General features: G+C 40.0%; 5 protein-coding genes across 7 annotated transcripts; 2 read left to right on the top strand and 3 right to left on the bottom strand.

Moving 5' to 3' along the window:
- Window positions 1–1,789: 1,789 nt before the first annotated feature.
- On the bottom strand, window positions 1,790–12,471 carry LOC105389154 (ATP-dependent 6-phosphofructokinase). Its single transcript, XM_048633298.1, has 15 exons — window positions 12,316–12,471; window positions 11,919–12,229; window positions 11,262–11,466; window positions 10,539–10,693; window positions 10,291–10,399; window positions 8,979–9,167; window positions 8,065–8,208; window positions 7,586–7,720; window positions 7,051–7,214; window positions 4,433–4,574; window positions 3,497–3,679; window positions 3,249–3,318; window positions 2,836–3,060; window positions 2,299–2,500; window positions 1,790–1,981 (listed from the first exon to the last, which is right to left on the bottom strand). The coding sequence occupies exons 2-15, from the start codon at window positions 12,200–12,202 to the stop codon at window positions 1,840–1,842; spliced, it is 2,349 nt and encodes a 782-aa protein (XP_048489255.1). The 5' UTR covers window positions 12,203–12,229; window positions 12,316–12,471; the 3' UTR covers window positions 1,790–1,839.
- A 610-nt stretch (window positions 12,472–13,081) lies between these two features.
- LOC105389152 (potential E3 ubiquitin-protein ligase ariadne-2) lies at window positions 13,082–17,978 on the top strand. Its single transcript, XM_011560227.3, has 8 exons — window positions 13,082–13,542; window positions 13,814–14,060; window positions 14,355–14,530; window positions 14,987–15,172; window positions 15,535–15,720; window positions 16,374–16,490; window positions 17,207–17,359; window positions 17,652–17,978. Exons 1-8 carry the CDS (start codon window positions 13,321–13,323, stop codon window positions 17,820–17,822), a joined length of 1,458 nt encoding a protein of 485 aa, XP_011558529.3. The 5' UTR covers window positions 13,082–13,320; the 3' UTR covers window positions 17,823–17,978.
- Window positions 17,979–18,453: 475 nt separating this feature from the next.
- Window positions 18,454–30,027, top strand: LOC105389151 (DNA-directed RNA polymerase II subunit RPB1). The gene is made up of 7 exons (XM_011560226.3): window positions 18,454–18,578; window positions 18,973–19,242; window positions 19,826–20,132; window positions 20,249–20,540; window positions 20,634–24,061; window positions 24,152–24,343; window positions 28,622–30,027. The coding sequence occupies exons 1-7, from the start codon at window positions 18,498–18,500 to the stop codon at window positions 29,764–29,766; spliced, it is 5,715 nt and encodes a 1,904-aa protein (XP_011558528.3). The 5' UTR covers window positions 18,454–18,497; the 3' UTR covers window positions 29,767–30,027.
- Window positions 30,028–30,955: 928 nt separating this feature from the next.
- LOC105389148 (acetylcholine receptor subunit beta-like 1) lies at window positions 30,956–34,448 on the bottom strand. 2 transcript variants are annotated; one of them, XM_048633295.1, is made up of 9 exons: window positions 34,329–34,448; window positions 33,065–33,201; window positions 32,775–32,929; window positions 32,591–32,681; window positions 32,150–32,497; window positions 31,872–32,065; window positions 31,588–31,746; window positions 31,251–31,518; window positions 30,956–31,154 (listed from the first exon to the last, which is right to left on the bottom strand). In XM_048633295.1, exons 1-9 carry the CDS (start codon window positions 34,387–34,389, stop codon window positions 30,990–30,992), a joined length of 1,578 nt encoding a protein of 525 aa, XP_048489252.1. In that variant the 5' UTR covers window positions 34,390–34,448; the 3' UTR covers window positions 30,956–30,989. The 2 variants fall into 2 exon arrangements, with proteins under 2 accessions (XP_048489252.1, XP_048489253.1); XM_048633296.1 differs by lacking the exon at window positions 34,329–34,448 and adding an exon at window positions 33,911–34,279.
- Window positions 34,449–37,293: 2,845 nt separating this feature from the next.
- On the bottom strand, window positions 37,294–52,594 carry LOC105389150 (neuronal acetylcholine receptor subunit alpha-7). 2 transcript variants are annotated; one of them, XM_048633297.1, is made up of 11 exons: window positions 52,118–52,594; window positions 43,897–44,036; window positions 42,041–42,085; window positions 41,581–41,690; window positions 40,828–41,008; window positions 40,633–40,708; window positions 40,353–40,547; window positions 40,086–40,282; window positions 39,771–40,015; window positions 39,304–39,406; window positions 37,294–39,218 (listed from the first exon to the last, which is right to left on the bottom strand). In XM_048633297.1, the coding sequence occupies exons 1-11, from the start codon at window positions 52,212–52,214 to the stop codon at window positions 39,066–39,068; spliced, it is 1,542 nt and encodes a 513-aa protein (XP_048489254.1). In that variant the 5' UTR covers window positions 52,215–52,594; the 3' UTR covers window positions 37,294–39,065. The 2 variants fall into 2 exon arrangements, with proteins under 2 accessions (XP_048489254.1, XP_037968829.2); XM_038112901.2 differs by having other exon boundaries at window positions 39,804–40,015.
- Between the last annotated feature and the right edge of the window lie 6,561 nt (window positions 52,595–59,155).

Below are 59,155 nucleotides of genomic sequence, written 5' to 3'. Positions count from 1 at the left end.
TACCATACCACAAAAAATAGGTCGCACTCGCCATGGAACCAAATAGGACTTAAACTGCGGTTTACCTCAGAATAATAATGTTATCGTATTGTATGCGCCAAGTTTCGTTTAGAGGTGGTTTAGAAAAACTTGGGTAAACTTTTCGTAACATCTCATCATCAACGAATATTCCTCATACTGCTAAAGCATGAGGCTGGTAAAGCCTCTCACAGCACCAGTGGACGATTTCCTTGCCTTACCTCATCCAACCAATAGTGGCTACCAATCCAGGGTGTCATTCACTCAGCGACATTAATTTATAATACAATAAGCAAAGGAGTTATAAGTATAACATTTAACTCTTGTAGAAAATCATATTTTTTTGTTTTTCACAGGACCTTTAATTCGTCAGGATAAACGGCTGCGACCGCATTACTTACTGGGACTTGCAGCGCTTCAGTCAGGGTACTGACCGCTGTATCACTCGGCCAATAAAATAGGAAATAAGGGCATACAAAATTTCGTACATTATTATGATAACATTTATTAAAATAAATAATTTCGTCGTATCACAACGGATCCCACGCTTACAAATACATGGAGTTAGTGAGTACCTATACAGGCTATACATAACACAAAGAGCCAATAGAGTTTTAATTTCACCATTCGAATAGTGAAAACAATACGCGAATTTGTATAGTGCTGTGGCAGATACGCACTCCATGCAAACTGGCTCAATAATCTCAATATCAATTTAATGTACTGATCCAGTTTACCTGTGGTAGGTACCTAACATTATTATTATTAAATTCTTTATTGCACAAAGTAAATTGGTACAAAGGCGAATAATATAATATAATAACATGATTTCAGTAAAGTACCAGGTAGGTAGTGACTAATAAAAATATATTACATTGTTAGTAAAAGTGAACATAATAAATTGTATTACTTATAAAATAAATAATTTCCTTCTTTTCATAAAACTGTTATAGGTTTCACGGTTAATTTACTATTGAATACAGATCCAATGATATACATCACTCTATTTAATTAATTTAAACACAAATTTCATTCATATAGCACATCCCTAATATATATTTTAAAGCCTATAATTAGAATAATTTTAAACGTGTCTACTTAATTAAATGTGTCTACTATAATCTCAAATATATGTTTTGTAACATTCCACGGTTTGCAACAGCTAATAATCGACTTCAAATCATCATTTTTGTGGAAAATATTCAAACAGTTTTACTTATTTATAGTGCTTAGTGATTTTCTTTCATGACTTACTGTGAAACCAATAAACGTGGTGCAAATCTCGAGGCTTTGGGTAAATATACCTGAGCCAACTATACCTTGTTTCACGTGGAAAGACATCTGACAGAACCCTTATTACATTCGAATAAGGGTAGTTTTTGTTTGTATCTTTCCCCGTGGAATGGAATATACACACCCCGATCGTTTTGATATACATGTATAAAATGATACTACTATGTTTTGAATACTAGCGTACCCTGCGACAAGGTTCCTAATCAATGACAACCGAGTTTAGCAGTTTATTATACCTACGTAGTATTTATCAATAAGTCACATTATATACCCCATCCAGACGCTTGGCGAACAATAGCAAACAGCAAACATTACGGGTGCGTTAACGTGATTTTGACAGGTCCCACGTTAGAAATATATGGATAGGCGCGAACGCGCCGCTATTAAATAAACTGTCAACGCTGACGTTGCAACCTTTTTAACCGACTTCAAAGTGTCATAACTTGTATGAATTTGAAAGCATTACGGCTACGGTTTGTTTCGAACGCATTGATTATGATCCTTGTCGCAGAATGTATAATAAGCTGTCTAGATGACGTGTTCGGAGTCGATCTCTCCTTGTTCCACGGTCATGTACATTCCTTCCTCCTCGTACGTAGAGTCGTGCTTCGCGAGGATACGCAGCAGCGGGCGGAGCTTCATCCACCATTGCTGCTTAGGTATTCTTTGCCTGGAATTGGGAGAGTAGTTTTACATTATTATAATATATGTAGATGCTACTGATCTAAATCATCAATATCATATCACTTGTGCATCTCTCATACGGACAGTATTTTCCTCCAGAAAATAGCTGGAACAAAAATATCCTGTACAGGACGAGAACAACAATTCAAGTTTTATTCGCACAGCTTATATCGATTATCTAGCATCCATAATTGGTAGTCGGTTACGGGAACTAGATCATCAGTCATCACATAGAACGCTCCACCATATTTTTTCATTTATTCAGCTCAGCATATTGGATAAAGTACAGTGTACAATACTCACGCAAAGTTAGTCTGTGCTTTGAGATCCTCAAGCGGCGTGAACTTGTACTGCCTCTTCACAACTCCGAGCAAGCAGGCGGAGTCGGGCGCGTTGCTGGGCCCCTTCTGGATGGCCTCCACAAGCCAATGCAGGCACTTGGCCGCCATCTTGGTGCCCATGTTGCGGTCGAAGGGCGTCGGCGAACCTCCTTGCTGCATGTGGCCTGCAGGAGACAAATTTGGAATTTTGTGTTTGGTTGCTGGTAGATAGGTGGATTCTGTCTTTATCATTCCCAAATATAGGTCCTCCGTCTTCTACACATAGGTATGGCGAGTTAGAGAAGAATGTGTCCATGTAAGTGATATAAGTCATTTACGAGTTTTCTCGAGACCATTTGAGTCCATCATAACATTAGTCAATTCAGTAAGTAATTTACAAAATTGTTGCACAGTTGAATGCATCTATTTTCTCATATATGTGTGTATGTGAACACATTAATTATTTTAATGTGTTCGTAACCTAACCTAAGACTACATTCAAATACCCTCAAAAACTTACCCAGCACATTCATCCTCGCGGTGAACAGGCCCTTGCCCTCCTCAGAGTACAGCCGGTATATAAAGTCCGTGTTGTAATTATCGCTGGCCTTCTCATTGCGCAGGATGAGTCCACGCTGGATGCCGCCCGTCATCTTGGACGCCATGTGGTACACGTCCTGTTGGAGGTCCTTGATGGAGAACTTTTCTTCGTAGATGTAGGCCGCGTCTGCGCCGCCGGCTACGCCTGGAAGTATTGTTTTTTGGATATTTGTTTTTTTTCTGAATTAAACAGTCAGATGCTGCGTGACGGATCCGTCCAGAGTAGTCCCGAGACGGTGACAGTATAAATAAAATGTGTTTGATTTATGAATTACTACATTTTACAGTTTTATGTAAGTACTTCTGATCGTATACATAAATTGAAGAAATTACCAGCCAGCGTCGCCAGGTACCCGCAGTATCCACCCATGGTTTCAATCACGAACACTCTTCGTTTGGTGCCCTGAAACATCAATTTATAATTATTTTTTCTAAATTATTCACGTGCTATTTTCACGGCTAGTACGATAGTATTTTAAGGCGCCGCTCAACTAGGTATATATTTTTTTCACCAAAGGAAAATGATCCATAACTAATTTTAGATCACCACTAGTTTCTGTGGCATTAAGAAAATCCCTTACCTGCGCAGACTGTCGGATGCGGTCGCATATCTCCGTGATCTCATTGAGGGCTGTATCAGCTCCGAGCGAGAAGTCCGTCCCGGGGACATTGTTGCTGATCGTGGAGGGAATCACCACGAGAGGGATGCAGAATTCCGGGAACTGCGAGCGGGATTCGTATAGCTCTAGACCAGCTTGGTATGCCTGTGGAATTGAGAATGTTGGAGGTTATTGTTTAAAAAGGTAATCGGATTTACACTAATAGGTCGTTATTATATAGTTAAAGAGGCTTTGTACGTAATTGTTTGTAGGAAAATCGACCTTTAAGCCCCATTGGTTAGTTGCACTGCGTTGCGATAGTCATAAAAAAATATATGGCAGCATCGACGCTGGGACGACGCAAAGTACTAATAGGGCCTCGCCCTTATGGACAAACTTTGCTAAGGAGCATCAATATGAGGTCAACCCTTTTATGGTGCAGACGTTTACAGTCATGTAAGTATAAGCAAGCGTAAACACAACACACGCATTCTCATGTTATCTACGGACGGCATGAATGTAGGTTATGCCTTATTTAGGTACCTGAATATCTACCTACATGGTATTATTTACATTACCTACTTATACACTAAGGATGGTCAAGGTCAGATACGGATCCATCTATATTTTATTGGCACTACAGGTGGTACTGGTACCAATAGGTATTATTAAAAGTCAATAAAGTTTTTTACTGCTCGCTGATATGAATGATAACATTCCAGATAATAAATAATTATATACATTGGTTAGGTGCCATGTTTCTTGAAATAGGCTCGTAAAAGTAGTCCCCATATCAAATTATATAAGTACATGGCATAAAAAAAGTCAAACAAGATTATTCAAATTAAGAAACGATCACAGCAATAAAACCTCCTGGCTGATAACAAAAACAGCATAGACAAACTTTTTGGTACCGACCTCGAATCCTCCAATGATGAGCAGGCCCTGGATGTTGAACTGCTTGATGCGGGCCGCGATCTCGGCCTTCTTGTCCCCGGGCAGGGTGCGCTTGGTGCCGAGGAACGCGCCTCCTTGCGCCACCCAGCCGGTTACGTCTGACCTGAAAAGTTTTTTTGCAGATTTAATTTTGGAATAGGAAAAACACATTTCTACTTAGATATTTTGTACTTCTGTACGATTTGTACGAATGGTTTAGCGCACGCAACTCAACAGTCAAGCTTTGATATTCCACAGCTGAAATAGGTACCTACTTATATGAAAATTACTTTTCAATATTATAACATCTACTTGTCTTTGATTTACTTTACCATGATGCTATGATAATTAATGTTTTTAATAGCTATGGTTATTTATTATTTATAATGGTTGGTGTTTATTTCTCCTACGGAGGAAATTTTTGAAGGTCATCAAAAGGTCAGCGTATCCTTATACAAAATCAAATTTAATTGGAATGGGTTCAATTATATTCTCTCCGAGAGATCGCCTTGCCAATTCTCGAGGTTAAATGCATCAATTAATTTATGCCCGATGCGAACACTTGTGCCATATTTGGTAGAGATATAAACTTGATTGTATTGACCGTGGTTGGTTATTTTCAATATAACTATTCAAAAAAATTAATACTGATAGGTACCTAAGAAATATGTACAATAATAGTCAATTAAGCGTGATTAATTACTAAATCTTATAAACGAAGCTCAAGGAATGTTATATGTATTTGAAGGATACAAATTGGTGATACAGTTGGTACATATGTATGCAAAGCTAACAAAGCTCGCCATCCACTGTCTTACGCCAAGGTTAAGGGGGTTTTTAAACTTTGTAAGTGGTTGGCATCGCTGCAAGTGTTCCAAAATAACATTGTTCAATTCAGGAGCAGGCCACAAAAATGTATTTTACATAATTATGTAAATCCACTGGGCAGCGAGTTCTTTATATCTACTGGCTAATCCATTCACCATGATGACAACACTAATCGTCAACACAGCAGAAGGGTACCTAAATTCCTCAGCCTCCTAGTACCAGATGTAGGTATATGTCGCAGGCATCTGGTTCAATCTACTTTTTTATTGAACCACTAGCCCGTTCATTGAATGACGCTAATCAGTTGTATGACGAAAGAACAACTCGTCAAGTGGTTGACTGTAACGTCCAACGTCTTGACTGAACGTTATTCAGCGAAGTCGTTGAATGGGATATAGTAGCTATAGCAACTTTGTAATGTCTGGTTAGGATGAACATGACCAGACACGAGTCAACAAAAATACTATGTTACAAAGCTCTCATCTCACAAATTAACTAAACAATAACAAGAAACGTACTTTGATATTCATAATTATCCAGTTTCACCACATTTTTTTCTTTGAAACTATCCGCCGGCGGTGTATTAATAGGTAAATCCATGTTGTCACACTACTTTAACACAAATAACGCACCTTAAAGCTAATTTATTTGCTAAAAATAACAATACAAGTGCTTTTTGTGTCAGCTGTTAGCTGTTAGACGCCATATTTGTTTTATTCACCACCTGAATGATTTTAAGTCCGCTTACTAGTTGGACGTTTTGTGACGCTTGTACAATCAACGTTCGGCCTAGTCATACAATTGAGAAGCGCCATCCAATGAACGCGCTAGTGATTGAACCAAAAAGGAGATTCAACCAGATGCCTGCGACATATATATCACATCGAGCATGTAGCTTATCTGAGGGGACATGAAGCAGGCACTGCAAGAAGCTAAGACTAAGAACTCCTGCTCACCAGTCCATCTGCACGATGTTCCCGCTGATGAACCCCTCCACTCCGTCGTGGATGCCGAGCAGGGTGTCTCCGCGGTAGATACAGTTACTAGGAGCCAGTAGGAGCACATGGGTCACATGAAGCTAAGACTAAGAGCACTTGCTCACCAGTCCATCTGCACGATGTTCCCACTAATGAACCCTTCGACGCCGTTATTTACGTATCTCCGCGGTAGATACTGTTCCTTCCTAAGAGGATATAGGCATCAATAAGCTAACACTAAGAAAACTCCCTCACCAGTCCATCTGCACGATGTTCCCGCTGATGAACCCTTCCATTCCATCGTGGATGCCGAGCACGGTGACGCCGTGGTAGATGCAGTTATAGGAGCACATGGGTCACAGAAGTTAACACTAAGAACACTCGCTCACCAGTCTATCTGCACGATGTTTCCACTAATGAACCCTTCCATTCCGTCGTGTATGCCGAGCACGGTGTCGCCGCGGTAGATGCAGTTACTAGGAGCACATGGGTCACAATAAGCTAAGATTAAGAACACTTGCTCACCAGTCCATCTGCACGATGTTCCCACTAATGAACCCTTCCATTCCGTCGTGGATGCCGAGTACGGTGTCGCCGCGGTAGATGCAGTTACTAGGAGCACATGGGTCACAAGAAGCAGCGTCTAAAACACTTCCTTACCAGTCCATCTGCACGATGTTCCCACTATGAACCCTTCCATTCCGTCGTGGATGCCGAGCACGGTGTCTCCGCGGTAGATGCAGTTACTAGGAGCACATGGGTCACAAGAAGCTAACACTAAGAACACTTGCTCACCAGTCCATCTGCACGATGTTCCCGCTGATAAACCCTTCCATTCCGTCGTGGATGCCGAGCACGGTGTCTCCGCGGTAGATGCAGTTGCGCACGAACGAGCGCACAGCCGCGTTCATACCGCACGCTGGTGCGCCCACGTGCATTACTGCTAGCGTGTAGCCTTCCTAGAAAGAAACAGCTGGCTATATTGTCTGCTAAATAAAAAAATGTGCTAGAGAGGAGAGTCATAAACAGTGATCCGTTTGCCAAGTATGACCTGACCAAAGTTTCGTGAAGGTACACTGTGTTGATAACAGCTGATAGCCTATGCATCACAGCCATATATCATAAAATTAATAAACGTGCCTATGACGGGTGGGATAAACGAGTTTTTAATTGAAAACTACGAATAGGTAACTTATGGACTTTCTATGTAAAAGCATTTTAAAACGTCGCAAAACCCGCAATCAACCGTTAGAAATTCATAAATTTAGATGGCTGGTGATAATTATGTGTAAGACGTTAGACATAGGTAGGTATCACAATAAGAACATACAACAGGCTTGCCGGCGTCGTCGAAGGCCTCCTTGGGCGGCTTGAGGCGCGTCAGCATCTTGTAGGTCTCGAGGTTGCGCGCGAAGCTGCGCCCGCGCAGCTGCACCGCCAGGTCCCAGTTCTTGTCCGCCATTGCCTGCGGGAAATAGGATATGTAAAGCTTCTGACAAATTAGAGGTTGAATAGCTATATACAGCTTTTGAACCGCTTAAGCGATACCCATGAAACATGTGTAAAAATAGGTACACTCGATGCACTTTGCAAACCTCATTCGCTGTTGGGTGTATTTGCAGAGACAGTCAGGTTTTATTCTTAAGTTCGATTAGATCTAAATTCCATAAGTTATAGTTTTTAATAGCTCAGAAGAAAGATTGACGAAGATGTTAATTAATTTATAATTATCGTAGCATCCGCGGCAGCTCCTTTGCGGCAACCCTAGAGGCACTGGGATAGTTGGTATATGACTATAGCTGCACCAACCTGCGCCACAGCCTTGGTCCGTCGGACGCACTCCATGAGCGGCAGGCGCACGGCCTGGTTGCCGTCCAGCGACACCACGCAGGGCTCCGTGTCGGGCGTGGCCTCCATCAGCGCCATCACCGCCTCCGCGCCCATGCGGCAACCCTAAGGCCGGGGCATAGTTAGATTATGATAAGTTATAGGTGTGTGGGTATTAATGTGTATTGTGGTGTTATAAGTTTTGTGCATGGGGTATGTTTACTGTGTTTATGGGGTTTCTGAGGTATTTCATTACAACTCATCACGTCCCCACTGCTGGGGCACAGGTCCAACTCCAATCCAACTCCTTCTAATGAAGGATGGGTTTTCTGTGGTGTGGATGCTGGCTAATGTGGAAGGTGTTAAAGGTTGGGTGTGTTGGTTAGTAAGCTGTAATAGGTAGGTATTTGATTGAGTGGGATCAATGGATTAAGTAATTCGATCAAAATACACAGATAAGATTATAGTATTTTATACAATCGCAAAGTATTTACCGATCTTACTCACACGATAGTAAGTACATACTTTTTATAGCCACTTTAGTCATGGTAGGTATTCAATCAATACCTACTTCCTATTGTTGTCGCGAGAGCCTAGCGAGCATTGGCGTAACCATGCGAAAAGTACTATAATTTATTTTTACAATGACACAAATTGCAATTATGCTGATGGCTAGTTAGGTACTATGGGCTACCAATCAACACAAATTATAGACACTCTATGAAATTGTATAATCAGGTATGTTGATGTAGAATCTACAGAAAAGTAGGAAAACATCGTATTATTGCCTTTTGTATACAGCATCCTGGCTCTAAAATCCTATAGTATCTCAAGTTACTAGTCTTATAATGTTATTTTATTTTGTGTAAAAGTTAAATTGCACTTAACACACTTACCAAGATCCGGTCGAAAGCCGAGGGAGACCCTCCTCTCTGCACATGTCCGAGGACTGTGATCCTCGTGTCCTGTTGAAGGTTCTCCACCACCACATTCTTGACCAGCTCCGCAGTAATGGGCTTGCCTTCACGGTCTATCGCGCCTTCTGCGACTATGATGATGTTTAGCCTCTGACCGGATTTCCTCTCCTAGGTTTGGGAAATATAAGTGTCTTTATGAAGAGTTTCTGCCATGGATAGTTTCATTAACTTTCTAGTCTAGTTTCGGCTATAGATCAACAGACTAACGATTGGTAATTTTAGAATGTTCATGCATTTATATTAGTTTACAAGCTATGTCTGCTGTATTTTTCATGCATGCGCAAATCTTGCTAACATTGATCAGAGGTAAGTTTAACTGCATGTTAATTGGATAAGGAAAGGGACTTTGTTAACAGCTAGTGTAGACTAATTATGTGAATTGAAGCTGCACTCCAAAATAAGCTCAAATAATTTAATGAAGTTTCACTAACAACACACAATCACAAACGAAGCATTCAGTTAGGTATTAAAAGAGTTTTTACCAGCATAAGAATTTGTTTACAGGGGGCGTAAGCTAAATAATCTGTAAACTGTACAAGTCGATCAATTAAATACAATTACGATGCAAATAAAATACTTATTACGGTCGTTTGAAGCTTGTGCTACCGAACAAGCGGAGAGGGCGGACATTACATTTCGATTGTGTGTTATGAGTATACAGTGCCACTCAATTATAAGCCTTCGTACCTGTGCCAATCGTTTGCAAAGCTTTTCAACCCAGTTATTGGGAACAGGGTCCTCGGGAATGAATACTTGGTCTGCCTCGCTCGCCAGAGCGGCCACTAATGCCAGATAACTGCAACAAGCAGTACGTACCCGCGGTATAACTACATGCAATCAGGGCCCCTATTCAATACATTAATACCCACCAATACCCCGATGAAGGTCGACAAATTTCACAGGGTGATAGGTATCTGATATCTACATTGTGTCAGTGGAATTCGCCAATTCGTATAATGAGGGTGAGTGATAACGATACATGATCCTGTTCCCACAGTTAAAACATAATAAGTTCTTGCCTCGGCTATCTTTGCACACAACTTTTTATCCCAATTGGGGGGCGCTGGGTCTTCACAAATAAAGCTATAAGTAGCGTCCGTACAGAGCGCGGTGTACACTGCAAGAAAACTAAAAGGGTGTTTAAGTAACTTTATGAAGTGGAGCTAAGGGGAGTATTAGATAAACGAGGGTCAAGAAAACACAAAGATTAAAGAAACCGGGAACAGCTTGCCTGCTCTAACTTAGAACACAGTTTTTCTCGCCAATCGAGGTTGGGTGGAGACTCGGGGATAAAAACAAAATCCGCTTCTGATGCCAAGGCCGTCACCAGAGCTAGATATCTAGACCAATCAAAGTTCTGTTAGTATCACATGAGATGATTCCAAAGCTGAATTGGCTCACTCCATAGATGTAGTGCAAATAAATACATTTCATTATTTTAGATAAAAAAAACTTATATAAATGATGGTGTAAGTATACCCGCAGTGTCTGCCCATGACCTCCATGATGAAGGTGCGCTGGTGCGAGTAGGCGGTGCTGACGATGGCGTCGATGGCCTCGATGATGCGGTGCAGCGCCGAGTCCGTGCCGATCGTCATGTCCGTGCCGCAGAAGTCATTGTCTATGGATCCTACCTACATAAAAATACAATAAAAATTATTTCTGTTAATAAGTACATAATAAATATTATTATATCACTCAATGTTAAAATTAAAAAGTATTAGTTAACAATGAAACTGGCGCAGGATTGGAAGAGGTGCTGAGGTGTTATAAATATTTCGGTGCTGAAATCAATACCTACAGATGGGTGAGATGAAGTGAGATCAGTGATGTGTGACAAAACTAAAAAAAAAAAAAATATATATTTATTTCTGAATATGTTTACAGTATTCTTAAAGTAGGCACTAGAGCGTAAGTACATGTTAGTTGTATATCTGGGGTCAGTGGTGTCCTAAATAGGTTTTTTTTAAAACCTGTAGTAAGGACTACCGGTAAAGTAGGTACAAAAAACTATTACATTTCCAATTTACTTAACTACTTTAACTTAGTTTAACAAAAAATAAAAAGTTAAACAAATCAGAATTTTAGTTAAAACTTCCTAAGTATATAATTTTTTGAATAGTCAATAGGATAAATTTAGATTTTAATAAGGATTCGGTTGAAAATTGCGTAATATAGAATAAAAAATCTTAATTAACTTACCATTCCAGCAATGTGCAAGAACTTGTTTTTCTCCCTCTGGTCTTTAGTGATCTTGTTGTTGGCCAGCAGCTCATCAAGCAGACTGGACCACTCTTGACGGAAGAGGTTGGCTCCGGTGAGGGAGCCATCTCCTCCGATCACCACCAGGTTGGTGATGCCTCGGGTCACCAGGTTGTAGGCGGCCTTGAGACGGCCCTCCCTCTTACTGTTAAAATATTACATTAATTAATAGTATAAATTGTAATCACACCTTAAAAATATTTTACACTGATTGTTGCTTGTATTAAAATAGTCAAGTATTATAACTGGTTGATATTTAAAATTAAGATTTATATAATAGTTAATGTAAATATTGTGAAATCTTACAGTCAATTTTTAACCACTCCATGCAATGATGCAATTACTTCTCAATATACGAAATTATAATTCTGTTGCAAAAAAAAAATGAAAATATTTTAGTGTAAGTATCTGTTTTTTAGTGTAAACCTATTATTGATAATATTGTAATAGCATTAAGTAATCTTATGTGGATTTCCATTCCGGTTTTAAGCAGGTGAAATACTAAAAAATAAAATTTAACATCAAATAATGTATGTTTCAGTCATTGTTTACATAATAAATAGTAGAATTTTACTTGTATTGTGTTTGTTTACTCACATGAAATCCATACAACGTGCTGACCCAATGATGGTGCCACCTTTGTGAATGATGGAGCTCACAGAAGACCAGTTGGCCTCCTCGATATTATCACCTCCATCCACCATACCCTGGTATCCTTCACGGATAAAGTACACTTTGCAGCCAAGGTAGATACCCATCCGAACCACTGATCTCACAGCAGCGTTCATCCCCTGGGAGTCGCCACCGCTCGTAAATACAGCGAGGCCCTTCCCCTTATGGGAGCCTCGCTCTATAAACCTCTGGGTCACGTTCACATCCATATTTAGGGCTTCAAGGGACCCCGGCACCTAAAACATGGAAAAAATATACTTACACTTGATTTGTGTGAATGAATATAAATGAAATGCTGTATATTTAGTGGCTTTCTACTTACTACTGCTTGAAATACACTTATCAGAACTGTCCTGAGACTTGAAACACTTTAAAACAAATCGCAGATTTTTAGTAATTTGAATCTGTCATCAAATGAACTTCTACAAGGTGACCTTCAAATGACATGACAGCTGTTTGTATGGGCTGCGTTCTAGACATGTTATCATGCATTCGGCGGAGGAGGAAATATACTTTGCAGCGTAACCATGGTGATATATCTTTAAAATTGGTAGTCTTTTATGATAGACTTGTAATTGTTCGATTGACATCCAGTGATATCAGCAGGGTAGGATAGAAGTTAAAGTTACATAAATATCACTATTTGGGATAGTATGTTCTGAACGCTATTGCACTGCTAATGCTACTCGGCACTAGATGGCGTTAATCAAGAGAAAGTATAATGTACTAGTATTTTATTTTGATTAAGGGCACAATATTATTCTTTTTTAAAGTCGGGAACGCAAGACAAACGCATTAATTATATTGCCTTTCAAGAGTGGCACCACTCACTGGCCAATCCCTTCACCACCTACTTCGCCCTAGCAACTAGTGTTTGTGACCGAGACAAAAAGAAATTAGCTAATAATTAGGTAACTAACTGAAGTAAATCCCATACACGTTAACCTTGCAGCTTCATAGATTTAATATTGTATCCGACCGTGAGCCCGTGGGAATGAATATGAATAGCATCTAAATAAATGGCATCAGCCCAGTCGAAGATTTACTATTGATTTTTTATTCTGTGAATAATGTGCGTAAAAAAAACAACTGTCATTCAAAGGTTGCTTGGTTGATTTCGTTTCGTTGTGATTTCTGAATTCATTTACCATTTATTTATTTACTTCCCGTATTCTATACTTAATTTATTATGATCTTCATAATTTAACTATGTTTTTACTACATAATATCTTCCATTAAAAAAATACTTCGTAGTGCAATGTTTTAGTGTAATGTGCAATATCTTACTTTGGGATTTTCGGGATAAATCGAATAGTTGTCCGACAAAATGTCTGCGGAATCTGATATGGAATATTCGGATAACGATGGAGATGAGTATGATTACTACGGGGAAAATGATGACTGCGACATGGATACTATTGACAAGAGCAAATCCGATCCAGAATACTTTGAATACTCGTGCCTTAAAGTTGAGGAAGTCGAGAAGTTATTGAATGAATCAATCGAATTACTCAGTAACAGCCTTCAAATTACACCTTCACTTGCCAAGGTAGGTATCCTCACTGTTCATATTTTTTGCATAGTGCCCGAATTACAATTCAAGATCATCTAGTTAATAAAACAAAAATGCTGAAACTCTGGGCTGCCAAATTCATTACCATTCATTTACTGATCCAAAGTAATCCCCACTTTTCATATATGTATTCACTCATTCAATACACTAATCTTCTACTACCTAGGCTGGCTCATATTGAACTTCATTCACTTGTTTTGTAGAACAAGAATATTTTTTTCCTAACCATATTTTTTTATATAATCAGGTGATGCTACACGCTTATGAATGGAATGCTCAAGAGATTATCAAGAAGTACAAAGAGAATGCAAATGAGGTCCTCATATACAGTCACGTGAAGCCTCGGACGCAGGTGGTGCAGGCCAGCTCCAGTCGTACAGTGTGTGCGGTGTGTGCCACCAACCCAGCCCCCAGCCAGTTTAGTGGGCTGGCATGCGGGCACTACTTCTGCAATGACTGCTGGGGCATGCATTTTGAAGTGCAAATCAGTCAAGGTAGTTTAAAATTATTGCATTACTGGTGTTATAATTTTAACATGTTTCATAAAATCATCCTTGACTCTTGTAATGAAAGTTGACAAAGGTCTTCATGGCCTTAAAAAAATATGTAAGACTATGATCAATATAGGGCTGAGTTGGACAGAAGCCAAGGCAGTTATGTCAGGTATGGCACACTCATGTGGCCTTCTGTCTCCAGGGTATCATAGGATAGCAAGAAGAACATAATAAATGTAGGTAGATCTAGATATACATACTTATATACAAATTAAAAGAAATAAATGTTTCCAGGTGTTTCCAATACAATTCAGTGCATGGCTCAAGAGTGTGAGGTGCGGGCTCCGGAAGACTTTGTCCTGTCCCACGTGCCTAATGCAAGACTGCGGGAGCGCTACCAACAGTTCATGTTCAAAGACCATGTGAAGTCGCACCCTGAACTCAGATTTTGCCCTAGTCCAAATTGTCAGGTAAGAAATGAAAGGGACATACTTTTTAGATTTAAGATAACTGGTCCATATCAACAGTTTTGAAAAAATAAGTCTATAAAAATACTTCTTTAGCTACCCATAGCCATGGGATATGTTTTCCAATAGTGAACAAAACAGAGCTGAAGATACCTAGTAGGTGTTTAGATGTAGCCCTGCTCTTATGTAACACATATGAAAATTTACATCATCTTTAATTTTCATGAGTTTTTTGTGATTATAACAATCCTGTGGAATGGTGCAAACAATATGATAATATATCCTTACCTGATCTCAGGTTTGGCTGTGGTCATGGTAGGTTTTTTCTGTGAAAATGCCAATTTAAAAAGTAACTTTCATACCTACTGAATTATACTGTTGAAGTGAATTTTGAAACATAGTCCATTTATTTTAACAAATGTGCGAAAAGATTTGAAAGAACTAACATTACATCCGCAGTGGATATTCCGCGCGTGCACGGGCGAGGGCGCGTGGCGCGTGGACTGCGCGGGCTGCGAGCACCTCACGTGCTTCTCCTGCGGCGCGCCGCACCACGCGCCCACGGACTGCGCCACGATCCGCCGCTGGCTCACCAAGTGTGCCGACGACTCGGAGACTGCCAACTATATTAGCGCTCATACTAAGGTTAGTTTGTGGAATTTAAGTTCTTTTTTAAGCGCTTTCCGATAATGCAAGTGGGTACTGTGTGTATTCGATAAATTGCGCCCGAAATATAAAATAAAATATAACGTCTTATTTATAATATAAAGGGTGTCCCGTAAATAGTGAACCTACGGAAAGTGAGTGTGACCCATAAGGTTAAGCTGAACATCTTTTTATGAAAATTCGCAAAAATGATCATTTTTCAAAAGTCATAGAAAAAGCTTTCCTTTGGTTCACTTTTTTATATATTTACCGGTCACCCTGTATATACAATTTTGAATGGATTTTCTGAATGACAAGTTGCGCTCTTGATCCTATTTACAACAACTTGAATTTAATCACAGGACTGCCCGAAATGTCAGATCTGCATAGAGAAGAATGGCGGCTGCAACCACATGCAGTGCGGCTCGTGTCGCCACGACTTCTGCTGGGTGTGTCTCGGCGACTGGAAGACGCACGGCTCCGAGTATTATGAGTGCAGCCGTTATAAAGAGGACCCCAACTTGTCCAGCGACAGCCAACATGCTCAGGTATTGCTATACAGTAAGCCTACTCGTATGATGGGACACAGGCCGCGTAGCACAGAACTGATTGTCTGTGCTACTCTCGCATACGCTCGGTCTTGCCCGCATTATAAAATTGGCTCTGCCTTGTGCGTCCTGCGTCCATTTTTTAGGGTAGCTGTGGTCAATAACGAATACTTACGTTAATAAGCTAATAGGGCAAATTGTTATCAAAACTATTTAGAACACAGTGTATTTTCTGAATATCATCACAATAACAGTATGTAGTAACAATTTCAGTAGAATATTTTCATCATAATCATACTTCTATTTCCTTGTAGCTTGTGAAATTATCTAAATTGGTGTTTGTTCTCCTTTGTTATGGTAATCAATGCAAATTCATCTTATGCAAGTACTGTATCTGAGTATTTTGAGTACTAATACCTAACAAAAGGTTACGCAAGAAAGCAGATATAGTTTTCAGTAAGTATTCTTTCCTGGCTTCATATCAGTCTTGATGATCAAGACAGAAAAGATTTTTAAAACGATTACTGAGTATAGTACCTACAAGGCAGAAGTTTACTGTATTTTATGTGTAAACTATAATCATTTTAGTTTTATTTTTCTTTCTGACAAAATTCCACCATATTTACATAAATATGTATGTTTTATGTTTGCAGGCTAGAGAAGCGTTGAAGAAATATCTCCACTACTACGAGAGATGGGAGAACCACGCGCGCTCGCTGAAACTGGAGGAGCAAACATTGGCTTGTCTGAAAGGACGTATCAATGAGAAGGTAATTTAATTACACTGAGTTGCAGAAAGGATCTTTAAGTTAATGTCGGCATTAAATGTATTGTTGCCTTGCTTTGACAGTATACGGACAGAAAGAGACAGACATAGATTTAATGTCCACATTAGCTTAAAGTCCCTTTCTGCAACTCGGCATTAGCTATTTTAATAAATGGTCCGACGTTTTTTGCTTAATCGACGTGATGAGTACTAAAAATCCAAAGGCTGAAAAATTTATCTCAATAAAATAGTGTTTAATTATGAAGAAGTAAAGTTTTTGAGATTAATTCTTTGGGGTTGGTAATCCCTTTATCATGGGATGACAGAGGACGAGTAACCTAAACTCATTTTGTATAAAATTTCAATGATAATTGAATGATAATGACGGTCGAATGGCGTAGTGGTTAGTGGTCCTGACTGCTATGCCGAAGGTCCCGGGTTCGATTCCCGGCTGGGGCAGATATTTGTTTAAAGACAGATATTTGTACTCGGGTCTTGGGTGTTGATATTTATATTTAGTATTTATCTATCTATGTATTTGTGTAGATATATCAGCTGTCCGACACCCATAACACAGGTTCTGCCTAGCTTGGGGTCGGATGGCCGTGTGTGAGATGTCCCCACATATTATTATTATTATTATTATTATTAATTATATTTTTAAGGCTAATAAATCATAAGCTGTGAGGAAAGCTATAAATGATAATTATGGCATTTCAGGTGATGGCGGGCGAGGGCACGTGGATCGACTGGCAGTACCTGTGGGACTCGGCGCGGCTGCTGAAGCGCTGCCGCTACACGCTGCAGTACACCTATCCCTTCGCCTACTACATGGACGTGGGGCCACGGAAGGAGCTGTTTGAATACCAACAGGTAATTGTCTGGTGCTACATAGAGTTATAGTTGTTATCTTGTTTAATTTTTAAAAGCATTTGTAATTATGTGTAGGTATTTTACTGATTGCCATTATAGTCTAACCTTTCATGACATAATGGCTCTCTCAAAAAATATAACTGCGCGCGATCTACTAATTTTCACACGACTTCACTGTATAACTAAAATAAATAGTGATGATATTATAACACTACTACTACAAAGGTTTTGGGAACAAATACTTACGTATGTATTCACAATTGTAAGCTCATCTAATTTTTTCTGTTCCTAGGCGCAACTAGAGGCTGAGATCGAGAATTTGTCGTGGAAGGTAGAGCGGGCGGAGACCACGGACCGCGGCGACCTAGAGAATCAAATGGATATAGCGGAGAAAAGACGTACAACTCTACTTAAAGACTTTTTAGAATTTAACACCACTAGTGCTTCGAGTAGTAAAGTTTAACCGAGGTTTATTCGGACTTCCACGTATTGCGATTATGAATTAATAATAATAGATGTAATAATATCTTTATACGTTTTGATTAATGGAAGCTAGATTTTTTTTGTTCTGCCAAAGTGTATTTATTAACGTAACTTTGCAATAAAATAGATCATAGTACCCAATGTGTTTTTTTCTATTGATTCCATATATAGGCAGGTAGAAAACGTTCAAACTATTAGGGGTAGACTGAGCGCACGTACGCAACGTATGCAACCTAACGTAGGAAAGATGGTCAGCACACTTCTCCCACGTATGTTCACGAAGTACGTTGAAGTTTTTGTAATTCGGTGAACATCGGATACTCGTAGAAGAATAGGGAGGGGAGTAGGGGGGTACAGGGAGATCTAATCCATGCGAGTTAATATTATTAGACGGACGTTTAGTTTTCCGTTAGTGTAGGTTTTCGACAGAAGAGCCAGTAAACGTGAATTTGTATGGTACGGAAGAGCCGCCATCTAGCGGTGAGTAGCTGCACTAGTTCAGCGAATGACTATTCACTGTCGGACATATCGTAGCCACGAGGAAACTGAACGGACCCATAATTATTAATATGTATGGCAACACCGTAATGGACTTGGACATGGAAAGTTACTCTGTGAATTTGTGATAAAAAAAAAACAATCAGAGTCATTCAAAATGGCTACCACGAATGACTCCAAGGCGCCTTTGCGCCAAGTAAAAAGAGTACAATTTGGTATATTATCGCCAGATGAAATCGTAAGTAACTTTCGATTATAGTATTTGGTGTACGGGATGCGTGTGTTTATTGATTTGGCCCGATGGATCGCCATTTACCAGTTACATCCCTGTAATGAAATGTGTCGTCACGCAGCTCGCTTGTGTTGATGGGGTTTATGTTATTTACTTAATATACGAAGCTTTCCACACATCCTGCCCCAACACGAGCTCCTGCGTGTTATATTCTATCCGAAGCTAATGTTTGGACTAAAATTTAGTCAAATACGTGAATAAAAGAGAAACAATCCCCACTTATTTTTATTTGCAACCTCTCTAAAATTTATGAACCTGTTGTTGAGTACACATACACAACATAAGCCAAAAATTTAGATTGTTCTAGTTACAACATACTTATTTCTATGCAATATTCCAGCGTCGTATGTCAGTCACAGAAGGGGGCATCCGCTTCCCGGAAACGATGGAAGGTGGACGACCCAAATTCGGGGGTCTCATGGACCCTCGACAAGGGGTGATAGACCGCAGCTCCCGTTGCCAGACCTGTGCGGGGAACATGACAGAATGCCCTGGACATTTTGGACACATTGATTTAGCCAAGCCAGTCTTCCACATTGGCTTCATTACAAAGACCATCAAAGTTCTAAGATGTGTTTGTTTTTACTGCTCAAAGCTACTAGTTAGCCCCGTAAGTATATTGAAGCCTTGCTATTTGTGTTTTTTTTAATTGTGGTAATTTGAGGTCAATTTGTGAACCACAGTCCCCAGGCCACAAGGTCCCATAAGTAAATAAGATAAATGCAAGGAGCTTTGTTGGGAGACAAAGAACCTGTTCCTTATTGTATACATCTGGCACATCATATAACTAATATGGCTGGCTAATCATTTCACCATTGTGATAAACCCTAGTCTTACTCAAATGTATGATACCAAGATGATAAAGAGTCAAGTTTTCCTGATGAAATTGAATTTGTTTTAAATATGGTGGTAGAGTTCTATTGAGGGAAGACAACCATAAACTTCTTTAAACTACAACAGTCTGGCCTGGCTTTGCACATCACATTGATCAGAATAAGAGTTAGTGAAAATTATTGTGTAATATTTGGATTTTACATAGAGATTAGATATTCACCTCTGATTCATTTCATTGAATAAATGACATCACAGACTCGAGGGGTAGATAAGGTTTTTCTGTTATTGTTTTTGTTTGTACACACAATTTAAGAGATAAAGAGTTTACTTTTTCATAGAAACCATAACACCTTTTTCAGACTAATCCAAAAATCAAAGAAGTAGTCATGAAATCAAAAGGACAGCCTCGTAAAAGGTTAACTTATGTCTATGATCTGTGCAAAGGAAAAAATATTTGTGAGGGTGGAGAAGACATGGACATAGGCAAGGAGGGAGAGGAGGGTAAGAAGGGCTCTGGGCACGGAGGTTGTGGGCACTACCAGCCCTCCATCCGGCGCCAGGGTCTGGACCTCACGGCTGAATGGAAACACGTCAATGAAGACTCACAAGAAAAGAAGATAATCATCACAGCTGAACGAGTGTGGGAAATACTTAAACATATCACAGGTGACTAGATCTTTTCAAAAGATGTAAGCGATAATGTATGTATTGTCTCGAACAATGGTTTTGAACAGATAGGAATTGCTTTGAAATGTTTCTATAATTGGTTTGTTATCTTTCAGATGAGGAGTCTTTCATTCTTGGAATGGATCCTAAATTTGCTAGACCAGATTGGATGATAGTGACAGTATTGCCTGTCCCACCATTGTCAGTACGTCCGGCAGTTGTTATGTTTGGGGCTGCTAAAAATCAAGACGATTTGACCCACAAACTTGCTGACATCATCAAATCCAATAATGAATTGCTGAGAAATGAACAGTCTGGAGCCGCCACCCATATATTAGCAGAAAATATAAGAATGCTACAGTTTCATGTTGCAACATTTGTAGATAATGACATGCCTGGAATGCCTAAGTAAGCATTTTCTTATCATAGGTATTACAATAAAATACCAATTTCTTTATGTTTTTGATGAGGGGTACTTACATAATATTTTAATGTTTACAGAGCTATGCAGAAATCAGGAAAACCACTCAAAGCTATCAAAGCACGTTTAAAAGGAAAGGAAGGAAGAATCAGAGGAAACCTTATGGGAAAACGTGTTGACTTCTCGGCGCGAACTGTCATCACCCCAGACCCTAACCTGCGTATTGACCAAGTAGGAGTTCCACGATCCATCGCACAGAACCTGACATTCCCGGAGTTAGTAACACCCTTCAATATAGACAGGATGCAAGAGCTAGTGCGTCGTGGTAACGCTCAGTACCCGGGAGCCAAGTACATCGTCCGTGACAATGGAGAGCGTATCGACTTGCGTTTCCACCCTAAAACATCAGACTTGCATTTGCAATACGGTTACAAAGTCGAGCGACACTTGAGAGACGACGACCTTGTCATCTTCAACCGACAGCCAACTCTACACAAAATGAGTATGATGGGCCACAGAGTAAAGGTTCTGCCGTGGTCTACTTTCCGTATGAACCTAAGTTGTACTTCTCCCTACAACGCTGATTTTGACGGTGACGAAATGAACTTGCACGTTCCGCAATCGATGGAGACTCGTGCTGAAGTCGAAAACATTCACATTACACCGCGTCAAATTATCACACCTCAGGCTAACAAACCCGTCATGGGTATCGTGCAGGACACACTTACTGCGGTACGAAAGATGACCAAACGAGATGTATTTCTTACCAAAGAACAGGTTATGAACCTTTTGATGTTTTTGCCGACATGGGATGGCAAAATTCCTCAGCCTTGCATCTTGAAGCCGCAGCCCCTTTGGACAGGAAAACAGATATTTACGCTGATCATTCCTGGAAACGTCAACATGATTCGAACACATTCCACACATCCAGATGAAGAAGATGATGGTCCATACAAGTGGATATCTCCCGGAGACACCAAAGTAGTAGTGGAACATGGAGAGCTGCTCATGGGTATTCTCTGTAAGAAGTCACTTGGTGCGTCAGCCGGGTCTCTGCTGCATATTTGCATGTTGGAGCTGGGACACGAAACTGCTGGTAGATTCTACGGAAATATTCAAACTGTCATCAACAACTGGCTATTATTGGAGGGTCACTCTATCGGTATTGGAGACACAATTGCCGATCCCCAAACATACCAGGAAATTCAGAGGGCCATTGTGAAGGCCAAGGATGATGTCATAGAGGTCATTCAAAAGGCCCACAACATGGAGTTGGAACCCACCCCCGGTAACACACTGAGGCAGACTTTCGAGAATCAAGTGAATCGTATTCTGAACGACGCTCGTGACAAGACCGGAGGGTCAGCTAAGAAGTCCCTGACTGAGTACAATAACCTCAAGGCTATGGTGGTGTCAGGTTCAAAGGGTTCCAACATTAACATTTCTCAGGTTATTGCTTGTGTAGGCCAGCAGAACGTTGAAGGTAAGAGAATTCCTTTCGGTTTTCGTAAGAGGACCTTGCCCCACTTCATCAAGGACGATTACGGCCCTGAGTCGAGAGGATTCGTCGAGAACTCGTACCTCGCCGGCCTGACGCCGTCAGAGTTCTACTTCCACGCTATGGGAGGACGAGAAGGTCTTATCGATACTGCTGTCAAAACTGCCGAAACTGGTTACATCCAGCGTCGTTTGATCAAGGCTATGGAGTCTGTAATGGTTCACTACGATGGAACCGTGCGTAACTCGGTCGGACAACTCATTCAGTTGAGATACGGCGAGGACGGGCTGGCGGGAGAGACGGTAGAGTTCCAGAACATGCCTACGATCAAGCTGTCCAACAAAGCCTTTGAAAAGAAGTTCAAATTTGACCCGTCAAATGAAAGATATTTGAAGAGAATATTCAATGAAGATATCATCAAGGAGTTAACAGAATCTGGTTATGTGATTGCTGATCTTGAGAGTGAGTGGGAACAGCTCAGCAAGGATCGAGCAGCTCTGAGACAAATCTTCCCGAGTGGTGAATCAAAGGTGGTACTGCCTTGCAACTTCAAGAGGATGATTTGGAATGTACAAAAGATTTTCCACATTAACAAGAGAATGCCCACGGATTTGAGTCCAATTAAGGTTATTCAGGGTGTCAAAGACTTGCTACAAAAATGTATAATCGTAGCTGGTGAGGATCGCTTGTCCAAACAAGCCAACGCGAACGCCACATTGCTGTTCCAGTGCCTCGTCAGATCTACGCTCTGCACCAAATTCGTGTCCGAAGAGTACAGGCTCTCGAGTGAAGCGTTTGCATGGTTGATCGGAGAAATCGAAACGAGATTCCAGCAGGCTCAAGTGAACCCTGGTGAGATGGTAGGCGCGCTGGCCGCCCAGTCGCTCGGAGAGCCCGCCACTCAAATGACACTGAACACTTTCCATTTCGCTGGTGTGTCGTCCAAGAACGTAACCCTCGGTGTGCCGCGTCTGAAGGAAATCATCAACATCTCCAAGAAACCCAAGGCTCCCTCTCTAACAGTGTTCTTGACGGGAGGAGCGGCCCGTGACGCTGAAAAAGCCAAGAATGTGTTGTGTAGACTGGAACACACCACGCTGCGGAAAGTCACCGCAAACACGGCCATCTACTACGACCCTGACCCACAAAACACAGTGATCGCTGAGGATCAAGAGTTCGTCAATGTTTACTATGAAATGCCTGACTTTGACCCGACCAAGATCTCACCATGGCTGCTGCGTATTGAATTGGATCGTAAGAGAATGACAGACAAAAAGTTGACCATGGAACAGATTGCCGAAAAGATTAATGCAGGTTTCGGCGATGACTTGAACTGTATCTTTAACGACGACAACGCTGAGAAACTTGTACTCCGTATCAGGATTATGAACAACGAGGAGAGCAAGTTCCAGGACAATGAAGAAGAGACCGTGGACAAGATGGAGGATGACATGTTCCTGCGGTGTATTGAGGCTAACATGCTGTCAGACATGACGCTACAGGGCATAGAATCCATCGCGAAAGTGTACATGCATTTACCACAGACGGAGGCCAAGAAGCGTATCATTATTACTGAACAGGGAGAGTTCAAGGCTATCGCCGAGTGGCTGCTGGAAACGGACGGTACTTCCCTCATGAAGGTACTTTCTGAGCGTGACGTCGACCCGGTCAGGACATTCAGTAACGACATTTGCGAGATCTTCCAAGTACTGGGTATCGAGGCTGTCCGTAAGTCCGTAGAGAAGGAAATGAACGCTGTGTTGCAGTTCTACGGTCTCTACGTGAACTACCGTCACTTGGCTCTGCTTTGTGACGTCATGACCGCTAAGGGTCACTTGATGGCCATCACCCGTCACGGTATCAACAGGCAGGACACCGGAGCGCTGATGAGATGCTCCTTCGAAGAAACCGTCGATGTGTTGTTGGACGCGGCCAGTCACGCTGAAGTCGACCCTATGAGGGGAGTGTCTGAGAACATTATTATGGGACAACTGCCGCGCATGGGAACAGGTAATAATAATATTCTGAAATATTGTTTATTGATTTACTAAAGTTGTAAAGTCTTGAATGAATCACACTAATATCCCATGTCATTTCCAGGTTGTTTCGATTTGCTTCTCGACGCGGAGAAGTGTAAGCACGGTATGGAGATGGGTGGTCTGGGCGTCGGCATGGGCGTCGCTGGCGGCATGTACTTCGGAGTAGGCACCCCGTCCATGACGCCGCTCATGACGCCGTGGTCTACGCAGAACACGCCCGGATACGGCAGCAGCGTATGGTCGCCTGGTCAAGGTAATTTTACATTGATGTTTTACTATTGCATCATTTATGTTTTATATCTTGCAGTTCTGTGATGTGTACCTACATAATTATAAATTAAGGGGATCCCTAAAGCTAAAATGCTAAAGTCGGCTTGATATACTTGATTAGATTGGAAAAACGGTGGCTTCTATCACATTGATAAAAATATATTTTGTAGCAGAGGGTATACTGAACATGTTAGTTGCTTATAAATTGGTGCAGGATTATAATAAGTATGTTAAAAAAAATTGCAAACACACCATGTCTTTTGCCATTTTTTGACTTATTATGAAAAAACCCTCGAAATCAGAGGGCCCATTTTCATGGAATCTTATATGTATGTGTAGGTAATTAAATTCTTAACAAAGTTACCTTAAAGAGTTGGATTTAATGGACCAGAAGTCAACTTTTTTTGCAAAAAACTAATAAATTCCGGTTTAAAAATGATGACACCGTGACAGATTTCAGATTTCTTCAGTCGTCGCCCTGGTGGCGTCCTGTTAGGAGCGATACCCACGCCATTTTATTTTTTATCAAATATTTCACAAAAACTGATTAAATCAACAAATTATGACTACAAGTATTATAATACATATGCATTTGCTATGGAAAGTTAATTTTCTAATCATTTTAGATGCAGAAAAGCCGAAAATTCTTAGAAAACATTTCGCCTTTTCGATTTGTTTACATTTTTTACTATAGAGTTACAGATGCATAGATAAAGGTAAACATTGCACATAATGACACTTATTAGATTCTCCGAATAAGAACTATACGGTCAATGCAGTATGCCAAAGCGCGAGCCTGTTTATATTCTGAGGGGTAATTTATTTTATTTTAACGGTTGTGTATGGTAGGTAAGCTACACAATATACAGGGTGTTGAAAAGTAAGTTCATAATTTGTTTTATTTGAAACCAAAAACCGTAGTTAATTAAAAATATATATATTTTAAGATGTGGTAGTCTGTACACTACAGGTTGTTAAAAATAAGTAAGTATTTTTAAAAATTGAAGATCTAAAATTTACATAATTTCTTAAATCTATTTAACAAGCTTTGCAAAAAAGCGGTTATGTGCGACTGTATCTCGCCATGAAAAAAATGAAATGTTTACTGTAGCTATGAATTTTATGCGTTACAAGTGGAATAAAATACCGCATAATATTATGTACAACTATGTAAGAGCCTAGTTTTAAAAAAAAAACTCATAAGAAAATATTAATTACACAGGTTTTTTAACCCCTGAAGGAAATAGAGGGGTGTTATAAGTTTAAAGTAAGGGCTGAATTTTTTTTTTAAATTAGGGTGATAGGTAATGTATATTTTTAATGATTTTTTCAAATAGATAAATGTTATACCATTTTTAAATTGCCATAAAATTACCTATAGTTACTCGTATAGTTATAGAAAAGGGCAGGGCTACCAGTGCCCATTCGTCACTGCAACCTAAAAGATCTATAAATTATGACTCCCCATGCCGAGTCTCACTCTACAGGCCCAGGTCTTTTATAAACCTGATATTACCTATACAGGATGTTGCAAAAAGGGTATACTGTGCCGAAAGGGTTTGACTCAGGGGATATTCTGAACAACTTTTGTTCTCCAAGTTTTGGAAATTCTCGAAAAATAAATTCGGTCTCTATAGTAAAAAGTCACGTGATCGAATAAGTTTCTATGTAAAAGGTTTTGTTACGTGAATTTTCAAAATTTTAGAAGAAAAGTGGATCAGAATTTCACCTAAATCCACTTTTGGCTAAGCTTTATACCCTTTTTCAATACCTTGTATAAAATATCGTCAGCGTCACCTTAGATCGTAATCATCGTAACTCCTCGTGACCAAATTTTAGAGGAGACAAAAATACTGTTTTATTTGTAGTTCTAGTTGGCATACTACCCACCTAAAGTTTTTTTAACTAGCCTAAAAATGATTTGTTTAGACAGTCTATCTTCCTGTTCAACCGCAGCCTGAGTGCCAGTGACTCAATGACTGAAAGGAGGCCATTAGTGCTCCTAAATAAATAAAGCAGGCCTGTAGATTATCTTTCAGTGTACCGACACATCTGATTGCTGTAAGAGCCTGATAAGCTCTTCGAACGAGTCGTACCTCTGTGATGGTACGGTTTCGACCTTTCGGACAGTCAGTTTGGCATCCGAAATGCGGATTCGAATAGTGGGTTCGAATACTTTGCGTTCGTTCACTGTCGGAGCAGGATAAGAACCACGGGCGAGTTGTTGCGCTGGCTGTTTGCTTAAAAATAGTAACCGCGTTCAACTCTATCCCCTAGAGGGCGAACCTTTAGGGCGGCTCTTGTATACCATCACTTGTCTTCTTATCTGCAGAAAATTGACAGATGTCATACGTGTCTAACAAGTACATTAAGGATGCGAAAAGAGAGGGTTTGTTTTCACTGAAGAAGTTCAGTTGCGGAGTTCCACAGCGGTAGGTCTTGGACCCCTCTGCTGTGGAACTTGGCATACAACGCGGTCCTGCAAATCAAGCTCGCAAACGGCGTTAGCACAGTGCATTTTTCTAATGTCACACAGGTCGTGAGGTAGGCTGAGAGCCTCCTTCGGGGATGACATCCCAATGATTCATTACGAAAAAATTGCTGCAGCTGTGCTCGCCATGCAGTGCATGGGCTACTTCCGAATCTGGGGGGCTGTTGCAAAGGAGTCCGTTGCCTCTATACGGTACGGGTTCCGTGCGATCTATGATCCTTCCGGGAGCACCTGTCTTGTCAAGTCGAAGAGAATGGCTCGTATTCGACGCAACCTGCAGTACTGGTGGGATTGGTTGGAGGACAGGACAGCAGGAAGCTGCAGCAGCCGTCATGCTGTGATTCGACGCATAGATGCAAAAAAAAGTTGAAAGTAACTTCATGTTAATAAAATATTAGATCTTAATTTAACAACATAACATTGCAAAAAAAAATTAACATTGTTGAGTATGTTATTGTAATTTACTAAAGTAGTAATAAAAACAAAGGCTTATTGCATAGTTTTCGTTCACGTTCGCCTACATCGCACGTTGTATATGAGAATAAAGGGTATAATTACTAAGTTTTCTTGTTTAAAAATCACGGTTTGGGGTTTAGAGGAAAACAAATGGTAAAATGCGGAATACTGTTTTTTTTTTTCGAATAAAGAGGAAAACATGTGAATTCAAAAAACGTTTCTATTGACACCAAAGAGTACTTTTCGCCGAGAAAAGTGGAGTTACAATGTTTGCGATCTAAAGTGATGATAGAACTAGAACTTATTTTTCAGTTCACCTGCTGTTGAGTGAAATCGTAATTAGGTAAATGACTCCTTGACATGAAAATAACTTTTTTTTTATAATCGTTATAACAAAACCGTTTTTTTTAATACAGCAATATTTGTAGGTGTACTTACAGTGAGCAAAAAAGCCCAGCAAGGTGTAAATTTTTTGGTTTTTAAGAAACAAAAATATTATTTCTATCATATCCCAAATACACATAAGTACTTAAAAAAAAAAATACACACTCTCGCCTTGTACTAATGTACTCCCTTGCGGGGGTACTTACATGTTATTATTTTTCTGGTGACCTCCCCATATCCCTTTGCCAGCTACGTAACCTTTTGTGACACCCTGTATATGCAGAGTTCTGCAAACTACTGTTCTGCTTTTGAAACACCAAAAAAAAACAGGTCGTCTAACTAAAAGGTCACGTGACCAAAAAAAAATTATATGAAGAAGCGTTTTTTTCATGAATATAAAAAATTACGTAGGATAAAAGTTTTTCAGAGTGACGCCTGAGTAACGCCCTTTCGGCTAACTATACTTTTTTTATTACACGGGGGCAGAGTTTAATACAACACCCTGAACTATTAAACTCTGATAATATTTTCGCGATTTTTTTACATTCTGATTTCATTTCCTGGCTTAGAAATAACATCAATAACATGCTGCACACGTAGGTTTCGGCATAGTATTAAACCCTTTTTGCAACAACCTGTATAAATATCGGCACGGGTACGACTTTATATATAATTAATTATTAAATATTAAAAATACTTTCAAATAAAAATAAATATTTTCGTATCACAAAACAATATTACTTACTTAGTATATTTTTAACAAAGTGCCATGTCTTCACTTTTATGTTTTCGAGTACTATGTTAAAATTTCATGTCATTGTCCGTAGAACGCCCCGCATACCTCAACCCCCCCTCACTAGATTTGACAGATTCTGATTTTCTTCCAGCTTTAGTGACAGCCTTAATAACAACATTCACTTTTTGTTTCAGTTGGAAGCAGCATGACGCCTGGTGGACCATCATTCTCGCCGTCCGGAGCGTCAGATGCGTCTGGTCTATCGCCTGCCTACAGCAGCGCGTGGTCCCCGCAGCCTGGCTCCCCGGGCTCCCCGGGGCCCCCGCTGTCCCCCTACGCGTCCCCCGCCGGGGCTTCCCCCTCCTACTCCCCTACCAGCCCCGTGTACGCCCCCGCCTCTCCCAGCCTCACCCCTGCGTCCCCACATTACTCCCCCACGAGTCCAAACTACTCGCCAACATCGCCCAATTATTCACCGACGTCGCCCATCTATTCGCCAACGTCGCCTAGCTACTCCCCGACTTCGCCCGGGTATTCACCGACGTCGCCGTCGTACTCGCCGACGTCTCCCAGCTACTCCCCGACTTCGCCCAGTTACTCTCCGACTAGCCCGGCCTATTCGCCAACATCGCCGAGTTACTCGCCAACATCTCCGAGCTACTCGCCTACGAGTCCGTCGTACTCTCCGACCAGCCCTTCGTACTCGCCTACTAGTCCGGCATACTCTCCGACATCGCCAGGCTATTCGCCGTCCTCGCCTAGTTACTCCCCGACTAGCCCGGTATACAGCCCGGCGTCGCACAGCTACTCCCCGTCCTCGCCTAACTACACGCCGACATCGCCGGTGTACTCCCCGACGAGTCCCTCTTACTCTCCGACATCGCCATCCTACTCCCCGGCGTCGCCAAGATACTCCCCGTCGTCGACCAAGTATTCACCGACGTCTCCCAACTATTCCCCCACTTCGCCTTCAGTATCCGGCGGCAGTCCCAACTACTCACCCACAAGTCCTCAGTACTCGCCCACCGGGTCGCAGTACTCGCCTACTAGCCCGGCCTACTCGCCGTCGTCCCCGCAACACCCGGAGAGCACGCGCTACTCCCCATCCTCGCCTAACTACTCTCCATCTTCACCTAACTACTCCCCGTCGTCGCCAGGTTATTCCCCGACTTCGTCCAAGTATTCCCCCACCCTGCCGACCTACACCCCCACTTCGCCCAACTACTCCCCGTCCTCCCCTGCCTACTCCCCTCAGTCGTCCTCTGGGCCGACTACCTACTCTCCCACTTCACCCACTTACTCCCCAACGTCGCCGTCTTGTGACGAAAGTGATGATTAGATGCTTAATATTTATGAGCTATATTCCTTTTCTTTTATTGTATTACACATTAAGCGTTACGTTACATTGGATAAGATACAAAGAGTACTTCTGTACTGGACAACAGACGGAACGATGATAATGTATGAGACTGGAGTTCTTGTTTTTGAATTTATTTTTACTTGATTTAAATATAGATTATAACTTGGATCTAGGTTAAGAATTAAATACTTACTTATTTGCAAATGATGTATGTAAATAAATAAATGTTTTGAAAATAAACTCATTTGTTTCTATTTATTCACTCTTATCGTTGATAGGTGATAATTAAAACAAGATATATCTTAATCAATTCGATTTTATTATAACATTGGTTGTAAAACGATTGGCTATAATAAATTGTATTCAAACTATAAACTTACTGAGCATTACAGACCAAATTCTTTGCGCTTCTAATAATTATTATAAACTTAGGCAATATTATTTTGTGGGCGTACCTAAGTACATCGATTTATATTCTACTTAAATTTAATTGAGATTTAATTCACTTACAAAGTGATTTTATTATAAGTGAACGTATGATCATTCATCAAAATGCTCTTTCCCATCTTTGGGTTATAAAATGACTCCACAATATACATAAATCACTTCATAGAAATAATCAGTTGGAAGAATTTGGCTCAAGGGTTTATCTTATTTTACAGTATACATGATACATTACTAATAAGAGGAAGATACATTAAAATCAATTTATCTAAATAAGCCATAAATATAGGTAGGTACCCTATGTCAAAGTGTTACTACTAAATACAAACTTAGGTCTTACATCAATTAATTATTATCTATTGTGCTTTACGTACTAAACCTCGAACACAGCCATTTTATTTTCTATAAGTACAGTACACAATACTTTAATAATTGTAATTACACAATACTTTAATAATTGTAATTTTATCGCCCAACGTTTGTATTTTATTCTATGTTATGTGCTTTATTAATATAACAACTAATATAACTTGATGCATAGCTCAGGTATAGTATAGGAAGAAGGTATAATAGTTATGTACGTATAAAACTTAAAATTATTGATAAAATACTATCGATGCAAAACATATAAAGTATGTGGTTTTAAGATTGAGGAAATTTGCTAAAAAATTAATGGAAGAAATGGAAGCCAATATGATTTTTTTGTGTGGGGATTTGATTGATCAATATTGTTAAAATTAGTTGCCTGCATATTAATCTTACTTTCCGCGATATATTTCAATGATACGATCCTGGTCTACATACTCGAATATATGAGGAGCATCCATCAGGATCCCGACCGTCCCAGCAGTGGTGACTATAAAGAAGATATATAATTGCAGTCTGTCTATTACCATGGCCACGTATTTCCAGTCCTCGCGAGTCTGAAAATATATAGAATAACGTTAAAAATGGGGTCAAGAAGATCGAGTAGGAAGCATTCGATTATAACTAGGTACTTCGATACCTATTGTCCGTACCTGAATGTATAAATCTTCGTTGCGCAAATGTTCAGCGATAAACTCGACGGCTTCAGTAGCCTTGGCCGCCTCGGGGGACAGCAACAAGGAGTCCGAGCTCTCGGACTCGCGGCGCTCTCCGCCCAGCCCCAGCCCGCCCAGCGCGCCCAGCCCGCCCAATGCTCCCACCTCGCCCCCGCCGCCCGCACCAGCCCGGTTGATCTTGCAATTCGGGTGATGGAGATCCGACAGCTCCATCGCCTCCATTTTGCTTTGAGCGCCAATCGCACTGCAAGGTAAAGATTCGAGCTCATTCGAGAATTTAATTTCGAAGTTAGCAGTCAATATCTGTAATTACCTGATGTGTTTTGGCAGGTCGTGCGTGGCGGCGGTGTGCGGCGGCGCGCCCATGCCCGGCATCTCCATCATCCAGCGCAGGCGCGTCTTGCGAGGCCGCCGCATCAGCAGGGCCGCGGGCAGGTAGTGCAGGAACACGCTGCGGATCCACAGCGGCATCCTGGGCAACGAACACGTCCGTGAGTACAGTTATAAACTACCCACTTAGGTCTAGGAAACTAGACTTAAGGAATTAATGAACAAAAAAGTCAGTTCGGCTAAATTAGGTTAGGTATCATTAAATACCTGTGCGTCCGAGGGCCTCTGAAGTTCCAGTTGATGATGATAACGGTGACGAGGATACTGACGGTGTTCATGATGAAGGTGAACAGCAGGTACTTGGCTATGAGCGGCAGCACCAGCGACGTGGGCGGCAGAATCTTCGACACCAGCAGCAGAAACACAACCAGTGACAGCAGGATACTGATGCCGAGGGTCACCTGTCAAGAAACCATCCAGGTAGTTAGTATAAGTTGGTATATAACATCTGCTAAACTTACTGCAATATCGGATCTTGTCTTTACCTTTTCTCCAGCTTCAGCAGGCAGATAGAACACCAAAACGCAGAGGAACGAAATAAGAACTGTAGGCAGGATCAAGTTGACAGTGTAGAACAGTGTCTTCCTTCGAATGATTATGTAAAATGTGATGTCTGTCTCTGTAGGATGGTTTCCTTCATAAATGTTGAGATACGCCGGTACTTCGATGATGTCCCAGGTTCCCGACTTCCAGTAGTCTGACAGGTCCACAAAGTTCTTGTTATTGTAAAGGGCCAGAGATACTTGGTCGCCGTTGAAGGTCCAAGATCCGAATTTCATGATGCAGGTTTGCTGATCGAATGGGAAGTATGTGACGTCAATGGTGCAAGAACTCTGAAAATATTAAATTCACTGTTAGATACCTACACACCATTGATTTGCATAAAAATATACTAAGTATTTTGGTAGTAAATAGTCATATCATACCTGATAAATAGCTGGCGGAACCCACAGCACTTCTCCATTGGGATAAATCAGAACGTTGGATTTGTACCGCACTTCATAGTTTCCGTCGGCGCTGAAACAGAAAATGGTCAACATATAATTCAATAATCACTAAATATTATAACCAAGATAAATTTAGAGTGAATTAGAGTTCGATTTAACTTACTTGTTGAAAAGTACGATGTCAGGCTTCCACACCTTGTCGGGCGGTAGTCGAAGGACGCCGATGCCGCCGTAGTCAGCCTCGTCCCACATGAGCTGGTAGTCCATCCAGACCAGCCGAAGCCATACGTTGGATTTCATGATTTGGTTCTTTTCGTTCTGAGAAAGTAAGTTGTTATGTTTTGTCAGAGTCCTTAGGGAAATCTCGAGAAACGTAAGTAGTTAGTTTAATAAGTTTGCAGAAATGTGATTGGATCCTTAGAATCCTCTTTAATTTCTGTGCATGAAACTTACAACATTAATGAGCTGGACGAAGGCGAGTCCGAAGCGGACGTCGACCTTCTGTGTCATGTTCTGGACGGGTCTGATGAGCTTGTTGTAGCCTCGGAACAGGTCTCGCACCAGCCGCTCCTCGTCCTCCGAACACCATCCTGGAAGTCAGACCCCTCACTAAATAGCTGCAATCGAGTAAGAATGTCGTGATGCAGCGCGGATGTCTTCACCGCTCGTCACGGCTCGCTCCAATAGTTAGCTAATTGGCTTTGATAAGAAGGGAAGGCCTGAATAACTCCGAACTTAACTAACCTAATTCGAGAAAAAGATTATCGGAAGCCCGTTATGTAAATGCCTGTATATAGTCGTTACATATTTCAGCACAAAAAGTATGTTATCTTCCTATAGGTAGGTACGTAGGGACATACGTAACGGTTCATGTTAAATTTCAAGCGAGCGAGGCGTTGGAACGCGGATGCTGTAAAAGCCGAAATACGCGCAAAGGTGAGATAACGAAACGTGATTTGGTGTGTTTATCGTACGTGAAACATACATTGACTTAAATGCAAAGTAAATTAAATGCTACGGTATTTCTGGTAGGCATAACTTTGCTGCATTTGCATCTGCCACCTTTACGTTAACATCACTACTTTAATAATAATAATGACTAATTTAAGTTAAATAGCTAGCTTCCCAGGTGTCCTAAATAGCTACCTACATAGGCACTTATTTCTATCGTAACAGTTTTATAACTATAAGTACATAATAGTGATTTTATAGCGCAAATTTAGTGATCGCATTCCGGGAGGCGAGGATGCTGCAGCGCGCCGGCAAATCAATAAAGAGAGATTCATGAGACGAACTCACTACAGATGTAGGTAGCTGTGTTGTATAGCTACACGCGCCAGAGCGACATCGCGACCCCAATCAACATAAACATCACTTTAAATCACAGACCTATCTATGATTGTCACTAATTTATAGAGCATTAATTAAACAATCGAGCTAGCGGCCTATTATCATATTTATCATCGCAATTGTGATAGCATATCATTAACAGCTCGGTTCGCGGTCTATGGTGATTAGCGAGCAAGATATTCGCGTTAAGTTTCATTGATTATTTTCGCAATTTAAGATGCACTGAAGATGTTGTATTCATGTGTTGTCATGTCGCATATTTATCCGTTTTAACGGCAGTTTTGGTTACGAAATTAAGTTACGTATGATTAAGCGTGTTTGAGGAAGTTTGGGTGTAATGTTATTGTAAAGTATGGTTGGTGGGTACCTGAGTAGAGTGTGGCGAGCAGAGCGGCTGCGAGCAGGCAGCCTCGCGACGCGGCCGCCATGTCGGCGCTGACTGCCGCGCGCCGCCCGGCCGCGCCCGACCTCGCGCCGCCCGCCCAGCGCCGCCCGCCCGCCTCAACGCTTCTACATCACCAGTAAATGCCTCCTTTAGTTTCGTTTGAACACGTCTGCGACCATTATCGTCTATGAGAGATGAGTGTTGCTCGTCACATCAAGTTCTTGACGTCTGCAATAAGTCTGTAATACAGTCCGTTTCTTTCAGTTTTTATAACTATTGGTAGCTTTTATTAGTTATTTATTTCGAATATGAATCTGAATAATTATTAAAAGTCTCGCACAAAATTTTACATAATGCGTGGGATTGGGATCATTAATATGGAATTTCCCTGCTATTGTTTATAGAAGATTTAAATCTCCTTAAAATGAATTGGATTATAAATTTGAATAAACGAACAATAAAATTAATTAGATAATGTAACCGACGTATATATTGTGACAACAGTTATATATATGTATTTTCCATCAACCTTTTTTAGGAATTTAGATACTACCTACTCTAACCCCAATTACCCACATATCGCGATTGTTATCGTTATGCTAAAGCAAGTAGGCAGCATAGAGGCGAGCTTTTAATTACGCTGTAACTTATTAATAACAAATAAAGAGTATCCTCTATGTAACAGCGCCAGGTGATACTCTATAATTTTAGATTACTACGAACTATGGTTAAATTGCCATGGTATATTATGTTATGCGGATTATATGTATAACTTTGAGTAGACGACTGGATTGGGTGGTTAGCGACTCTCACTAGACAGTTAGAGATGGCCAATCCGTATGCAGATATTGGGATAAAATAAAGATATTTGTACTCAGGTCTTATGTATATTTTGAAACACTTGTGTTGTATAATATCTTCATCCCGCCTGCAAAGCATGGAGATTTCGGCAATACTTCAGTCTTGGAGGAGGCTCATGTCCTGAAGTGTTTTATTACGGGCTGTGCATTGGTTGTCCAGCGTCTGACTCTGATTATGTCCCGGCTCTGAGGTTGTCCCGGAAACTTAGTTTTTGATAATATTTCACCTGCTTTATAAACATGGCCTAAATATTTTCCCAGTATATTATTAAGCCTAAGAACACATCTTACGGTATCAGTTTACCGGAGGCGATCTTTTATACCACTAAATGAAAGTCTAACTTCCTATCCTTTTAGCAACGTTACTGGCTCATAATACTTACCTACTTAAGCTTGGTGCTTATCCACTATCTGACTTTCAAATGTTCTTTACTGTTAAATACCCGGGGCGAAGCGCTAGGATAAATTATCAGCCTGGATTGGGGGCATTGAACCTGCAGCAGGGTATTCCTCTACATCTTTGTTGTAGCTGTATTCTTGTATTATGTAGATATACCAATTACGAATTATGTGTTGACTGTACTGTGATGTGAGTATACCTAGTAATATGTTAATCTATACTAGGTACGCTATGTTCATCTAATTAATGCATTTTTGACGTTCGCTTATGTCTGGTAAGTAAAGTTGGTTTCTTTTGAAGTCATCAAATATCTATGGGATTTCGAATGACAAAAACGCATTAAAATCTAGCTAGTTAATTGCTATATTAACTAAAAAATCATCCTATGTATTACCTACTATAATATTATGTCTCTCCAGTACTTACGTATTAACTAACTAGATTGGAGTTCTTGAAGTAGCAAACCACAGGGTTTAGTGTGGGGGTGTCCATGAGCGACCTTTTTGTATCCAATCACAACCGGATACTTTCCATCTATGTTATGTGCCCTCACTCAATGTCCGTTGTTTGTTTGGTTGAAAAGTACTAACTTACCTAATAAGATCGATGAGAAATATTAGACTAACCATTTGCAACTTTAGACTAAATAATAATGATAACAGTTAATTTATTTATTTTAAAGAAAAGGTTTTTTTACATGCAATTTTAATACCTAGGTAAACTAAATATATTTAGGTAAGTTCATATTTCATGAATATTTGCTTAAATATTTATGAAATTCATCCCTGAAACCAAAAAAATGCGGGATGTGTGTGTATGTGTCACAAAAGCTATATTTCAAAAATTGGTTGAGGTGACCAAAACCTGCAAGATTAATTTGGTTTTGGGGATTTTAACTGCGACCTATCCTATATTTTTTTTGTTCTATCATTGGTAGCGATTCTGAATTCATATATTTTAGATTTAGCGATATCAAAACGTAAAAATCGTTGTCCTAAGCTACGATTTGGTCTTTTTTTCTATTTATGCAGCCTGTATAGTGTCCCACTGCTGGGCAAAGGCCTCCTTGTGAACCGACCATTCTAAACTGCGTAGGTAAATCACATTTTCCGCATTTCCGTAATTCAGAATTTTAGTGGAATAATAATTGTGTTTTATCTTTTCTTTATCTCTCACTGTTGCATTTATGTACCTACGTTGAATCTAATCCGGTGCTATAGTGACCACAACTCCAACGTAACAAAATAACAGGACAACCTTGTAATGTAAACTACAAAATCCCCTAATCGGTTATGCAACCCGAAATTAACATTTACGAATAATATGATCGGATGTGTCTTTGTTACGTCGCGGCTGTATTTCAGAATTTGCACAATGACATAGGCTTTTGTCCGGAAGTTCCGCAGCCTACATAGAACTCCTACCTACAGTATAAAGTAGTAACTTACTTCTATAGAAAGTCTATACAGGAGCCAAGTTTGTTAGAGTTCCATTCCGATTGTTGGCAGCCGGCGGTGTTTGTGTTAGCGGAGGGTCTGCGCATGTGCGCTGCTCCCGCGGGATCCCATCGATTGTCTTCGGCAGCACACGGGACGCGGGATATTATATAGGTCAGGGTTGTCGCTCATGCCCTCCCCGCGAAACCACAGATGATGAAATCGATACGCCCGCAAATTAAACCCAATCATAATTTCATTCGTTTATATTTAATAAACAAAGTGCATATACAGAGGTTTAATCTTATGAAATAAATCATGGGATGTTCAGTCCCGGGACGGCGGCAGGTCCCGGGGTGGGGCTGCGCCGGGGGCCCGGGCGCCGCACCCGGGGACCTGCCCCGTCCGGCTCGCAGCCGCGAGCGGTGGTCGACGAGAACGAAACTTATGAACGCGTACACAAAACGTGGCGAACCGCGGTCACTGCAACTTCCTCGAGCGAGGGCGGCCGCGGCTGGCAGCGGGGCGACATGGGCGGGCGGGGCGGCGCGGGGGCGCGCAGGGCGGGCCCCCGCAGCACCCCGCACCACTCTCTACGTGACGTTCCCCCGCTGACAGCTCACAATGTTTCGTTACCAACTTTACAACACAAGTTTTCAGTAATGATGAAGGCTGATAATGGATGTCATGAAACTAAATCAAGTATGAATGAAGTCTGTCCTTCGCTTGGCTCAGGTGTCTGCCCGGCTCGGCCTCAGTCCACGCTCTGTGAGGACTCACATCGCCCTTACGTCTCATTATTATGATATCGTTGAACTATTTACAAACGATGAGATTCTCTCGTTAGAACACATGAATGACGATGCCTCCACGTAATAACAAATTCGTTTTATGGTCGTAGTAATGAATTAATCTTATAATGACGATTGGTTAACAATAAAGATCAATAAATTATTAAATTTCGCGCAAAAGCTAACATTATATATGTAGTAGCATTAATGAACCGTTGTAAAGGATAATTAGTAGGTACTTATTGTATTAATTGTATAAATGTCATATAACTCGTATTTGTTAAATTATTCAGTAATAAGTGTTCAATGCAGTTAAGGTCTTATTGTAACGCCGTCCCTGCAGGAGAACTAACGTCTTACATCCTGTATACCGCTGCCCTTGTCTCGGAGGTCCATCAAATTCAGTTCAGCCATTAGTGCCTTGGGGCAGGAATGATTGGACAAGAGCGATGTAAAACATTAGAAGCCCTCAGTGAACGTTTAACTTGAGAGACCCAGATATTATTTTATTAAAATAATGTTCTGTTTAACTACATTTTGTTAACGAATGTTTATTATGCTATAGCCTTGGATTTTACCATTTATAACAATATCGACCCGTTCACAACGAGGCTTATCACAACCTGTACCAATTGAATTAACATTGTTTGTAAAGTTCTATACTAGCTACAGACATAATACATCTGAAAATAAAGTTAGGGACCATAACCACGATTCACGGAATCGAACAAGAAGAAAACAAAGGGCCACTGCTTAACCGCCCAAATTCTAAACTGTACAATAGACTTCAAGAATCAAGAAAGTACTAACAAAGTTTAATTTTTATATGCGAACCAGGTCGTTCAACTGTACGAAGGAAGACGTTTTTGTGCAAAAATGTTTGTTCGAGTTTGGCCGTTATAAGACTGTCGGGCGTCGGTCGGCGATCCGGCCGGCCCTCGTGGCCGCCGGGGGCTGCCCGCGCGGCGCCGGGTCGGGCCGGGCGCCCGCGTCCGGAGGAACAGAGGAGAGGAGAGATGTGAGGCAGTGGCGCGGCGCGCGGCGGGCGCGAGGCCGCTCGGGATGGCAGTCGATTGTAACTTACGGCTACAGACGGCGGCGCGGCGCCGCGGCGGGCGACGGCAACTTCGGCGTCGCGGCGGCGGCTCCGCGCCGTATCGCTCATCACAACTTAACAAGTATTTGCGGTATCACAGAACGTTATGAATGCGCAGCCGCAGGCGGGCGGGCCGCTACGACACCATGATGTGTGGCGCGGACAGCAGCACAGCTAGTGTGGCGACGATTGTGAACAGGGTAAAGATAATAAGGCACAGTCTGTCCACGACCATGGCGGCGAACTTCCAGTCGCGCGAGATGTCCGCATCCTCATCGTCTTTGCGCATCTGAGGACAAAGTGGACGTTCAGTTTCAACCCTCTCCATCTCTGTTTGCTGTCGGAGTGGAGTTCAAGTGTAGTATTATATTTACCTGATCTGTGATGACTCGAATCTCCTTAAGTATAAGAGAGAGTTCGTAGTCGACACCGAAGCAGCTGTGCGCCGCGAGCCCCGCGCCGTTCTCCTCGCCGCTCCTGCAACAACACCGCTCTGTAGGCGCCGCCAGCCCCGGGCTCTAACTACGTGGTTGGACCGAGGATCGGAGGGCGCTACAGGAGTTATGCTCGCTATGAGTCTAAGATGATTCATCATTTTCATGAATACTACTTATCTGATCAGTGAAATGACAAAACCTTTGGTCTTTGAGCTAAAAAGATTCGAACATTCATTAGAAGAGTTATAGAAATCATTCAAGCAATTTATATGAGAGTCTCTAAACCCAATTTTTAGTATTGATGGTGGTTAATTATATCATTAATCTTGTGTATTAAAGCAATATGGTTCAGGTGTACTGCGGATCGACCAAGGCGGGGTGTAGTATGTATCCGTTCTATTTACGGTGAGTAGTGTTCGTGTAGATCGTCGAGGGACCTGTAGTAGCGGCAGCAGGGCGGCTGCTGCGCCTGCGCGTGCCGGAAGTCGTCGTCGATGTCCAGCACGTTTGCCAGCAGCGACTTGGACGAGCGCTCGCGCAGCTCCAGGTCCGGCGGGGGCGGCGCGCGCGCGGGGGGCGGGGCCGCCGCCGGGCCCGGCCGCGACATGCGCAGGAACCACGGCAGCCAGTACAGGAACACGCAGCGGATCTACGCACAAACAACACAGTTAAACCCCCGTACCATTCACTCAAACATCTCCAACAAGAGCTGTAGTTACCCAGTCGCTCATCTCGTGCGTGTCGGCGTGCCGGTGGTGGTAGTTGAGGATGAGGATGGTGGAGACGACGGACGAGGCCACCATGAACATGATGCAGTTGAAGTACGTGCCCAGCAGCGGCACCGCGTCCGACGTGGCCGGCATCGTCTCCGCCACCATGTTCAGAAACACCGTCAGAGACAGCAGGATCGTTACACCTGGGGAAACATCCTGTCAGTGAAATACCAATAATGCAAGTCATCTAATTAGTATGGTTCTCTAGGTTACCTAATGAGAGCTTCTCGCCGGAATCCGGCGGTAGCGTGAACCCGAGCAGCGCCATGGAAGCAATGAGCACACACGGCACGATCAGGTTGAAGAAGTAGTACAGAGTCTTCCGTCGGATCACCACCGCAAACGTGATGTCGATGTACGGCTCCGGGCAGCAGTTGTAGTAGATCTCATTTCTCTTCCCTGGCACGCCTATAGCAACATCATAAACATACTTTGTAACGTAAAAATGAAAAGAAATACACTTCATTTAAATAACGAATTGCATGGAACAAACCTATGAGCTCCCACTCTCCGTTTGTGACGAAACTGCTGATATCTCCACCCCCTTCATCCTGCAGTTGAAGATCCAACTGCACAAGACAAACATAATACATTATCATACCACATCTTCAGAACGTATACACACATTAGAAGCAATATTTCACACGGTGATTATGAAATAACTACAAAAGAATAAGGTTCAGTTTACTTGGTAGCCATCATAAGTCCAGCTGCCGAACTTCATCTCGCAGCGCTGGTCGTCGAAGGGGAACCAGGTGATGTCGATCTTGCAGGTGCTCTTGAAGATGCCGGGCGGCACGTAGAGGCATGAGCCGTTGTTGCGCACCACCACGTTGGTGGGGTACGTGCTGTCGAAGCCCTCATCCGCACTGTCATCCAAAGAAACTATTAGAGCCCGGCCAGATGAGGCGTTTTACGCTCGAGTCCACTCGCGCGTTCTCGAGATACTAGAGTTACATACGTCCCGTCCAGAGGAACGCGCGTAAAACGCTTCATCTGGACAGGCGCTTACAGGCTGCTCAAGCGTGCTGTCGCCATCGACGTAGATAAACTCGCTTTATGCACGTCCCACTAATGACATCGCTGTGTTTTACGTAAATCGAGATATAGTGACATTGATCTACGTTGATGATCATACCATTCATTATTAACTAATTATTTGTATCCTCATATAGAGCATTGTGTTCTGAAATAATTTGATTGATACTCAGAGTCAATGATCTCATTTCGCGTGATACGTGTAAGATCAGTGAACCAAACAATCGCATGATTTATCCAACTGTCCACGATATGGCATGCATGACGGAATTATCGAAATTGCCGGATCATTAACAATTTGTTAATAAATTGCTTTCTGAAACACTGTAAAATATACATATTGATTTTCATGTTGCTAAGTGCGAGATTTGTAATGATTATATTGGAATATGCGGAGAAGTACCTGTTGTACATAAGGACGTCTGGCTTCCATAATCTGTGTGGTGGCACCCGCAAATCTTTGACCCCGCCGAAGTCCGAAGTATTCCATCTCAAGTTCATATCATTCCACTCCTGTTGTGATAAATTTAACAGCTTACTCATATTGGACAAATGGGCTTCTATATTGCCTGTCACATGCATTAAACATATTGAATAGCCATTAGTAAATTGATAAATGATCAGTAGAACAAAGGTGTGGCTAAAAGGATATTTTTAATTCATAAATGCAAACAACACGACATTGAGTAATGGCCTTTCAGGCATAATGCCCCCGGGAACGATAATTTGTCTTCCTAATTGGGTAACATTCTATTGAAGGTATTAGTTATTAATTGGCTTTATACCTGACCGAAACTCTAAATTACTTGTAACGCTTAAGTTTGAATGAAGGCAATTAACGATGGTACAGAATCAATACTCACCAATTTTAGCCAGATGTTCGTAATTAAAAGCTGGTTCTTCTCGTCCTGTGGAAAAAATATAATTTATTAGGTTTCTTACCTTTTCTTGTCTTATGCAAATTAGGAAGATAATTCCAAGTGGTTTTTGTTTGTGCATGTAAAATATGTGGCACGGTATGGAGAGTGTTGTTGACCTTGTATGTTTATTAAAAACCCATAAAAATTTAAATGTACCTACAAGCTTTTAACAAAACACTTTAGCAAGTACCTTATATGTACGTCTATAAATCTATATTCTCGATATAAAATATGTACACCAAGAAGAAAGGTACCTAGTCAATAAATACGCTTTTACATATTGTTAGAAATAAATAAATTAATTTTTTACGAACAACTTGGCCAAACAGCTACGATACGAGTTTAGGTACTTATTAATAAAATGGACCAAAACATTAGAAATCTACTTACACCGAAAAATATCAAACACAAAATAAAATCATACTATATATCATTACTTTAACTTACACTGTTCGAATATGCACCAACTGTCTTGTATGTTTGGCTGATGGTTTATTATTAAACTACCCGCTATTTTACTTATTTAATTAACATGTAATATTGAATAAGTTTGTGTATTGTATAAAATGTAAATAAGCATAATTAGTTATTAAGTACCTACCTAATTACGTAGAATGATTCATCACGGACAAATCTCTGTGATTTTTGTGATGCAATGTTATAATTAATCAATAACTTTGTAAAATAATTTGATAAATAAATAAAAAAAAAAAAAAAAAGTTTGAGAGTTCTTTGGTGAATAAAAATTTCGGTATTTCACCTAAAATAAGAAACGATATGACAGTAAAATGCATCCTATCAAATATTATATCTTGAAAGATGAGTATAGGAGGCAAGTGAATCCTCAAGTTTATTACTTCTTTGCTCAGAACATAGAGTACTGTAAGTATGTACTTTATGTATTGTACTTATTCCATCAATCAAACCAAATCGTATGGTTGACTAAAGAAATTAGGCAATAGGGGGCTAATGGTAAGTATGCCTCGTAACCAGCGGCAGAGCGTGAGAATTCTGTTAATATTTGCGGCAGTGGTTCATAATGATATTTTCTGAGGTTACAGTCATAATTTACACTGCCTTAGGTATAAATATAGCTTATGTTTAGTGCCAGATTAACTGTAATTTCATGTTTTGAAACATGGTAGGTTCATTTATTGTGGTAGTATTCACTCTCTCTCTTTCAGGCTATGTGTCCCATATGGTGGTGGGGTCTGCCTTCCTCGTTTTTAAAAGTATTATAAAGTTGAAATGCCTGAGAGAATGGCATGGGAAATTTTGAAAATCTACCCTCTTTCAGTTGCGTCAAATTAAACTGAATTTTTAATTCTTCTATCTTTTACTTTAAATAAATCTATTTAGTTCGATATTCAGATAACTCTTTCTAGCTGTAAGTAGTGCAAATCATAAAAAAGTTTCAGTTCCGATTCCGATCCGATTGACATCACTGTCACTGTGAATTCGATATCACTACCAACGCGACAGCGTTACGCTGAGATTTCCAAAACGATACCTTTGAATCCTTTGAAACGAGGAAAAGATGAAAGATTTTAATTTCTAAATGCTCTATTTAATTAAATAAAAATAAACTAAACGAAATTAAAAAGAATCATCGTTGCCCTAATAAGTTGTTTCCGTGGCAAATTTAGCATTGTAAACCTCCCAAAGCTCTACGCCATGTATAAAATAATATTTTATTCTATTCAGTTTAATTTAGTAGGATGTTAGTTTTAAGGAAGTAATGTTAATTATTAAGTGAGCTTAAACTAGGCATTATAAATAAATATCTTTATTCTACTCACCACGTCAATGATCTGCATGAGCGTGAGGCCGAAGGACAGCTGCAGCGGGTCGCTCTCGTTGACGACGGGCCGCTCGAGCACGTTGTAGTGGTCCAGCAAGTGGTGCAGCAGCCGCTTCTCGTGCATCCCACCGCTCGCGCCTGGGGCGGTACAGTTCGTTAATGTACAGTTCAGTTCGTTAATGTACAGTACAGTTCGTTAATATTCAGTTCACTTCGTTAATATACAGTACAGTTCGTTAATATACAGTACAGTTCGTTAACATACATTACATGTGAGTAGAAAGAAAAAGATTTTAAAAAAATACCACAACATGCTTTGTGAGTCTGATAAGGTACAAAAGTGTATCCCATCAAAAACAATACTTGTCAAAAAAACCAAGTCTCGTAACTCAGTTGTTCTACGGTAAAAAGTTGTGAGATCCATGTAATACCAAGTCTTATCCACGCACGCATCTCAATCTTAAAAATATTTAATGTTTTATATAAATATATTGACTCGGCCATCGCATGGAAACACGTGTCAATTAAATCCCATCAAAAACAATACTTGTCAAAAAAACCAAGTCTCGTAACTCAGTTGTTCTACGGTAAAAAGTTGTGAGATCCATGTACTTAATACCAAGTCTTATCCACGCACGCATCTCAATCTTAAAAATCTTTAATGTTTTATATAAATATATTGACTCGGCCATCGCATGGAAACACGTGTTAATTAAATTATTTAGTGCTCGATTTGGCAGGGGCACTACCGTGCGTCTATATTTATTTGGTGGGGCCACTGCCGTGCCCCCAGATATGTGATTATGTAATTACTTAAGCTGTTATGTACCTATCTAGAAAACTGGACCAAAATTGAAAAATTTTACTCGAGTTGGTGTGGGCACTACCGTGCCCCCAAATATTTTAGTTTTCCCTTGATTCTTACACCAAACACTACTTATATTCTAAATTTGAAGCTTCTAGGTCTGCTAGAAGTGTCTTAGAATTTTTATGATCGGTGAGTGAGTGAGTGAGTGAGTGAGTCAGTGACAAAATTAAGAAACTTTGACCCGTTATAATTCTTAAACTGGTTCAAATTGAATGAAATTTTAAATATACCGTGTCTTTACAATGCCTGCATGGTTATTGAAAATTCAGTCTTCTAGTTTTATCCACAACGAAGTACAGCTGACCGTGCACAATATTATGGACGATATGTTAATAGACGTATGGAAAATGAATTAAATATTGAAAAAGGTTGTTCAATATTCAACATAGACTACCGTACAATGCAATGCAAAGGAAATATAACTGATAAAATTATACCATGTCTTAACCAACATTACATGATATTAGCGAACAATACATGGTATAAACAAACCTTACAATATCGTTGTATAGTGCGACAAACTTATCTGTTCCAGTGACAGTTAACTAAATTGATCCATATCTCATTATTTACTAATAAATTATATATTGATATAGATTAGATGGGTTTTTTAAAACCGCAAGGGTAAATTACCATTACGGGAAAACTTAACATCTTAAAGAATGAAGAAATATTACACATTTACGTGAGCTCTCACCGGAACAGATAAGTTTGTGGCACTGTAATAACGTTAACCACGTTAGCGTATCCACAGAATATACATACTATACTAATTATACCTACATATCAATAAACCAGAAATACCTACGGACTCTTGTGATTATCTTAAGCAGTGGCGGATTAACCTATAAGCACGACAAGCACGTGCTTGGGGCCCCGGGTCTCCAGGGGCCCCCATCCTCTGCTGCTGTTTCATTTTATACCAACATTTTATTCATCCACAATATGTCCGATGTAATGAGTTTGCTCTGATTAAAGGGCCTACCACACGCGTAAGTATCACCACAGTTTTGCCTGCGCAGGCCGGCTTGTACTGTACATGGAATACTGTGCGAATGGGTGGTAAAACTGTATACCGCGCCAACCCCGAAGCGCCGCTTGCGCATTTTTTGGACATGTTTGAAATTTTAATAATTTGGCCATTCATTAGAGTCTTCTCTTAAATCCTTGAGTAGTTTAACATGTTAATGATTTTTTAAAAAATTTAAAAAATCATTAACATGTTAAACAGCAATTTTTTTGTCCTCTTCGATCGTGTACGGTTTGATTTTTTTGAATAGAAGGCAACTAGACTTTTTTCTAGAGAAAAATTCTAGTTGTTTGCAAACATAGAAACTATACCAGTAGAAGAAATTGTTCCTCATTGGGAAACATTTCCAGTTTCCACGCCGCCGATTTTGACAAAAATTAGGCTTGCGAGTTGCGCGTACTTAACTGTGCCGTGTGATAGCTCGGCATACCTGCGCAGTTGTAACTGTGGTGATACTTATTGCGAGTGTCGTAGGCCGGGAACACCCAAATATTCCGAAAAACTCTTTTTCGAATTTGATAACACCGAATATGTAATTTACGAAATATTGCAATACCGATTTTTTTAAATACTGAATTATAAAAATCACGAAACTTATAATTTCGAATATTATAATCACGAAGATTTGTTATTACGATTGTTAAATATACGAACGTAAAAAAATACGATTACTTACAAAAAATAAAATACCGATCGGAAATATGATAATTCGTAATTTTGTCAAAAAAAACATTAAACGTTTTTTAAACCTTAGAACCAAAACACAGGTAAGATGACGAGCAAAGCGAGGAAGAGCGTGTTAGGTGCACATCGATATCGAAAAACAAAGCAGAGTTTCAAATATAGAGCAAAACAATAGTTAAATAGAAAACTATTTGTAGTATTTGTAATAGTTGTTGTTAAGTAACACAAGAAAGCAACACAATTGCTCGGATTTTTACTGTATCTTTACCTTAAAAACCTTGGGACCTAAACCTAAAGATAGGTGCGACGACGAGCAAAGCAAGGAGGAGCGTGTTAGGTGCACATAGATATCTAAAAACAAAGCAGAGCGTTTTACATACGACTTAAAAAAATATTGTTAAATAGAAAACTATTTGTTGTTAAGTTTCATAACAAATCAAAGCATACCTTTAAAAAGTTAAAAACCCTGGAACCTAAACCTAAAGACAGGTGCGACAACGAGCAAAGCGAGGAGGAGCGTGTTAGGTGCACATAGATATTGAAAAACGAAGCGGAGCGTTTCAAATCATATAGCTTAAAAATACATGTATAAGTATAATAGATAACTACTTATTTCTTGTCAACTAAATTACATTCGGGGATTTATATTTTCGGAATATTAAAACTTCGAGATTCGTAATTTTAGCAATTTGATATAATACAAAATCGTACATTTGAAACATCGAAATTATAATATTCGGAAATTTGACTTTCGTCATTTTAATAAATCTGTTGTTTGAAATTTCGTTTTATCAACTATTCGTGATTTTTATTATTCGGAAACTTGAAATTCGGGATTGTGAATTATTCGGAACTTTGAAATTCCTAATTATAAAAATCGTTATTTTCATATTCGTAAAAAAGTCATTCGGAATTAGGTATGTAGTGTAAAGTAAAAAATTGCAAGCAATTTTTTTAAAATGTTTTACATCCTTTTTATAGAAAAGTTATAGGACGTTTTAGCTATTGAACTGCTTTGTTACTCTTTCTCAAGGAACAAATAGTTCTAAATTAGGGGCCTACACAGGCTTTGTGCTTAGGGCCTCCGATGCTCTTAATCCGCCACTGATCTTAAGTATCATAATAAACCTATTTTGTGTACCATATATCTAAAGCATCCTGACTGCTGCATGCTGAAGGGAACGTTGTCATCGTATTTTTTTTGTAAATTTACGCATTATTTAAAAACTGAATCAATATGTAAGTTGGTACCTAGTAAATATTCGCATGTTGTAAGTAGGTATCTCATTGAGCTAGGGAAAGTTGTACTAACTTATGATGATGATTATATCTGTGGGATAGGTTATAAAGTATAATTTGTTTCACGGTTAAGTATGTGTGTGATTTCGCGGTCAGAGTTAATCAGTTTTCCAATTTATTATAGGTATTATTAGCTACCAGGCATCTTCAAAAAAAGGGACCTTACCATAGGACCTCACCTCAGCGACACCACTACAATGATGGCCTGTCTTTCACTTTTTATTTTTATTTTTTTTTAATTTTATTTATTTACGAATCCAACAGCGTAACTTAAATAACATAATTTTTAATATATGCACACAGTAAGGTCAATGATAGGATTCACAGGTAATGTAAAATAATAAACATTATCACGGTCGGGTACCTGCACACTTACTACTTAATCTAATTTTATATTATATGCTACATAAGTAATTGAGTGACATTAGTGTGTTTTTGCCAAAGGCTGCGCTCAGATAAAATTAGTTAATATTAGTTAAGTTAATTGAAGAGAAAATTATATAGGTATCTAAATTATGATATGCAAAGGTAATCTACAAAAGGTGTCATAGTTAGTACTCATAAGAAGGAAGGTGTTATGCAAAACTGTGGGAGGAAATCGTAGAACTGCAACATACTTGGAGAAAGGCTTATCCATATATTGTACAAAAATATAAACTTTGTAAGTAATATTAATAATATACTTAGTAATAGGTATATACTTTATAAAAATAGTTAATATATAATAATAATAAAATAGTTAAAGGTAGGATATCTCGGCTCTGACAAATCATTCACTCTTGAACTCTTGAACTCTTGAGTTCTAACTTTTAAGCATAAGGCGGCCTATTTTGCATTGTTTTTAGTGTATTTATTTATTTATTGAGAAAATGTACAGCATAAACAAAAAAACTTATAATCTATTACATTGTTATAAGTAAGGCCAATTACAAATTTTCCTTCATAAACAGCATAGTAACAAGGGTGCACACTGTGTAATTTTATTTTTTTTCAAATTTAAAATCTGAAATTTAAGTATGAGTATCTCTCCTCTTTTACTTCTAAATTCGTGTTCAATATAGTGATTACAATACTGTACCTATTTTCAATTAACTGTATACGGCCTACATTAAAAGGTACTTACATTAAAAGATGGAGAGCCTAGCGTGTACCTAGTTCACAGTCAGTAGGCTAATTAATGCGGACGTTCTGTTTCCTCAATAAGCGTTTTCTCAAATAAGTGAAAGGTAAATTTAGACCAAATCCACTCGAGACAAAGAGCTTGCAATACGACGCTTCCTACAGTCACATAATATGCAAGTCAATTAGGAGGTCATTTGCATTACAATTACAATATAATTACCAATTCTTAATAATATCAACTGAATCAGTTTGTTTATAGATACAGTAAGACTGCAGGCAACGATGTCGGGGAACAAATATTCATATTAAAATATATGTATATGCTGCAAATGCACGGCCATCTGATAGTTGGTACATTTTTATATTAGAAATAAAGGTCGATCACAAACATCACATGCAAAATTTTAAATTATTGTTAGGTTGTATTTACATGTGATATAAGTACTTTATATAAGTAATTTGATTCCCGTCCAGCTAATCTTGACTCATAATGAGCGTGAACCTTGTGAACGATGAAATAAAGAAGAAAAACTTTCATCAATTCTGCAACGTACTACCGAAGAGAAGTTGGAAACTTTACAAATGGCAAAAGTTGGAGTCCTTGTTGAATCTGTGGACTGCCTATTGTAAACTGTAATACGGAAGGAACTTGCCCACCACTGGGGGGTCACTCTTTCTTACGAAAAGCTATGTTACAGAGCACTTTTGCGCTACCCACGACTGTAAATCTTTAAAACTTCGATTACATGAAAGCTCTCGTAAATTTTTTACCAATGTAGAATGACCCCCTGGCTGCCACAGACGTCTAATAAAAGGGCGGGCAAGGCTCGTTTTGTGTGTTTAATCCAACTAATCCCAAGAAAAAATGGGCGGATTTTATCAATTTTAAAGAGAGTTTCAGTTTATTTTGCGAAGTTTTTGGTTGCGGAAAATTTACCATTGTTATAAAAAAGTAGGTCATATCTAAATGTGGTAAAACAAAATTTGATGACTTAGGCAATAATCATATTGTAAGAAAGGAAAGTTCCTCCCTCAGTGGACTTATTATTTTCTGATACTCGTACAAATTCATAGAATGTTGACATTATTTTCAATAAAGCCTGTTGTCCACAAGTAGAGTATTTTATTATCTCATCCTGATATTAGATAGCCGAAGTAGATAGCTCTATATCTACCATAAAATTTTATTTCATTTGTCAAAAATCGTTACGACAAAACAAATGAAGATAAATAACATCGTAACTATGATTATTATTCTCAGCTTTACATGGGTAGCAAGTAGTTGGTAAAAGTACGGTACACGAAGGTAACACAATGTATTCAGATATTTATATATGAACATAAATTTCAGAGGATACCCATTGCAATATGCCCGTTTAGGTGCCGAATAGTTTGTAGGTAAGCTTTTTATATCTTTAACGATATAAAATATCGTTATCTTTTGGATCCCGCCTAAGATCTTATTCAGTTTCATAAACTATCTCTCAGGTATATTGGGACTGACTTAACCAGCTACCGTACCACCACCGACACATTAGCAATTAAAAGCGTCGCTCACCGATCAAACATCTTTCAGATCGTGGCCGTGGTCAGATCCATACAAGTTACATCAGATTTGATAAGCGTGCGACGCCAATGTTCAGTGGTGGTAGCCCCGCAGTGCTACCTTGCAGCAACGCAGCTCCGCCTGCACCGCTAGTAAGTACACTACTACAGAGCTTCAATCAACCTTTCATATTCAAGAGAGGGCACCCATTTGCTTGATTAGTGATAAGGTATCTGATTCCCTATACCATATAGAACATAACTATTCAAGAGAGGGCACCCCTTTGCTTGATAACATATTTGATACACTATATTACATAGAACATTAGGTACATTTATCTACATTGCATCTCACACCTCAGAGTTCTTCTGTTGTGAATCGCGATACGAGTCGGAGACACGTGTATTGTGCCAGCCATCGATAAAGCACCCCATTGTTACACATGAATACTTCAGTCACTTCAGGTGACTTTAGCGAACGCTTAGTCACGCACCAAACATCAAAGGGCCGGTCGACACAGCCGTTAGATAAGAGATTTCCAACAAAAGCCGTTGTTCCTTTAACCACCATATTGATTGAGAGCTTTCAACATCCGATAGCGTAACGGGCCATCCTTCAGCACCCCGTCCTCATGCTTTGTTCACATCGATCGAGTAGATTTTGTACTCAGATATTTAGCAGAAATGAAAATCTTTTAGTAGCTGAGTTTAAAAAGTGTGTTGGAAAAGTTACTTGATCAATGTAAACGAGGGTTTATAATTAAGATTATGATATTCGATGATTCTTATCCACAAAAGGGAGGCTCATCGACTTTGTAATAATCTGTAACGTTGTTTCTGGACCAAGTTAAGAGAAAAATCTTACTAAGTTTTCAATAGTTGTATGGGTGTATTTATTTATACGTTAATGTAAACTTTACAATAGTAATAATGTACAATCGAGTGGACTTTATGCTAAAAGATTTTCTGCCGGTCAACCTGTAGGAGGTTCAGAGAGTCGTAAGTACTCGTAAGGGTATGGAAAAAAAGAACATTATACCACTTCATGAAGATTTTGATTAAGTTATTGTGCGTTCTAGGTTATGTAGGAATCTATTTAGTGAAACTATAGTACAGGAATCGGTTCTAGGTTTTGTAGGGTTTATAGTACACCTATATAGTAGTCTACGTGGTGCATAGATAAAAGAAAATGCTAGAAATGCAGACAAAGGACCAGTGCAGGGATCCGCGGAGTGCGTTAATGAAAGCCACACGGGAACAATGGGATGAAGACTTGTTGGTTTTATTCATACGTGTAACCTGTTTCTTTGTAGCAAGAGTAAACTTTTTGTACTGCTGAGCGACAAAATAATGTTGCTTTTGTATTAATTAAGGCAAATGTGTGTGTCCATGTTTAAAAATAAAATACTAAACTTTATTTTTGATTAGGATAATGCGAAGACGACTTCGTACATTTTATCTATATGCCATGAACAACATAATAAGTGCCTCTGTCTTGTCTACCCATATGAGAGATGAGATGTACTATCTATTTAGAAATGCGGTATTATGAGGTAACTATAATCTAGCTGGTGATTTCTAATATGTGTTTACACGTTCCCAAACTAAGGAAACTTTGTGCATGGATGGATGTGAAGCTGGGTTGCGGATGGGGAGGGGGAGGGCGCTCACCCCTCGGAGCGAAGATGCCGAGGCAGAGCAGCAGCGGCAGCAGCGGCAGCAGGGCCGCGGGCGCCGCCAACAGCGAGCGGCGCGCCCGCCCGCCCATGTCAGCGGCGCGCAGCGCGCCGGCCCGCGCCGCTGGTCGCGCCCTCGCCGCGCCGCGCCATCGCGCCCGCTCCGTGCGCGCCGCACCACCGCCACGCCACCGCTACGCACCCGCTCCGATACACGCACCCGCACCGACTATACAGTTAAATTAAAAACGATCAGTTTAAACCTTAATTCTTTTATGGTTTTCATAAATTAAACTTTTTCACGACCGCTCGCCGACGGCTTCACGTGCCGCCCGATCCTCGAGCATCGCCGGTCGCCACGCGCTAACAGGGTCGTCGTGCTGCTGTGTGTGTAGTGCGCATTGTTGTTGAGCGGAGTGCGGCCGGGCGTGGCGCAGCGGAGCCGCCGGTGTGCGGACTGCCGCTGGGCCCGGCGGCCGCCCCGCGCAGCCGCGCCGCAGCCGCCCGCCCCCGCGCCGCCCGCCCGCCCGCGCCGCTGACGACGCCCATTCAAGCCCCTCGCGCTGCCTCGACACGCACACTGCGACCTTGTCTTCACACTCACACTCAAATCTGTCCATACACTCCTCTCTGCTAAAAGCTCTATGTAATTATGTAAATTATTTTGGGCATGAAAAATCTACCCTTTTTGAATTCGCTTTTAATTTATTTATTTAGTCCGCCTACGCCACTGTCCGGCCCGGCTTTGCTTTGAGGACCCGTTTAATCTGCAGATTCGTTAGCATACTTGAACTGCAATGGAAAGTTGAAATCCCATAAAGAATGAATATTTAGTACATTTTGTGTAGGTGCTTCTGGACTGTTACGGCAGGCCATCAAACACAATTGATTATAGATGTTTCAATTTACAATCGAATGAGGAGGAAGACATAAATGTTATGTAGTTAAATGTAACATAGGTAAGATTTGTTTAAATAGACCTAACCTGATACATAAAAAAATATATAGTTTACAGCATCTCTATATTTTTGTTTTTGTAAAAATACCTATGGTCTTTTGCTAAAGTAGAAAATCCCCCCATTTCATCTACTAAAATTTTAACAATTTCATAAAACAAAATGTTTTGTTTGTATATCACCTAATTGCTTAACCGTGTATGGCAATTTAATTTAACTGGCTGCTGTCTGTTGTCCGTGACATACCTACTGTTCCGGAGCAATTTGCTAAAAGCCCTTTGTAATACAAGTACGTAATATGATTGTTAAAATTTAATTAAAAAAATCCAGTGTATAGTTTGGGTGTGATCTGACGTTACAGGGCGACACTGCGCCGTGCGGGGCTGGTGTTATCGAATTCGGGCGATAAGTGATCCGAGCTCGAATGTTGTGGTGCGGAGTTGTGCGGCGGCGGAGGCTGTGCGGGCCGCGATCAATGAGGCGCCCGCCCGCCCCCGCGCCGCGCCGCCCGCCCTCGCCCGCCCGCCCGCCTCGCCCGCACCGCGCTCGTCTGCGCCAGTTTATCGTATAACCGTCAAATTCTGCTTGACAAGAAATTTGCCATTTCACTAAACACTTCTTTGGCGAAAGATTATGAACTAAGATGAAAGAACATTGTTCGGACGCTTTGAATGATATCTGTCGTACAAAAGACGAAGAATGAGGATCTGAGAGTTTGTTTACGGATTAAATGATGAGGCGTTGTTATTAAATCGTGTACTATGTGAACCATGAATATTTTTTCGCAGTTTGAATTTATAGTTATCTCTCTCCCGCTACTCGGCGAGCTTACAGTAGTCATATAGCTCGTAATGAGCTTAAGTACTAACTTAATCAACCCGGAAAATTTTCAGGCCTAATGTACTGAAACATGATAAAAAATAACCTCGTTAGTACCTACAGCTACGGTTTCTCTAGCTTCTAACACAATAGCATTAAGAAGGGTATAATTTATTTGAACTTGGTAGGATATGTAATGAAATATTGTAGTCAAATACATAATACGCACTCGCGAGCAATGAAAAAGTTCCAGTGACTGCTATGTCATTAAAGTACTTCTAAACGGAAAAGGCTATCTTTATGACGCCGCCGTCTAGCGAATCCGTGACTTTCAGTACAAAGATTCAGCTCTAAAACAAGCATCAATCTTTAAACTGAAAAAAAAAATATGTTGAAGAAAATGAAATAAAAAATGTAATAAGTAGTGGCGTTGGTAGGTGAGAGTTTAATATATGAGGGTAGTCGGTGGAAACCTCGGTCCCGACACTCGCACGGACCGCTCCTATATTTTTGCCACCTTCAGCTACCACAGGGTGTTAAATCGTGGACTTTATCTTGATTTACGTATATCACGATGTTATAAGAGGGTACCTATAGTGTGAAATGAACTATAGTACGTTCGCGGGATATTTTATCATTGAATATTTTTTTATTTATTTATTTATTTTATTCAGGAAACAAACAGTCACTTACTAATAATTTAACAAACATTTTTGTAAATAGACCTGGAGTTCCATGAAATTAAGTTACCATAATTTAAGTTTTTTTGTGTAGGTAGATGAAGCTGCGATAATTACTAGTGTGTTTAGGTTTGACCTAATTTATTTAGATACCCGTTTATATTTTTATCGATGTACAAATATACATAAGTATATTACATTGTATTACAAAAATCGTGAAACAATTCGGTACTTAATATTCAAAAAAGCTGAATAGTGCTCGTTAAATCTTCCCTAAGTGCAGGTCTATAAGTATAAGCTTCTGTAGAACGCTTATTCAAGTTATAAAAGTTTAATTTTCTGTATCTGGCTATGAAGAAGTTCTGTCCGCTGTTCGCAGGACTATGTGGAACAATGTGTATGGACCTCTTTGTTCTATTCACTCCTCAACTTCTACTACAATAATTGAAACCTACTCTTGCTGCAGTTCAACAGACCATTTCTATTAAAATAGACATAATTCGTTTTCTATTTACAATTTTATTCCTAGCCGACGCGACGTGTGACGTAAAATTATTCCTATCACTTTTCTTTACAACACCCGAGAAAGAAAAGCTTATCACAGTTTTGCCTGTAATAGAGAAAAACAAAGCAACTTATATTAAGTGAAGTCGTTTCTGCATAATTTTCAACTGCAACTCAAACTCGTTTAAAATAATTTATTTTTAAAAGTTATACTAACGCAGTTATAATAGCAGAATTACCCTAACAGCTCCCATGCAAGTTAGGACGTACAGAACTAAGTTAGAAACCTATAAATAGCGATCACTTCGACTTTTCATAGCGACACAGAAAATGTTCATGATTCAACACGATCGTTTTTTATTTCATAAGGTTTTGAAAACGTAGCTTTAGATAGCGAGGGTCAAATTATACTTAAGTATTCGGTTCTCACAGAATACCCTCGGTAGAGTCTGTTGTGATGCACGTGGAACTGGTTGGCGGGGAGGCAGCGGGGACTTGGCAGAGCAAATGAGTGAGCTGTCAGCTGTTCCGATGCCAAATGAATATCTGAGCTGAGCTAGGGAGCGACTCGGAGCCATTAGAGCTTGTAATTACAGCCTAAAATGTCTGTACCTCTGTGTTTATTGTCTAATGTTAGGGTTTCAAACACGAAGGATGGCTAAATGAATCACAGACTTTTAACTGGGTAGATAGAGTAAATAATTATCTCATTAAATCGATGTGTCCAACTTTGCAACCTTAAAGTTCCGGTTTCGGGCGTATTAGTAATTTATAACCACCCTGTAGAGTTCACCCGAGTTAAGATTACTCAAATAACAAAGTTGTCCGACACAGGGGGCGGGGGTGTACAAATTACAGTTGGGTCGTAATACTGTTGCAAATTCCATATCAGCTGAGAGCAAATGGACGTCGTCGGTAAAGGGCAAACGAGCTAAGTTTCAGGAAGTTCGCTAACTCAGTGAAAGCAAGGAGTGCTCGTGAATGCCACAGCAGAACAAAAACGGCTCATTTGCTCTGAATCTTGGCGAAATAACGAACGTGCCGCAGCGAAATGTCAAAGTAAAGGTTAAAAGTTACGGGAGCGGCGTGGGGCCCAGTCGGTGCAGTCGCACCGCGCCGCCAGCGCGCCTCCGCTGCTCGCTAGACACAGGAGGGTTACTCTAGTTTTAAAAAAATACGAACAAAAGCTGTCATGCAATCAGTACGTTTAATACAACGAGGTAGAGTCAGGGTTAGCGCAACAGCGCCCTGAAACTGCGTTTCATGTGACCTAGAGTGGGTCACCTGCGCCTGCCGAATGACCAAATGCATAACAGGTTAAAGGAGAGCTTTTGCCTCAAGGTTCAAAATGTAATTAATGGAATTAATATTTTTTTATGTATGTACCTATGTCTGATTTTACATAGATAATAGTTAACTTTAAATTGACTTTCAGATACCGGGGTGCAGCGTTTAGACACGAAAATGGTAATTACGTCTTGGCTAACTGTTCTACTCTAGCTCATGAAAGCATAGATCAAATCTTTTATCCAACTGACTAAATTTGCAAAGTTTACAGAAGCGCACTGCGACGCCCGTTAAGTTTAACTTGGCAGCGGATATCCTCGTGGAATTAGTCGGATTATAAAATATGCAGGCTATTTTAGGAAAGTTCCTCTCTGGTCGTGATTGGAGAGCGCAGCGGCGGCCAACCCGCGGCCGGCCCGGCCCGGGGCTCGCGTGACCGCGCGATGCCTGACCACAAATTGCACATTACACGCGGAGTTTTACTTGCAACCGGCCATTAGTGCATTCCCACCGATTACTTCATAGCGAAACCTGACCGCCATTCAACACTGTTACACTTTTTGTGCAATTAACAATGAAAAAAACAACAGCAACATTATCATTTTCAAAGTTAAAGTGCCTATTTGTAAGTTTTTATCGATTTTGTTCGATTAGGTCTCGCTTGTCTCAATTGCTGTGGTTTGTGTTAAAGTTGTACTTTGTGTAGTCTAGGTACACAGTTTTACTGTACTAACTTTCTTTTCAATAACAGTTGTTGCTTTAATAGTATCTTAGCATTGACTTAAAATGAGAACAAGGCTTATCTTACCATACCCAAGTATAGTCTAATCATGTACAACAATCACGGGATTCCACCCTTCAATTACGTAATATAAAGCCGTAGTCATAAAGATACATAAAAGTCGGTCAATTTTCTAAATTCGTTTAAAGGGGTGGCAAGGCCTCATTATTATTGTAGAAGGTATGAGATATCGTGTCGGGCGGCGGCCGCGGCACGCTGATTACATATTGATGACCGCCGGCGACAGAGCTCGCTAGAAATAGCCTAAATGTGCCGCTGATTTGTGCAAAAAATGTGCCAGCCCTAATTTCACCGACATTTGGTAGCAGCGGAATGGCTTTTAATATTCATGTTATGTTTAGAGAGGTCAACCCTGGAAAAGTTTATGAAGGTACGTTAGGATTGTCGACCGATAGTTTTATACAGTTTTAATGGATAAGTGCCGGTCCCAATAATACGAACTACTTTATTTTCTAAATACAGGTAAAGTGAGAGAAGTATTTATGTATTTGCTGAGAGCAATAAATCTAAACGAACATGACCAGATTTTTCATTAAGCTTCAATTTTATCACAGGTATTTGTAGGTTAGCGGGGCATAATGAAGTTATTTATTGGTATTTATAATATCCGGTACCGGAGCCCTGACTAGTTCTCAAGTAAATCTCGGACAATGTTTGCACTAATCGCCCAGATATTAGCTGAGAGTATTTATCCGTTCGCATAGAGCGCAGCGTGAAACGTATAATTGAAATGTTTGTTGTTTTTCTCAGAGCAATTTAAAGTATAAATCGTTGTCCATTTCTTCAAACACGCCCACATTCTCTCGTGTGGAGAACGTTCAGAGTATACTTATACAATACACATACTGCCTATACAGGGTGGCCCAAAGAGTGACGTCCAAAGGAAAATGTTTGATTCCTTAGGTCAAGGGGTAGCCAAATCACCCCCATGTATGTTCAGCAATTTTTAGTAGTTTAGGAGTTATGATTGTTTTTCCAATTTTTCTACGAAAATCGACCTTAGTGGATCAATTATGTTTTATTATTTTTTTGGATAACTTTTTTAAATTATTTTTTATTTTTGTGTCATCCTCTTAAGTTGTTCTTTTAACCATAAAAGTTTTAGCTTCCTAGCTGTAATGTAAGTTAGTTATTTTTATGTCGAAAGTTCAAATTATATCATCGAGCTAGACTGCTCTGAATTTTCTACTTGAAATTAAAAATTGAAATAGATATTCTCACGGTCCCTTATTAATTTTAAAAACTCCGCAAGGTTCCAATATAAAATAAAAATAAAAATAAACTAATGCTTAATGGGGTATTATTTGCAGAAAACAGCCTTCAAAGGTACTTGGGTGGAAATAACCTAATTAGTAAATTGTTTCAGAATGTTGAAAGATTCCTGTTATGTCATTACTAAGGACTAATTTAGTTAGAAAAAGTATCAAATTAAAGGGAAAATAAAATTATTTACTATTTTTTTTTATTTAAGTTACATTTTTGAATGTAAATTCTTAGTAAAATGTTTATGTCTGAGTTGTAAGATTTATGTGATAATTGTGTTATTAATAATAAATAAATAAACTCAAATAATTCTTTTACAAATTAACTCACAATAAATTTTCAAAATGGCGACCTCCCACAGCAATACACTACCTACATCTACGCAAGAAATTTTCTTTAAGTCAAAAAAGTGACAAATGTAAAAAATATGACATCTGTCAAAAAGTTAAACATGTCAAAAAAGTAACTTTTCTCAAAAATGTGACATCTGTCAAAAAGTGACATCTGAATGAAACAGAGAAGCGTAGGTGACTTAAAGAAAATTTCTTGCGTAGATGTAGGTTGTGTATTGCTGTGGGAGGTCGCCATTTTGAAAATTTAATGTGAGTTAATTTGTAAAAGAATTATTTGAGTTTATTTATTTATTATTAATAACACAATTATCTCATAAATCTTACAACTCAGACATAAACATTTTACTAAGAATTTACATTCAAAAATGT

This window comes from Plutella xylostella, chromosome 5 (genome assembly GCF_932276165.1).
Source record: "Plutella xylostella chromosome 5, ilPluXylo3.1, whole genome shotgun sequence".
NCBI lineage: Eukaryota > Metazoa > Arthropoda > Insecta > Lepidoptera > Plutellidae > Plutella > Plutella xylostella.
The sequence above is the reverse complement of the archived record's forward strand: the minus strand, read 5'-3'. Positions and strand labels throughout refer to the sequence as shown.

Coding starts and splice junctions, on each gene's coding strand:
- LOC105389154 (XM_048633298.1), bottom strand. CDS start 12,202: ATGGATGTGAACGTGACCCAGAGGTTTATAGAGCGAGGCTCCCATAAG. Junction 8,209..8,978: donor CGGCTTTCGACCGGATCTTG/GTAAGTGTGTTA, acceptor CCCCGGCCTTAG/GGTTGCCGCATGGGCGCGGA. Junction 7,721..8,064: donor GGACCAAGGCTGTGGCGCAG/GTTGGTGCAGCT, acceptor TATTTCCCGCAG/GCAATGGCGGACAAGAACTG.
- LOC105389152 (XM_011560227.3), top strand. CDS start 13,321: ATGTCTGCGGAATCTGATATGGAATATTCGGATAACGATGGAGATGAG. Junction 15,721..16,373: donor GCGACAGCCAACATGCTCAG/GTATTGCTATAC, acceptor TTATGTTTGCAG/GCTAGAGAAGCGTTGAAGAA. Junction 17,360..17,651: donor AGCTGTTTGAATACCAACAG/GTAATTGTCTGG, acceptor TTCTGTTCCTAG/GCGCAACTAGAGGCTGAGAT.
- LOC105389151 (XM_011560226.3), top strand. CDS start 18,498: ATGGCTACCACGAATGACTCCAAGGCGCCTTTGCGCCAAGTAAAAAGA. Junction 20,133..20,248: donor AATACTTAAACATATCACAG/GTGACTAGATCT, acceptor GTTATCTTTCAG/ATGAGGAGTCTTTCATTCTT. Junction 24,062..24,151: donor ACTGCCGCGCATGGGAACAG/GTAATAATAATA, acceptor TGTCATTTCCAG/GTTGTTTCGATTTGCTTCTC.
- LOC105389148 (XM_048633295.1), bottom strand. CDS start 34,389: ATGGCGGCCGCGTCGCGAGGCTGCCTGCTCGCAGCCGCTCTGCTCGCC. Junction 33,202..34,328: donor GCTCGCCACACTCTACTCAG/GTACCCACCAAC, acceptor TCTGACTTCCAG/GATGGTGTTCGGAGGACGAG. Junction 31,519..31,587: donor GACCTGCCAAAACACATCAG/GTAATTACAGAT, acceptor TTTACCTTGCAG/TGCGATTGGCGCTCAAAGCA.
- LOC105389150 (XM_048633297.1), bottom strand. CDS start 52,214: ATGGGCGGGCGGGCGCGCCGCTCGCTGTTGGCGGCGCCCGCGGCCCTG. Junction 40,709..40,827: donor GGACTTATGATGGCTACCAA/GTAAACTGAACC, acceptor TGTCTTGTGCAG/TTGGATCTTCAACTGCAGGA. Junction 40,016..40,085: donor CGCACGAGATGAGCGACTGG/GTAACTACAGCT, acceptor GTTTGTGCGTAG/ATCCGCTGCGTGTTCCTGTA.